The 72,089-nt window shown below is 30.9% G+C and overlaps 1 protein-coding gene and 1 long non-coding RNA gene across 2 annotated transcripts; both read right to left on the bottom strand.

Annotated features, from left to right (window-relative positions):
- Positions 1 to 1,779: 1,779 nt before the first annotated feature.
- Positions 1,780 to 3,751, bottom strand: LOC127727087 (uncharacterized). The gene is made up of 3 exons (XR_007993772.1): positions 3,724 to 3,751; positions 3,240 to 3,309; positions 1,780 to 1,905 (listed from the first exon to the last, which is right to left on the bottom strand). It is a non-coding gene; the product is annotated as an uncharacterized LOC127727087 (long non-coding RNA).
- A 48,156-nt stretch (positions 3,752 to 51,907) lies between these two features.
- On the bottom strand, positions 51,908 to 66,297 carry LOC127726984 (helicase with zinc finger domain 2-like). Its single transcript, XM_052234357.1, is given in 7 exon segments — positions 51,908 to 52,323; positions 52,941 to 53,108; positions 53,676 to 53,832; positions 54,623 to 54,847; positions 64,139 to 64,803; positions 65,761 to 65,898; positions 66,188 to 66,297. Coding segments are annotated over 7 exon segments (1,560 nt in total). The 5' UTR covers position 66,297; the 3' UTR covers positions 51,908 to 52,225.
- Between the last annotated feature and the right edge of the window lie 5,792 nt (positions 66,298 to 72,089).

Genomic DNA, 72,089 nt, shown 5'->3' with positions numbered 1-72,089 from the left:
TATAATTTTTCTTAAGTTGTGCTGTTACACCTTTTGCTAAGGTTGGAAGAGGGCTGGTCGTTGTAAATCATATTAATGGTCATTTCAATTTATGAAATGAAAGAGCAATGAAATTGTGATATTTTTTTTCAAAAATGGAGATATTTTATGTTTCATGTTCAATTTAATCTTATATATATAGAAAATTTCCTTATTTTAAGAAGCACACCATGTTATATATATATCAGCTTTTCTAAAATTGTATAATTTGTTAATTCTGAAAAAAATGCATCAATGAATTTTGATGGTCTATATATGTACCATTGAATATCATTTACAATGTTAAAATCACAACTTAAATTGCTTGTATAGTTTTAGAGTTCTATTCTCCTGAATTCATTTTTATAATAATTAGACAAACAGCTGTACTCATGATTTTGTTTGGCTCTTTTCCCTTTGAAATTGCCTTTGGGAATTGTACACTTCTTTATAGCAGTTTTAAAGAGTTCACTTTCATAATTAATCTACAATACAAATTCATTTATGTATAAGCCATGTACTTTGAAAAATAGAAGGGAAGATACTGATGTTCCATTGGCGAGAATTGGTGCGTATATTCTAATTGAAAAAAGATTATCTCACTTTATTGTGGTCGGTAAAATAGGACACGAATCCTTCAATACTTTGCAGAAAATAATATTTGCTGACGATATATTAGTTAGATAATGCATAGTTTACGGTTTTTCTTGTCGTATAACACACATTCGGGGTGTCAGGATTGCCTTAAAAATATATCTTTTCGATCTGTGTTTCATTTGATCAATCCTGTCACCCCTCGGACTGTTATACGACAAAAAAACATATGCATTTTTCCTGTTTGAATGGCTTTACACTAGTAATTTGGGGGGCCCTTTATAGCTTGCTGTTCAGTGTGAGCCAAGACTTTACAAATTGTGACTTGGATGGAGAGTTGTATCATTTGCACTCATACCACTTCTTCTTATATATATTATGTTTTTCAAAAACTTAACTTTTGGTTGCAAAGCAATTATATAAATGTCACAATTGAATAGTTAGAGAATTGTCACACATAGTTCTGTAACCAACTGGTTTGAAGAAAATAAAAAGGCATTTAATCATGTGAATTCGTGTTTGCTCAGTTTCATTTCCATTCAAAACGTTTGTTGACATTCAATTATATTTACCTCATAAAACTGAACATTGCAGTTTCTGTTATTCTTGATGATTGAATACTCCTAAAACAAAGGAAAATGAAGAAGAATGTTTGATATAAGTGACCTTTTTTAACATAATTTTAAAAGATATTAATGAATTAGGATTGTTAGCCATGTCGTCCAACAAACTCAGTTTCGTTAACAAATAAACACGAATTGTACGTATATGCAACTACAGTGTTCACGTATGTTTATTCATAAAATTGAAATGACTGATTATTGAGAATATAATCATTTGCATGCGTATCCTTAGTTTTAATATTACATTAAATGATGGTTAAATAGTAGTAAACTATAAATCACTTTGATACATTAAGGTTAAGGTATAATAAGAGCTATCATTTTGACTATCAGTCGGATACCCAGTTGAAAATCGAAATTGAACGAAAGAAATGGAACTCTTTGTTAGAGAAGGTAAAAAAGCCAAATCGGTATAATTGAATATGAATTTAATGCGTTCTAAGTTGTGTCATAAATATAAAGTGCTTAACAGCATCAACAATATTTTACAAACAATAACAATAAATCAATAAATGTGTCTTAAGTGTCATCTTACTTTGTCTTTACTGGTAATTTCGTTTGCCAGTATAACACCATCTTTCTTTATTATTGCAATATCTGTGTTCCCAATTTGAACATCAATGACGTCATATTTCTCGCCTTTATTGTCTTTCAACACGTTTTCTGATACCTTCAAAATTACATCTTTATCAGTTACTGTTCATTTTTTTCAGAGTGTTCCATTCGTGTTCAAACGTATACATGTATGTGTAATAAAATAAAATGAAAGAGTTTTTGACATGCAGTAGTATACCGGTGTTCAAAAGTCATAAATCGATTGATGACAGTTTATGTTCTAATTTTTTTTATAAATATAACAATAAAAGATGTACATGTGCAGTTTCATTCTCACAAATCAGTTTGAATTTTCAGTATTTTTATGATTTTACTTTTTTTGTACACACAAGAATTTATATATATATATAAAATTGGAAATGAATATTGGGAATCTGTCCAAGAGACATCATCCCGACAAAAGAGCAGAAAACAGGTCAAAGCCACCAATGGGTCTTCAACACAGCAAGAAAATCGAACAATCGGAGGCGGCTTCAGCTGGCCCCTAAACAAAAATATGCTCTAGTTCAGTGAAAGTGGACGTCACACGAACTCCGAATCCTATAAAAGATGTAAAATAAAAAAAAAACATACAAGACTAACAAAGGCAAGAGGCTCCTGACTTGTGACAGGCGCAAAAATGCAGGGGAGGGGGGTTAAACATATTTTGTTAGATTTCAACCCTCCCCCTATACCTGTAGCTAGTGTAAAATAAACAAACACACAGAATACGCACATTAAAACTCAGTTTTAAAAAAGTCTGATGTCAGAATAGGAAACAGAAGAAACAAAACAAAAGGACAATGATACACAAATTAACAAAGTACTACTAGCAGTTAATGACATGCCAGCTCCAGACCTCTATTAAACTGATTGTAAGATAATGTCTTCATCGTATGAAAAAGTAACGATCCATCCCGTTATAAAATCGTAAAATGTATGAGAAGAATATAGAGTATCATGCCAACAACTGATTAGAATAATTATAGATTATCGTTGATCAGTTCAACAAGATTGATTTTCTCGCTTGAGCCGGTTCGGTATCGCTATTTTGCCTATGACGAAGTTGATGTTTTTATTGACAACGGCACGTGCGCCCTTTGTTTCTAGTTATAAATTTTCATATCAATCTACTGTGATGAGAAAAGAAATTATCAGTAAGTAAGATCAAAGGAAAACTTCGTAACATAGCGATAAATGTGTTTATTTCCAATGCAAAGATCCTATGAGTGAATCAATGTTAATTCAAAAAAAAAAATACCAGCTTTAATGAACTGAAAACGTCTGTTTAAAGGTTTTGGTTAACTTTTGAAGTGAATGACGACATTTTGTGCTAAATATTACCATAAAAGATTGTTTATGTTATCCTGGTTATTTTTACATTTAACTACAATACCAAAAAATCATTACCTTGGATGCTTCAAACATACTGGCACTCAACACAATGTACGATAAAACTATCCATCTATACATTTTCTCACTACAAAAGACAGTTGATCATAAAATAATAAAACCTGTTATGCTTATCAATATTTTCAAAATGTAATTCACTTACAGATTGACACAATAGCTAAAAAATAACTTTGCTTGTAATGTATGATCATTGCGACTTTTGAACTACACATTTCTAAACCTTACTGTGATGTATCCCTAACAAAAAATAATTTGAATCGATCTAAGAGTGCACATATTGAATTTAAGCCACTTTAACCTTCTGTACATGCAATTTACAAATGATCTTTGTACTTTAATGCAGGATTGATTGTTTTCAACTAAATTATGTATTTATTGACATACGCCGTTGATGTGTAGATAAATATATCATCGAGTTATAAACAAAATGTTAATAAATAAATATACTTCAAACAAAAACGAAAAAAAATTACCAACTTACAATTTTAAATTAACAGCTGTTTTCATTTTTATGGTTTGAATGACCTGTAAATTTGAGAAACTGTATTCAAGATGAAACTGACGCTAAAAGACATGGTATACAAATTTTAGAGAAAGGATCTAATAAACAATATTCAGTTTTCAAAAGGACACTTTAAGTTCCATTGTATAACTTACTTTACACCAATTCCAAAAAAATATATCATTCGCAGATATTTTTAATAAAAATAAGAGAGATAATTCGCTGATTTTAGTTTATAGAATGCCACTTCAGGTGACTAAAGAACACACTTCTTACATTGTTCATTTTGCGTGAAAAAAATGCTTAATTTTGACACGATTCAATTTTGTTTGACCCTTTTCCATGGTCACTTGCCTTACATCCTAATTCAAACGACACCTTGACTTTATCATGTTACCCTATGGAAGTAATGAAGTTATGACAAATTAATCATGAATTCAAACATATAAGGATGCAATAACTCTATAACAAAAGAAATCGGACTATTTTTAATTAAATGTATACAATTTTTGTTTAACAGACCTAAACATTTTGCGCCATTTTTTAGTCCTAATTGTTCCGTGTTAGAGTTGCAGTGGTATTATGCAAAGATCAAAGATGTAGATACTCAATTTCCAGGTTAAAATGTATAAGCCATTAATATAAAGGTAATGTTTCTAATATTAAGTTTAAGCGTTATACCATGTACAGCTTTTTTAAAGAAAAAGAATGAAAACTAATAAAATACGAGAAGCTAAATTTTATCAAATAGTTAACAAATAAAATACTCGGGCATTATTTTTGTAATATATGCAACACTCAGAAACGTGTCCGTCCCCCAAACGTGTCCGATTCCCACAAACGTGTCCATATGACGTCGCTGAATTCAAAACATGTCCAGTTGCAAAAAGGACGCCGAAAGATGTCAGTATTATGAACTCACAAACGTGTCCTTTCCCCCAAACGTGTCCATATCAAGTCAAAACGTTTCCTTTTATGAACGCTCAATCTTGTCCATATTTCAAATGCCCATGCAAATAATTTAATTTTTGACCTTCAAGTAACAATTACATGTCCACCAATATTAAAATTTATAATTTTGTTTAATAACAATTTTGGTTATTGTTCTTCTATTGACGTATATTCCTTTTAATTTACTCTTTCATCTATTGTCCTACCTCCAAGCGTAAATGGAGAATAGAAACATGGTTAATTAGGTCTTCTTCCAACCGACAGTTAAATCCTTGCCAAAGTTGGGCGTCCATTTGGCTGTGTGGGATGTAAAAGTACGCAGTCATGTCCCTCGTGTAGGAAGAGATAGATCTACCTTATGTATTTATTTATGTTGTCGTTCTGAATATGCATGAAATATTTGTAACTAGATTATAAGCAATCAACAATGAAGAGTAAATTCATATGTTGCAAATCAAACTTGCAATTTTACTAATATAAACAGCCGGCGTTGAACAAAAAAATGCTAACTAATTTAGGATTTTCTTCTTTAAACTCTGTTCCTTTTTTAATTTCCAGTAATTGTGCCAAAATACTTCAGCATTTATGTCTTTTGAATACGGCTAAATCTTTTTTATAGGATCTAATCGAAACCTGACATCTTAAATCGTGTCCCCGAGAGATTAATTGCCGTAGACGTTATTAACGTCACTGAGAACATAATAGCGCTAAACGTTTTGAGACGTTCAGGCGTCCCAAAGTGGACACGTTTTGGCGAAACACAATTATCGGACACGTTTGGGGATGCGAAATTGGACACGTATGGGCGATTAGGGATTTTAAGGACACGTTTGGGCGAAATAGACACGTTTGGGGGAATCGGACACGTTTGGGATGATGGACACGTTTGGGAGTGTTACATATATACATAATAAAGCAACTTACTATATTATATATTGTGTTTCGAAAATGTCCGCGTAATTTCTTTTAGTATATAAATTAAGTACATTCTTTAGAGTCAAGTTAAGATTTACAAAGCAATATTTATTAAAGGACATTGTAAATTAATACAAATCTTTCATTTGAATTAAAGTTTCAAAACAAATTGTATTTCTCTTTTTTCTGATTTTACTAAAAACTGATCATTTGTGATTCTACATGGCTGAATACTAAAATGAATGTGCTACCTTAACGAGTCGTACGTGTGTTAAGCCATAACCAGTACCAACTTTTTATTGAAACCTGTATATCAATATTGCGAGAACCTGCTATTAATTCTAAATCTGTTTGGCATTTACAAAAAATGTTTTAATAACACAAAATCTATCATACACTACCTCACTAAAATGTCAAATAATGAATGACTTTCAAATAAATTAAGCATGAAGTATACATTTGAATATCATAATCGATCTAAAACATCGCTGAAACAAAAAACAAATTTTTAAATAATTTATCTATTTAATATTAACATAACATACCTTTTCTTGCCTTTGCTGGATGTCTGAAGATTATACCTGCAGCCTAATATAGTCACCTTCATATGTTGCTTGTTGTAGTACCAGCCAATCAGATCTTTCTGGCTTTCATACTTTGAAGACATGTCGCACAAAAGTTTTGTTCCTGATTCAATACTTAATAAAGAACTTATTAATAAGAATATATGTCATATTTTTCTTTACTACAAAAAATCATTAAATGGAGAGAAAAAAATGAAAAATGGTTTATGTAAAAAAACAGTTTAAACGTAAACTCATTAATATGCAGTATTTTGCAATAAATTTACATAGTCAATTACATTGAGAGTTATGCTCACACAACAACGTTAACGCCTCTCGTCTATAACGATATCTATAGAATTATAAATCAAATGATATTTTAAGATAACGCTTCATTTAAAAGTTAAATTATGTTTGAAAATAGATTTGTATCAACTTTTTTAAGAACTTACGATTAATTTTTTCTATTTCTTATTATGTGGCCCTTCTCTCGAACAGTTGGTCTATTGTTTTAGAATTAACATGTTTATTAATTTGTATACTGATACTTTAACTATAAAGCAATTTATTTTTATCCTTATTTCTCACCCAAGATTCATATATTTATGTCATACGAGAAGATATTGTAAACCTAAACTGGCCTTTCCATCTATGTACATTTATATTTTAGGCTGTTCTTGTAACCAATTAATTGATTGATTGATTCATTCATTGATTAAATACGAAATAACCATGGGGTTGGCATTTTTATCCCGAGGGATAACGAAGGTTAAAATACGACTATAAATGTCTAATTCATTGTTAAATGAAAACAAATCTACGGCTGCCATGAGTTATTTTGATTATAGTAGGACAAATACAGTAATTGGGTCAACAGTACGTTTCACCCACAAATGTTCTTTTTATCCCATTTTATTACATTCTGAGTCGAACAAGGAGATTGAAATCGGCCGGTGTATACATTATACACCGAAGGCATATATATAAGCATGCCTGTGATTCAGTGGTCATTTCGGGGCCTTTTATAGCTGACTATGCGGTATGGGATTTCTCATTGTCGAATACCGTACGGTGTTCCTTACTTGTTAACTTCTGTCATTTGGTCTCTGGTGGAGAGTTGTCTCATTGGCGTTTCTACTACATCTTCTTAATTTTATGAAGTCACCTTGTTTAGTTGTCAAAGACGATTACATCATTTCGCAAAGTTTTCGTTTAATAGAAGTTTATACCAAAATAATCGCTGAAATTGACTGATTTTTTTATTTATATGTCATCTATATACCGGAAAGTATAGTTAAAGGATATTGCTGAAAAAAATATATATAGATGGATAGTTTTATCGTACATTGTGTTGAGTGCCAGTATGTTTGAAGCATCCAAGGTAATGAATTATTGGTATTGTAGTTAAATGTAAAAATAACAAGGATAACATAAACAATCTTTTATGGTTATATTTAGCACAAAGTGTCGTCATTCACTTCAAAAGTTAACCAAACCTTTAAACAGACGTTTTCAGGTCATTAAAGCTGGCATTTTTTTAAATTAACATCGATTGACTTATAGGATCTTTGCATTGGAATTAAACACATTTATTGCTATGTTACGAAATTTTCCTTTGATCTTACTTACTGATAATTTCTTTTCTCGGCACAGTAGATTGATATGAAAAATTATAACTAGAAACTGAGAGCGCACGAGCCGTTGTCAATAAAAACATCAACTTCGTCATAGGCAAAATAGCGATACCGTACCGGCTCAAGCGAGAAAATCAATCTTGTTGAACTGATCAACGATAATCTATTATTATTCTAATCAGTTGTAGGCATGATACGGATTATATTCTTCTCATATATTCTACGATTTTATAACGGGAGGGATTGTGAGGTTTTCTTATGATGAAGACATTATCATACAATCTGTTTAATAGAGGTCCGGAGCTGGCATGTCAGTAACTGCTAGTAGTCCTTTGTTAATTTGTGTATCATTGTCTTGTTTTTTCTGTTTCCTATTCTGATATCGGACTTTTTTTTAAAACTGAGTTTTAATGTGCTGTGTGTTTGTTAATTTTACATTGGCTACAGGTATAGGGGGAGGGTTGAAATCTAACAAATTATGTTTAACTCCCCCCCCCCCTCCCCCCCGCATTTTTGCGGCTGTCACAAGTCAGGAGCCTTTTGCCTTTGTTAGTCTTGTATGTATTTTTTTATTTTACTTCTTTTATATGATTCGGAGTTCGTGTGACGTCCATTTTCACTGAACTAGAGTATATTTTTGTTTAGGGGCCAGCTGAAGCCGCCTCCGAGTGTTGGATTTTCTCGCTGTGTTGAAGACCCATTGGTGGCCTTGACCTGTTTTCTGCTCTTTTGTTGGGTTGTTGTCTCTTGGACACATTCCCAATTTTCATTTCCAATTGTAAATTCTTGTGTGTACAAAAAAAGTAAAATCATAAAAATACTGAAAATTCAAACTGATTTGTGAGAATGAAACTGCACATGTACATCTTTTATTGTTATATTTATAAAAAAAATTAGAACATAAACTGTCATCAATCGATTTATGACTTTTGAACACCGGTATACTACTGTTGCCTTTAATCATCATATTGATACAGAATTCGATAAAACATGCATGTCAACAATTCTTTCATTTTATTTTATTACACATACATGTATACGTTTGAACACGAATGGAACACTGCGAAAAAATGAACAATAACTGATAAAGATGTTATTTTGAAGGTATCAGAAAACGCGTTGAAAGACAATAAAGGTAGGGAATATGACGTCATTGATGTTCAAATTGGGAACACAGATATTGCAATAAGAAAGAAAGATGGTGTTATACTGGCAGACGAAATTACCAGTAAAGACAAAGTAAGATGACAATTAAGACACATTTATTGATTAATTGTTATTGTTTGTAAAATATTGTTGATGCTGTTAAGCACTTTAGATTTATGACACAACTTAGAACGCATTAAATTCATTTAGTATGGTAAATCGTTTTACTATTTCTTCTTCAAGATATCTTTTATAATATATAAGATATTTCATATAATATATGTAAGATATCTTGATTAATTCAGTTTTTATTAGATATCTTATAAATTTTATAGGATATCTTACATACTCAATGAGATATCTTTTAAATTTTAGAATTTTATATACTTTGTAAATATCTCATATAGTTTATAAGATATATAGTTTAGTTAATGAAAATTATATATAAACAATAAAAGATATCTTATAAACTATATGAGATATCTTATAAAGTTTATTATATATCTTGAAGTTAGAATAATAGTAAAACGGCTTGTGGTAATAGAGTGTTAAATTGTCCTTGTTTGATAGTACTGGATCGATATCGCTGCTGCTAGATTATAAGTAGTAATTCGTGATTCGGTACCGACTTCATTAAAAACATATGTATTTAAAATTGTTCGATTATAAATATACGATAGGTACCATTAGGTTTGTCGGACTTCAGTACTAGTATTCATATATTTTAGTAAATTTTATCGTGCACGTAAGGGTTACACATTTCATACATTAGGTGCAAACCAGCAACACCGCAAAAAAGCCTTATTTTGTAATCTTGTCATTAATATTGTTATTGTTTTTTTTTTTTCATATACGCAAGTGTTTTAAATAACTCCAAAAGATAATTTGAAACAATATGTATTTTACATAAATGTATATGTTTTTTAAACATCGGTTGTGGTAAGACTGTTGGTCATATCTACTTTGTGCAAAAGCTGTTCGTAAAATGGCCATTTATGTCAAATATGTCAATTGTATCATGTTCATGATACCATAGTGACATCATAAGTGTACCCTTTATATGTGTGTGTCCAAAAAATGTCCTACTGTTCTTTAATAAATTAGATTAATACAATTAAGATGTCTGGTTTAATGTTAATGTTTTTGTAATTTGAATGCAGTCATGATTCTTCTTTGTCAAAATTATCTCCTCATTACACCAGCTAATTTTTACAATCGTAAAAATGGAATCCATTGTAGGGAGAACAAGCTGCCAATTTAGCTATTGAAAACCGATCAATTGATCCACATAGCACCATTATGATCATAATATGCCAGATGTATTTTAAAAGACAGATGTGTCTACTAGCTATTGAGCATCAATTAATGTACTTTTCTGCATTTAGTCAACTTAAAACTATTGTCTGGTGGAAAAAGTTCAAAAACATTAAAAAAAATTCGTGGAAGGGCAGACTAAACATTTGAAGGTTGAAGACTAATAACCCTAGATAACACACACAAAAAAATGATGTTCATGCATTTAAGATTCACTTGTAAAGTCTGCCGTCAAGATCTTTCAGTACAAATTTGTTATTTGAACACCTAACTCTGTTGTAACGAGATAATGAGATTTTTGCCTTTTTTTTTGGATTTTCTGCAAAAACAAAACTGTCGCCGTGGACAGAGATGCAGATTAAAAAGAGAAATCTACTATCTTTCTGTTGATTTTTTTCTGCAAAATTTATGCACATACCACACTGGACTGTTTTATGAAAATATGTCTATAATTTAAAAATTTACAAATATCTCGAAGCTACATACTATCATTAAGTAAAAACACGTATACAATATGCATGAAATCCTGAATTATGCATCTTAACTTTTAAAGTCCATAGAAACAGATGTATACAATTTAATTATACCAATTTGGCTTTTTTACCTTCTCTAACAAAGAATTCCATTTCTTTCGTTTAATTTCGATTTTCAACTGGGTATCCGACTGATAGTCAAAATGATAGCTCTTATTATACCTTAACCTTAATGTATCAAAGTGATTTATAGTTAACTACTATTTAACCATCATGTAATGTAATATCAAAACTAAGGATACGCATGCAAATGATTATATTCTTAATACTCAGTCGTCATTTCAATTTTATGAATAAACATACGTGAACACTGTAGTTACATATACGTACAATTTGTGTTTATTTGTCAACGAAACTGAGTCGGTTGGACGACATGGCTAATAATCTTAATTCATTAATATCTTTTAAAATGATGTTAAAAAGGGTCACTTATATCAAACATTCTTCTTCATTTTCCTTTGTTTTAGGAGTATTCAATCATCAAGAATAACAGAAACTGCAATGTTCAGTTTTATGAGGTAAATGTAATTAAATGTCAACAAACGTTTTGAATGGAAATGAAACTGAGCAAACACGAATTCACATGATTAAATGCCTTTTTATTTTCTTCAAACCAGTTGGTTACAGAACTGTGTGTGACAATTCTCTAACTATTCAATTGTGACATTTATATAATTGCTTTGCAACCAAAGTTTTTGAAATACATAATATATATAAGAAGAAGTGGTATGAGTGCAAACGAGACAAATCTCCATCCAAGTCACAATTTGTAAAGTCTTGGCTCACACTGAACAGCAAGCTAGAAAGGGCCCCCCAAATGACTAGTGTAAAGCCATTCAAACAGGAAAAATGCATTTGTTTTTTTTGTCGTATAACAGACCGAGGGGTGACAGGATTGATCAAATGAAAGAAAGACCGGAAAGATATATTTTTTAAGGCAATCCTGACACCCCGAATGTGTGTTATACGACAAGAAAAACCTTAAACTATGCATTATCTAACTAATATATCGTCAGCAACTATTATTTTCTGCAAAGTATTGAAGGATTCGTGTCCTATTTTACCGACCACAATAAAGTGAGATATTCTTTTTTCGATTAGAATATACGCACCAATTCTCGTCCAATGGAACATCAGTAACTTCCCTTCTATTTTTCAACGTACATGGCTTTCCATGCACTATAAAATGCTATACATAAATGAATTTGTATTGTAGATTAATTATGAAAGTGAACTCTTTAAAACTGCTATAAAGAAGTGTACAATCCCCAAAGGCAATTTCAAAGGGAAAAGAGCCAAACAAAATCATGAGTACAGATGTTTGTCTAATTATTATAAAAATGAAATCAGGAGAATAGAACTCTAAAACTATTAAAGCAATTTAAGTTGTTATTTTAACATTGTAAATGATAATCAATGGTAAGTATATAGACCATCAAAATTCATTGATGCATTTTTTTCAAAATTAACAAATTATACAATTTAAGAAAAAACTGATATCTATAACATGGTGTGCTTTTTAAAATAAGGGAATTTTCGATATATATAAGATTAAATTGAACATGAAACATAAGATATCTCCATTTTTGAAAAACAAATATCTTTTTTTTGTTATCACAATCTCATTGCTCTTTCATTTCATTATTTGGAATGATCATTAATATGATTTACAACGACCAGGGTACCGTTTCACAAAGCCTTCGTAAGTCTACGTGTCATCGTACGTTCATCGTAAATAAATCGTTGGTTTTACAGCCGTTTCACAAAGCCGTCATAATTTAAGATGAGCGTAAATAATACGTAAATCCTGGCGTAGCTTACTACGGCTATACCCAGTCGTTTCTCGATCGTAGTTTTTCCGCAAATATGAATTAAATCATATCTAAAATGGCTTTATTCTCGATCAAGATGCCACAAATGTTAGAAGACGAAGAAGAATCTTTAATATTAGAACCACACTTTCTTCATTTGATCATTTGAAAATGAAATGGATATTATATCCAGATACAGACTGGATAGACACAGTATCAATGAAATAACATTGGCAATAGAACCAGATATAAAACATGATACAAATAGGTGCCTCTGAAACTCAGGTTTTGTTAGCTTTGCGCTAGTACAAATAATTACGTCTTGCAAGGCTATTTTAATTTTTTTTCTGTGACGCCTTCCTACGTAATTCATAGGAAGGAGTCACAGAAAAAAATTAAAATAGCCTTGCAAGACGTCATAATTATTTGAACTAGCTTTGCGCTACTCACTGGTTCTACGGAAAAGCGCACATTTTATGACGCTGATTTGTCCCACCATAACAAAGCAAAACTAACGACTTCGAGTTATATACCCGTAGCTTGTTATACTTAAATCTGAGATTTTTATATTTCTTTATTATCTATATTTTTAATTTTTATAAAGTTTTGTACATATTGCACAACGATAGTGATCGTACCGGCCGTCATAATGTTTTCTTCGTAAACCTGTAATTCCCGTTAACGGATAGAAGACCAAGCTAGACTAAATATTTAGCACAACATAGAGTGTGATATGAGTTAAATTTGATTATAAGGTTACCATAAATAATTTGGTTAAATGGTCATTTATTCCAAATCATATCAGTCTTGAAAACTAAACAAAGTTGAAAACTGCAGAGATTTGTTAAGCATGTAATCTCCGTTGAATGGTATATTCTAAACAAACACCTATTTTGAAAATTAATTCTACATCCAACAGATCGATATCGGTGTCAACATTCAATTTTAATACAACTTCTATCTTCAGATTCACGTATTATGTTTTATAAATGACGAAATCATCGAAATGTAATCTCCGTGGAATGTAATCTCCGTTCATGTTTTGTTGAAGAGTGCTTTCTTTCACGTCCGCACTTCTATCGAGTATGGCATGCCAAATAAACATTTTAGATAATAATTCAAAAACCAATTGTTCAGAGAACAATTGAAGGTCTTTCCACCCGAAAAGATCTATTTTGATACAAAAATATTAAAATTCGGTTTAAAATGTTATTTCCAGCGTCAAATGATAGCTAATTTTACGCTGGTTCAAAAAAAATATATGGTTTCTAGACATTTTATTTTTAAATAAGGAAGATGATTTGTTACTTCCGGTTTGAAAAATGTCACTTCCGGTATTATTTGATAGTTTACCTGACACCGAAATTAAAAACATATGGTTCTATATACTTGTACATTACACAAGTACAAAAAATAGCTACTTCCGGTTTACACAAGGTCACTTCTGGTTGGGTTTTCTAAGGTCATATGGCTTGCAACCTAATGCATAAAGTCCCATGGCTTTATCATGTATACATATGAAGTAAAAGCAAAGGTCAAAATCTAGAACGTAAAATTTACCAATGACCTTGAGCTCAATTTTAAGGTCAATTTGAAGGTCATAAATCAAGGACCTTAAATCAAAAGACACTAGGTCTTTATTATATAAGGTGAATGAGTTATATCACCATACGCGTAATCTTAGAGGGGAGAAAACTCCAATTCAATGTTAGCGTACCTTTTCAACTTAAATGTATGTGTTACGACATGTCGCAACTAACAATTTAGTAAACATATGTTGTCGATATCTTATATGGTTTTTGAAAAGAAGTGAAATTAAGCCAAAATCTAAATTTAGAATATGACCTTGACCTCTGACCTTGACCTAATTTCCTTTTTTTTTGGACCAAGGACCTCAAATCAAAAGACCTTAGGTCTCTATCACGTATGGTTTACCAGTTAGAAATGCATATCACTTATATCAAATGCATAAGGGGGAATAACTCTCATATTGGGTCTCCGGATAGCTTCAATCAAAATAAAACGTAACATCCTGAGGATATAATGAGCCTTTTGGAAAAAATAAATTTGTCGCTTTCTTTTACGGTTGCGTAGGAGATCTCATAACAAGAAAAACAGTGTTCGGGGAGATAACTCTTACACAGAAAAGTGTTCGGTTAAACAGGGTCAGTTTCAAAAGCGTATAGACTGTATGATATTATATACAAAAAAATAAGCGACATCTTTTGAAACAAAAATACAGCGCAAGAAAGAAATTTGGCGGAAGAAAAAAAAATAATCAGAACAAAACCAATAGGTCTTTCCATTTGTCTGCAATGATGGACGTAATGATTTGTTAACTCGTGCAAGATCGTGATTTTGGAGGGAAATACCGATGCTTACGAATGTATAGAAGTTGCATCGCTAACATCAATGAACCAGTTCCGATTACGACCAGTTGAACATTTCAATCGTTTTACCTTATTCTTAATTTTATACAATTCTTTTTTTGTACATTTCAGCACCCCATCATTCTCTATTCTTTATTTTTTTGCCCATTTTTCTTCATATTCTGTAAACCACCTCGTATATCTTGGGTAATATCAAATAAATATCTGATATTCAAACGGGATAGGATGCATAATACTACTAGTATAAGAGTATCTACAAGGAGAAGCTGTTTACTTGATCGCTTTTTGGTGGGCTCTTTTAAAAGTCGGTGAGATTAATATACTACAACCAATCAACAAAGAGGGTTGCCTACTATTAATAAATATATGGAAAATGGTTTTATATTTTATATTTTGCTGTATGTCTTCTCTCTCTGGTCATGGTTTTCAGTGCTTATGACGTGCGAATCCAGTAAGTTCATTTTCACTGTCGTATGCGAGTATGTCTTTTGTAGAATAAAGGATGATGGGAAAAACTGCGTTTGTTTACTCATTGAAAATAAAAAAAAATTGAATTGAATGTATGTTTTAACACAATTTCATTAAAATATCACTTTTTAATGTCTAATAACAGGATTAAAGTCCAAAAAAGTGTAATTAAAGCAGCTGAATCCATAATATTGATTACTGAATGCGATTCATTTTAACTATAAATGCAATCATTTCTGATGTGGAATTTTTTGAGGTGCGATGAATTTTCATTGTTGTTTTATATGATAATTCGACATGCAACAACTGAAAATAGTCTTTTAATGACTTTAATATTGATTATATTTACAATTTGAAATGCAAGCTAGGCGTAGATGCTTACTTGAATATACACGGGTATAACCAACGTATGGTTGATTCCGGACGTTGTGCGTTGTGTATCGTTCGTCGATTTTTTTTCTGTACGTTCGTTGCGTGTTTTCGTCATAGTTCTGTGCCGTTCGTTAGTGAAACATCGAGAACATAATTAGTTGTTTCTATTGAAATACCTATCTTTTATTTTTTGTTAGCAAGCATTTGCAACTACTAAAACTATTTGACATTTCTTACATTTCATATTGAAGATTAAAACAACCTGAATTTTGTATTGGTTTGACGTGATCTTACTGGAGCTAGAGAAGCTCACTTATCGGGAGTTTATAAATAGCCGTGTCCATTACCAATCCCAGCAAAACATATTAAAACCTTTGTCAATAGGTGAAATATATCGATTTCTGTATCGACTTTTCTAAAGTTATGCTGCGTATACTATACATTTATTTTGTGGTTATTTCTATCGTAGCCTGATTTGACTTTTTATAAATAGCCGTGTCCATTACCAATCCCAGCAACACATATTAACACCTTTGTCAATAGGTGAATTATATATCGATATCTGTACAAACTTTTCTAAAGAAGTTATGCTGCGTATACTATACATTTATTTTGTGGTTATTTCTATCGTAGCCTGATTTGACCTTTCTTATGTAAAATAATTACTGTTAGAAAGGTGTGTGTCTGTGAGAAGATTATCTGGTTTTACTCATTTGCATATAGGCAATGGTTATTCCTCTGTAATGATGTGTGGTAATTAAGTAGAAGTCTTCGATTTTCAATGATTTAAAAATGATTAAGCTGCACCTGGTGTTTCGGATATCATTTAGGTCATTTTTGACCAAGGCCGTAAATCCTCATCAGGTACCCTAGCCTTGTATAATTATAATTACTATGTAATTATAATTCGATTAGTTCTTGCTGTGGTAACATATCAAATGTAGTAGTATTTTTAGGGCACTTTATAAATAGCCGTGTCCATTACCAATCCCAGCAAAACATATTAAAACCTTTGTCAATAGGTGAAATATATCGATTTCTGTATCGACTTTTCTAAAGTTATGCTGCGTATACTATACATTTATTTTGTGGTTATTTCTATCGTAGCCTGATTTGACTTTTTATAAATAGCCGTGTCCATTACCAATCCCAGCAACACATATTAACACCTTTGTCAATAGGTGAATTATATATCGATATCTGTACAAACTTTTCTAAAGAAGTTATGCTGCGTATACTATACATTTATTTTGTGGTTATTTCTATCGTAGCCTGATTTGACCTTTCTTATGTAAGATAATTACTGTTAGAAAGGTGTGTGTCTGTGAGAAGATTATCTGGTTTTACTCATTTGCATATAGGCAATGGTTATTCCTCTGTAATGATGTGTGGTAATTAAGTAGAAGTCTTCGATTTTCAATGATTTAAAAATGATTAAGCTGCACCTGGTGTTTCGGATATCATTTAGGTCATTTTTGACCAAGGCCGTAAATCCTCATCAGGTACCCTAGCCTTGTATAATTATAATTACTATGTAATTATAATTCGATTAGTTCTTGCTGTGGTAACATATCAAATGTAGTAGTATTTTTAGGGCACTTTATAAATAGCCGTGTCCATTACCAATCCCAGCAAAACATATTAAAACCTTTGTCAATAGGTGAAATATATCGATTTCTGTATCGACTTTTCTAAAGTTATGCTGCGTATACTATACATTTATTTTGTGGTTATTTCTATCGTAGCCTGATTTGACTTTTTATAAATAGCCGTGTCCATTACCAATCCCAGCAACACATATTAACACCTTTGTCAATAGGTGAATTATATATCGATATCTGTACAAACTTTTCTAAAGAAGTTATGCTGCGTATACTATACATTTATTTTGTGGTTATTTCTATCGTAGCCTGATTTGACCTTTCTTATGTAAAATAATTACTGTTAGAAAGGTGAGTGTCTGTGAGAAGATTATCTGGTTTTACTCATTTGCATATAGGCAATGGTTATTCATCTGTAATGATATGTGGTAATTAAGTAGAAGTCTTCGATTTTCAATGATTTAAAAATGATTAAGCTGCACCTGGTGTTTCGGATATCATTTAGGTCATTTTTGACCAAGGCCGTAAATCCTCATCAGGTACCCTAGCCTTGTATAATTATAATTACTATGTAATTATAATTCGATTAGTTCTTGCTGTGGTAACATATCAAATGTAGTAGTATTTTTAGAAACAAGATTATTGCCTATAGACATCATCTCTGAGAGGATTTTTTTCGAAATAGAAAAAACTTCTAAAAAACGAGATCGATGTAGCAAATTTCAAAGTAACAAAATCATTGCTTATAGACATCATCTCTGAGAGGATTTTTTTCGAAATAGAAAAAAACTTCTAAAAACGAGATCAATGTATAATTAAAAGATACCAAATAGACACACTTATAGGTATCATCTCTGAGAAGATTTTTTCGCAATCGGAAAAAAAACTTCTAAAAAAGGAGATTGATTATTAACTATATTACACCAAAGAAATTCACTACAGCTTATATCTCGCAATTAGAGATTATAAGCAAAGCTATCTCAATTTGAATCTGAACTAAGCATATCAATTTAAACTCAAAGACGTAAATTATTATATATATAAGAAGCACACAAGGAAGACTAATCATCCAATCATGTCTAATAGAAAGAATAGATCGTTCAAAGCTAGGGATAAGAAACGCAAAATTGCTAAAAATAAAGAAAAAAGGAAAATATACAATATAAACCGACAACATAAGAGACGACAATATAAACACACGGAAAAAGTACAGAGAGCTGCAAAATATGTTGATATATTCACAAAAGAAAAGTTATGTAATGCTGAAATTCTAGTTCTAGCGAAAGGACTTAAATTCATTCCTAGTCCAAATCTTCGAAACGCTAAGAAAACTCTCATACATGACTTCAATGAACTAGCCCGTAAAATGAGATGCAAATATCATTTTGATGATGGATCTCACCAATACAATCGTCATCCATTTCTTTCCAAAAGTGGTTATAAGCCAAACTGGGCTAATAATGCAATTGAAAATTACTTATTTTCAACAAGAATTGAATTGGAAAAAATACAAATTAAATCATTTAAGGACAACCTGCCTAAAAATGAAAGAAAAGCATTACAATCACTACGTTCAAATGATCGTATCATTATCAAAAAGGCAGATAAAAATTCCTCAACAGTTGTTCTTGATAAAGAGCTATATATAAAAATGGCAAAAGACCAATTAAATGACAATGTACACTATGAAAGAATTAACGAATCTCATACAACGGAAATACTAGAAAGTATCAACACTATTATTCATCGTCTACACAATGAATCCTACATTGATGTAGTTACATTTAAGTTTCTAATAAATGACCAGGGAAATAGATTAGGGAGACTATACTTCCTACCAAAACTTCATAAAATTAATCAATCGGATAGACAAAAGATTAAAACTGATATCAATCATTTACAGAATGTAAACGTCCCAGGAAGACCGATCGTATCCTTATGTAATAACCCATTGGAAAAAATTGCACAATATATCGATTATTTTATTAAACCAGTTGTCAATAAATTTTGGACATACACACAAGATACAACTTCCTTCATAAACAAATTGGAAAAAATAAGAGCACCTGCGGACATATTAATGAGCTCATTTGACATTTCAAGTATGTACACCAATCTACATCATACTGAAGTTATTAATGCAATTGACAGAGCATGGCCACTAATAATGCAGTGTAAATTTGACATCCCAGTGCCACCCAAAAAGGCTTTACTGGAATTACTTAAAATTGCCCTTGCAAATAATGAATTTGAATTCAACGGGCAAATTTTCAAACAGAAAATTGGGGTTCCAATGGGATCCCCAATGTCGCCTAGTTTAACAGATATAAGAATATACGAAATCGTTTCTGAAATATTAAAACGCTTTCCATACTTGTCTGACATTTCTCTTCTTTCTGTCTACAGAGATGACGGATTCTTATTATTTAAAGGAAGCGAAAAATCTCTTAAGGAATTTTACAAAATTGCAAATAGTATTCACCCACTATTAAAATTTACACATGAAATCTCTAATAATCAAATACAATTTTTGGATGTAACAATATTTAAAGGAATCCGATTTGAAACAGAAAAGATATTAGATGTCAAATTATATCGCAAACCTACATATAATTACCAATACTTAGAAAAATCGTCTGCTCACCCAGCATCTGTATTCAAAGGATTTATAATTGGTGAAATTACAAGGTTCATTAGATCGTGTTGTAACAGAGATGACCTCGACACACAGATAGAAGTATTCAAACAAAAACTTACACTAAGAGGATACTTGGAAGCTGAAATTAATCCGTTGATAGATAAAGCACTGAGAAAAAACAGACAGAATACATTATGTTATAAAAAAAGAAATAAACAAAACTGTCCACCACTAGTTCTAGCAACTAAATTCAATCCACTCTTTAAACAATTGGGAAGACGAATAAGAAAACATTGGCAATTAATTGAAAACGATATAATTGCTAAGAATTTATTTCCCAGACCACCTATGATTGCTTATCGTAAACATAAGAACGTAAAGGAGTACTTGACCTCGGCAAAATTATAATCACTGTAAACAATTAAATAGTAATTAGATAAGAAAGGACACAAAAATAATAATGATATTGCAGATTCACCAGGTGTCGTGCCCTAAAAATACTACTACATTTGATATGTTACCACAGCAAGAACTAATCGAATTATAATTACATAGTAATTATAATTATACAAGGCTAGGGTACCTGATGAGGATTTACGGCCTTGGTCAAAAATGACCTAAATGATATCCGAAACACCAGGTGCAGCTTAATCATTTTTAAATCATTGAAAATCGAAGACTTCTACTTAATTACCACACGTCATTACAGATGAATAACCATTGCCTATATGCAAATGAGTAAAACCAGATAATCTTCTCACAGACACACACCTTTCTAACAGTAATTATTTTACATAAGAAAGGTCAAATCAGGCTACGATAGAAATAACCACAAAATAAATGTATAGTATACGCAGCATAACTTCTTTAGAAAAGTTTGTACAGATATCGATATATAATTCACCTATTGACAAAGGTGTTAATATGTGTTGCTGGGATTGGTTAAGGACACGGCTATTTATAAAAAGTCAAATCAGGCTACGATAGAAATAACCACAAAATAAATGTATAGTATACGCAGCATAACTTTAGAAAAGTCGATACAGAAATCGATATATTTCACCTATTGACAAAGGTTTTAATATGTTTTGCTGGGATTGGTAATGGACACGGCTATTTATAAATTGTATGTTCGAAGTCTCTGCTTCATACGTTGTCCAACCTCCGTATTGCCTTGATTTTGTGAATCTTGGTAATCTCCTAGTAGACTTATTAATGCATTGTCTCTATTATACTGATAATCAGCATTATTGAACAATGGGATGTGATATGAATTGAAATAATATCCTAAATACTACATTACAGATGAAAATTGAAGTTAAAATAATTTTATTTAAAAGGCAATCTATAAAAAATATGGTTTGGTTTGTTTTGTTTTTTTTTAAATATAACGTCGATTCGCATATTTAATGCAGACCTCGGAGACTGAAAGAATACAAGTAATTTTGGAATTAAAATCACACATTATTAAATGGTCAATTTATAATTTGAGCCATAAAAACACACTTGCAAAGTTCTGTATACCTACCGCAAAAACGTATCAAATGTAGATTTATTGATGGGTACAACATTGATGGGAATCTGTAAAACCATTTAGGAAATGTCCTTTGTGTTAAAACAATGCAGCGGAAACCTTTGATGCAATACAAATACGCTTAGACATTGACTGTATCTGACAGAATACTCTACTGAATTCACATGGATAGAAGCAAACTGACTCTAAAGAAAAAACCTAGTAACCAGAACAACATGTCAAACACAGAGTCCGACCTGGAATTAGGGAACATGAATGACGAGATACCATCGGGACAAAGAATAACTCTACCCCAGATAATACCAATTAACTTCAATCTTGGGAATCTTGATGAAGAATTTGAGAACGACAATGACAGTCAAGAAATAAATAACTGTATTAGAAACATTAACGAAATGCTATCGAGGAGACACAACACCGCCACCTTGACAAGGGACCTTAGACGTTTCAAAGGAGATGAGTTACCAGACTATGCCAGGATACAAAAGGCATCATTAATCCACAACTAGGATCTAGTGACAGTGAACTTTTCTTTCGTGGCAAAATTCAGGATTTCAATAAAAACATTAGAACAAGTTTCCGGGAAACGATGTTACAAGCAGCCACTGAGCATTCGGAAAAAATGCAAACTAATAGCGAACAGATATGGAGGGAGGCCTGTACAAAAATCAAAAACGGAAAAAATATTACTAAACTGAATAATCAAGTTCAAGAAGTCAAAGAAAAGTGGGCAGAAAAATATAGAGAGGCAGCGCTAAAACCAATTAGTAAAGAGGAAATCAAAAACGAGAGAGGAGGAGATGTACAGAAGTTAAAAAATGAAATTGGTCAGATAAAAAAGGAATCCCAGAGGGAAGAAGAAACAGAACTTGCAAAACTCAGAAGGGAAATCGATGAGTTAAAAAACAGTATGAGAGACAATAGAAACAGCAGAAACAACAGAGGATCGTTCAGAGGAAGACGTCGCCACTTCGAATATTAACTACACTGCATATTATTATACTTACATAACAATGCTCAGTGCTCAAAGTGCTCAAAATTAAAATGTAGGGAACATTACGACATAAATTATATATAATATTTATGATAGCGATATATTTATAAAAACTGGATTAATTTATGGACACAGCTGGTGCTAAAATATCTGGAATTCATAATTAGTTTAACTCAGCAGGTAATAATACTAGTATTACATTCTATTTTATTTTGATAAAGACTATAAAGTTTCAAGATTATGTCCGTCTCGGACAATTTGTTAATTTTTACCAACTAGTACGCAGATGTGAGATTCTTTAAGAGCTGATATATTTATATTCACATGTAATATTACTGTTACTAATTCATATTATTGCATTAAATTATATAAAATACTACTATGCTTGCATCTTTGTTAGATATAATTTGAGATGTTTGGAAATTACATTACATGACGAATAATTTCAGTATTTGAGAGGTTAGGTCATACACTGTGTGACGTAGTTCTGGTCAACATATGATGCTTTTTCATTAACCAATCAACTTTCTCCTTTGCTCTACAACAATTCATGAATATATTTCACGAACCAATCACAAGCCAACACGTATATACACGTTCTTATCCCGCGCAATGTTAGCGTACTCATAAGTGCTTAGCAAATTTCAGAGAAACAAGATTATTGCCTAAAGACATCATCTCTGAGAGGATTTTTTTCGAAATAGAAAAAACTTCTAAAAAACGAGATCGATGTAGCAAATTTCAAAGTAACAAAATCATTGCTTATAGACATCATCTCTGAGAGGATTTTTTTCGAAATAGAAAAAAACTTCTAAAAACGAGATCAATGTATAATTAAAAGATACCAAATAGACACACTTATAGGTATCATCTCTGAGAAGATTTTTTCGCAATCGGAAAAAAAACTTCTAAAAAAGGAGATTGATTATTAACTATATTACACCAAAGAAATTCACTACAGCTTATATCTCGCAATTAGAGATTATAAGCAAAGCTATCTCAATTTGAATCTGAACTAAGCATATCAATTCAAACTCAAAGACGTAAATTATTATATATATAAGAAGCACACAAGGAAGACTAATCATCCAATCATGTCTAATAGAAAGAATAGATCGTTCAAAGCTAGGGATAAGAAACGCAAAATTGCTAAAAATAAAGAAAAAAGGAAAATATACAATATAAACCGACAACATAAGAGACGACAATATAAACACACGGAAAAAGTACAGAGAGCTGCAAAATATGTTGATATATTCACAAAAGAAAAGTTATGTAATGCTGAAATTCTAGTTCTAGCGAAAGGACTTAAATTCATTCCTAGTCCAAATCTTCGAAACGCTAAGAAAACTCTCATACATGACTTCAATGAACTAGCCCGTAAAATGAGATGCAAATATCATTTAGATGATGGATCTCACCAATACAATCGTCATCCATTTCTTTCCAAAAGTGGTTATAAGCCAAACTGGGCTAATAATGCAATTGAAAATTACTTATTTTCAACAAGAATTGAATTGGAAAAAATACAAATTAAATCATTTAAGGACAACCTGCCTAAAAATGAAAGAAAAGCATTACAATCACTACGTTCAAATGATCGTATCATTATCAAAAAGGCAGATAAAAATTCCTCAACAGTTGTTCTTGATAAAGAGCTATATATAAAAATGGCAAAAGACCAATTAAATGACAATGTACACTATGAAAGAATTAACGAATCTCATACAACGGAAATACTAGAAAGTATCAACACTATTATTCATCGTCTACACAATGAATCCTACATTGATGAAGTTACATTTAAGTTTCTAATAAATGACCAGGGAAATAGATTAGGGAGACTATACATCCTACCAAAACTTCATAAAATTAATCAATCGGATAGACAAAAGATTAAAACTGATATCAATCATTTACAGAATGTAAACGTCCCAGGAAGACCGATCGTATCCTTATGTAATAGCCCATTGGAAAAAATTGCACAATATATCGATTATTTTATTAAACCAGTTGTCAATAAATTTTGGACATACACACAAGATACAACTTCCTTCATAAACAAATTGGAAAAAATAAGAGCACCTGCGGACATATTAATGAGCTCATTTGACATTTCAAGTATGTACACCAATCTACATCATACTGAAATTATTAATGCAATTGACAGAGCATGGCCACTAATAATGCAGTGTAAATTTGACATCCCAGTGCCACCCAAAAAGGCTTTACTGGAATTACTTAAAATTGCCCTTGCAAATAATGAATTTGAATTCAACGGGCAAATTTTCAAACAGAAAATTGGGGTTCCAATGGGAACCCCAATGTCGCCTAGTTTAACAGATATAAGAATATACGAAATCGTTTCTGAAATATTGAAACGCTTTCCATACTCGTCTGACATTTCTCTTCTTTCTGTCTACAGAGATGACGGATTCTTATTATTTAAAGGAAGCGAACAATCTCTTAAGGAATTTTACAAAATTGCAAATAGTATTCACCCACTATTAAAATTTACACATGAAATCTCTAATAATCAAATACAATTTTTGGATGTAACAATATTTAAAGGAACCCGATTTGAAACAGAAAAGATATTAGATGTCAAATTATATCGCAAACCTACAGATAATTACCAATACTTAGAAAAATCGTCTGCTCACCCAGCATCTGTATTCAAAGGATTTATAATTGGTGAAATTACAAGGTTCATTAGATCGTGTTGTAACAGAGATGACCTCGACACACAGATAGAAGTATTCAAACAAAAACGTACACTAAGAGGATACTTGGAAGCTGAAATTAATCCGTTGATAGATAAAGCACTGAGAAAAAACAGACAGAATACATTATGTTATAAAAAAAGAAATAAACAAAACTGTCCACCACTAGTTCTAGCAACTAAATTCAATCCACTCTTTAAACAATTGGGAAGACGAATAAGAAAACATTGGCAATTAATTGAAAACGATATAATTGCTAAGAATTTATTTCCCAGACCACCTATGATTGCTTATCGTAAACACAAGAACCTAAAGGAGTACTTGACCTCGGCAAAATTATAATCACTGTAAACAATTAAATAGTAATTAGATAAGAAAGGACACAAACATAATAATGATATTGCAGATTCACCAGGTGTCGTGCCCTTAAAATACTACTACATTTGATATGTTACCACAGCAAGAACTAATCGAATTATAATTACATAGTAATTATAATTATACAAGGCTAGGGTACCTGATGAGGATTTACGGCCTTGGTCAAAAATGACCTAAATGATATCCGAAACACCAGGTGTAGCTTAATCATTTTTAAATCATTGAAAATCGAAGACTTCTACTTAATTACCACACATCATTACAGATGAATAACCATTGCCTATATGCAAATGAGTAAAACCAGATAATCTTCTCACAGACACACACCTTTCTAACAGTAATTATTTTACATAAGAAAGGTCAAATCAGGCTACGATAGAAATAACCACAAAATAAATGTATAGTATACGCAGCATAACTTCTTTAGAAAAGTTTGTACAGATATCGATATATAATTCACCTATTGACAAAGGTGTTAATATGTGTTGCTGGGATTGGTAATGGACACGGCTATTTATAAAAAGTCAAATCAGGCTACGATAGAAATAACCACAAAATAAATGTATAGTATACGCAGCATAACTTTAGAAAAGTCGATACAGAAATCGATATATTTCACCTATTGACAAAGGTTTTTATATGTTTTGCTGGGATTGGTAATGAACACGGCTATTTATAAATTGTATGTTCGACGTCTCTGCTTCATACGTTGTCCAACCTCCGTATTGCCTTGATTTTGTGAATCTTGGTAATCTCCTAGTAGATTTATTAATGCATTGTCTCTATTATACTGATAATCAGCATTATTGAACAATGGGATGTGATATGAATTGAAATAATATCCTAAATACTACATTACAGATGAAAATTGAAGTTAAAATAATTTTATTTAAAAGGCAATCTATAAGAAATATGGTTTGGTTTGTTGTTTTTTTTTTAAATATAACGTCGATTCGCATATTTAATGCAGACCTCGGAGACTGAAAGAATACAAGTAATTTTGGAATTAAAATCACACATTATTAAATGGTCAATTTATAATTTGAGCCATAAAAACACACTTGCAAAGTTCTGTATACCTACCGCAAAAACGTATCAAATGTAGATTTATTGATGGGTAAAACATTGATGGGAATCTGTAAAACCATTTAGGAAATGTCCTTTGTGTTAAAACAATGCAGCGGAAACCTTTGATGCAATACAAATACGCTTAGACATTGACTGTATCTGACAGAATACTCTACTGAATTCACATGGATAGAAGCAAACTAACTCTAAAGAAAAAACCTAGTAACCAGAACAACATGTCAAACACAGAGTCCGACCTGGAATTAGGGAACATGAATGACGAGATACCATCGGGACAAAGAATAACTCTACCCCAGATAATACCAATTAACTTCAATCTTGGGAATCTTGATGAAGTATTTGAGAACGACAATGACAGTCAAGAAATAAATAACTGTATTAGAAACATTAACGAAATGCTATCGAGGAGACACAACACCGCCACCTTGACAAGGGACCTTAGACGTTTCAAAGGAGATGAGTTACCAGACTATGCCAGGATACAAAAGGCATCATTTAATCCACAACTAGGATCTAGTGACACTGAACTTTTCTTTCGAGGCAAAATTCAGGATTTCAATAAAAACATTAGAACAAGTTTCCGGGAAACGATGTTACAAGCAGCCACTGAGCATTCGGAAAAAATGCAAACTAATAGCGAACAGATATGGAGGAAAGCCTGTACAAAAATCAAAAACGGAAAAAATATTACTAAACTGAATAATCAAGTTCAAGAAGTCAAAGAAAAGTGGGCAGAAAAATATAGAGAGGCAGCGCTAAAACCAATTAGTAAAGAGGAAATCAAAAACGAGAGAGGAGGAGATGTACAGAAGTTAAAAAATGAAATTGGTCAGATAAAAAAGAAATCCCAGAGGGAAGAAGAAACAGAACTTGCAAAACTCAGAAGGGAAATGGATGAGTTAAAAAACAATATGAGAGACAATAGAAACAGCAGAAACAACAGAGGATCGTTCAGAGGAAGACGTCGCCACTTCGAATATTAACTACACTGCATATTATTACACTTACATAACAATGCTCAGTGCTCAAAGTGCTCAAAATTAAAATGTAGGGAACATTACGACATAAATTATATATAATATTTATGATAGCGATATATTTATAAAAACTGGATTAATTTATGGACACAGCTGGTGCTAAAATATCTGGAATTCATAATTAGTTTAACTCAGCAGGTAATAATACTAGTATTACATTCTATTTTATTTTTATAAAGACTATAAAGTTTCAAGATTATGTCCGTCTCGGTCAATTTGTTAATTTTTACCAACTAGTACGCAGATGTGAGATTCTTTAAGAGCTGATATATTTATATTCACATGTAATATTACTGTTACTAATTCATATTATTGCATTAAATTATATAAAATACTACTATGCTTGCATCTTTATTAGATATAATTTAAGATGTTTGGAAATTACATTACATGACGAATAATTTCAGTATTTGAGAGGTTAGGTCATACACTGTGTGACGTAGTTCTGGTCAACATATGATGCTTTTTCATTAACCAATCAACTTTCTCCTTTGCTCTACAACAATTCATGAATATATTTCACGAACCAATCACAAACCAACACGTATATACACGTTCTTATCCCGCGCAATGTTAGCGTACTCTTAAGTGCTTAGCAAATTTCAGAGAAACAAGATTATTGCCTATAGACATCATCTCTGAGAGGATTTTTTTCGAAATAGAAAAAACTTCTAAAAAACGAGATCGATGTAGCAAATTTCAAAGTAACAAAATTATTGCTTATAGACATCATCTCTGAGAGGATTTTTTTCGAAATAGAAAAAAACTTCTAAAAACGAGATCAATGTATAATTAAAAGATACCAAATAGACACACTTATAGGTATCATCTCTGAGAAGATTTTTTCGCAATCGGAAAAAAAACTTCTAAAAAAGGAGATTGATTATTAACTATATTACACCAAAGAAATTCACTACAGCTTATATCTCGCAATTAGAGATTATAAGCAAAGCTATCTCAATTTGAATCTGAACTAAGCATATCAATTCAAACTCAAAGACGTAAATTATTATATATATAAGAAGCACACAAGGAAGACTAATCATCCAATCATGTCTAATAGAAAGAATAGATTGTTCAAAGCTAGGGATAAGAAACGCAAAATTGCTAAAAATAAAGAAAAAAGGAAAATATACAATATAAACCGACAACATAAGAGACGACAATATAAACACACGGAAAAAGTACAGAGAGCTGCAAAATATGTTGATATATTCACAAAAGAAAAGTTATGTAATGCTGAAATTCTAGTTCTAGCGAAAGGACTTAAATTCATTCCTAGTCCAAATCTTCGAAACGCTAAGAAAACTCTCATACATGACTTCAATGAACTAGCCCGTAAAATGAGATGCAAATATCATTTAGATGATGGATCTCACCAATACAATCGTCATCCATTTCTTTCCAAAAGTGGTTATAAGCCAAACTGGGCTAATAATGCAATTGAAAATTACTTATTTTCAACAAGAATTGAATTGGAAAAAATACAAATTAAATCATTTAAGGACAACCTGCCTAAAAATGAAAGAAAAGCATTACAATCACTACGTTCAAATGATCGTATCATTATCAAAAAGGCAGATAAAAATTCCTCAACAGTTGTTCTTGATAAAGAGCTATATATAAAAATGGCAAAAGACCAATTAAATGACAATGTACACTATGAAAGAATTAACGAATCTCATACAACGGAAATACTAGAAAGTATCAACACTATTATTCATCGTCTACACAATGAATCCTACATTGATGAAGTTACATTTAAGTTTCTAATAAATGACCAGGGAAATAGATTAGGGAGACTATACTTCCTACCAAAACTTCATAAAATTAATCAATCGGATAGACAAAAGATTAAAACTGATATCAATCATTTACAGAATGTAAACGTCCCAGGAAGACCGATCGTATCCTTATGTAATAGCCCATTGGAAAAAATTGCACAATATATCGATTATTTTATTAAACCAGTTGTCAATAAATTTTGGACATACACACAAGATACAACTTCCTTCATAAACAAATTGGAAAAAATAAGAGCACCTGCGGACATATTAATGAGCTCATTTGACATTTCAAGTATGTACACCAATCTACATCATACTGAAATTATTAATGCAATTGACAGAGCATGGCCACTAATAATGCAGTGTAAATTTGACATCCCAGTGCCACCCAAAAAGGCTTTACTGGAATTACTTAAAATTGCCCTTGCAAATAATGAATTTGAATTCAACGGGCAAATTTTCAAACAGAAAATTGGGGTTCCAATGGGATCCCCAATGTCGCCTAGTTTAACAGATATAAGAGTATACGAAATCGTTTCTGAAATATTAAAACGCTTTCCATTCTCGTCTGACATTTCTCTTCTTTCTGTCTACAGAGATGACGGATTCTTATTATTTAAAGGAAGCGAACAATCTCTTAAGGAATTTTACAAAATTGCAAATAGTATTCACCCACTATTAAAATTTACACATGAAATCTCTAATAATCAAATACAATTTTTGGATGTAACAATATTTAAAGGAACCCGATTTGAAACAGAAAAGATATTAGATGTCAAATTATATCGCAAACCTACAGATAATTACCAATACTTAGAAAAATCGTCTGCTCACCCAGCATCTGTATTCAAAGGATTTATAATTGGTGAAATTACAAGGTTCATTAGATCGTGTTGTAACAGAGATGACCTCGACACACAGATAGAAGTATTCAAACAAAAACTTACACTAAGAGGATACTTGGAAGCTGAAATTAATCCGTTGATAGATAAAGCACTGAGAAAAAACAGACAGAATACATTATGTTATAAAAAAAGAAATAAACAAAACTGTCCACCACTAGTTCTAGCAACTAAATTCAATCCACTCTTTAAACAATTGGGAAGACGAATAAGAAAACATTGGCAATTAATTGAAAACGATATAATTGCTAAGAATTTATTTCCCAGACCACCTATGATTGCTTATCGTAAACATAAGAACGTAAAGGAGTACTTGACCTCGGCAAAATTATAATCACTGTAAACAATTAAATTGTAATTAGATAAGAAAGGACACAAACATAATAATGATATTGCAGATTCACCAGGTGTCGTGCCCTAAAAATACTACTACATTTGATATGTTACCACAGCAAGAACTAATCGAATTATAATTACATAGTAATTATAATTATACAAGGCTAGGGTACCTGATGAGGATTTACGGCCTTGGTCAAAAATGACCTAAATGATATCCGAAACACCAGGTGCAGCTTAATCATTTTTAAATCATTGAAAATCGAAGACTTCTACTTAATTACCACACGTCATTACAGATGAATAACCATTGCCTATATGCAAATGAGTAAAACCAGATAATCCTCTCACAGACACACACCTTTCTAACAGTAATTATTTTACATAAGAAAGGTCAAATCAGGCTACGATAGAAACAACCACAAAATAAATGTATAGTATACGCAGCATAACTTCTTTAGAAAAGTTTGTACAGATATCGATATATAATTCACCTATTGACAAAGGTGTTAATATGTGTTGCTGGGATTGGTAATGGACACGGCTATTTATAAAAAGTCAAATCAGGCTACGATAGAAATAACCACAAAATAAATGTATAGTATACGCAGCATAACTTTAGAAAAGTCGATACAGAAATAGATATATTTCACCTATTGACAAAGGTTTTAATATGTTTTGCTGGGATTGGTAATGGACACGGCTATTTATAAATAGTTCTGTGCCGTTCGTTAATGAAACATCGAGAACATAATTAGTTGTTTCTATTGAAATACCTATCTTTTATTTTTTGTTAGCAAGCATTTGCAACTACTAAAACTATTTGACATTTCTTACATTTCATATTGAAGATTAAAACAACCTGAATTTTGTATTGGTTAGACGTGATCTTACTGGAGCTAGAGAAGCTCACTTATCGGGAGCGCCTGATTGCAATCCAGTTTCTTAGAAAACCAGTATTTTGATCTTGAGGTCAAAGGTCAAGCTCACACGAAGGTCAGGGTGATATGCGTCACATCGCCTTAAGGTGATACAGCCCTTGTATCATATCATGCATATTCAAATATTTTTGGTGAGTTTGCTATTAGTGTGTCATGGATCCGAAAATATACTGGAGTAGAACATCTATGAATATAACGTATTTTTATGGCGAATTTTCCTTGAAAAGTTTTAGTACTCGCTTAAAAAAGCTTTGAAAATTTGTCACGCCGTACCATACATATTTCTACCATATTGATAGGCTTTTGCACAACTACCAGCACAAGAATGTACAACGAACGGTACTAAAGAAAGCAAACAAACTACAAAGAGAATGAATCGTACAGGGCCAAAATTCTTAGGTCAGTTTTTCAAGTAAATGTCTACAAATAAAATAAAACAACGGGTTTCTCATTCGCATTATGTATTTCAAACAACAACAAATCACAAAAAACACGGTCGCATTTAGTGTAAGAGCCAACCAACTATGTTCTATTTGTAGTTTAATCAAGTTTGAGTTACACAGAGTGTTTGTTTCGCGATGTTTTGAGCGTTCCTGATGAAGGTAAATCCAGAAAAACGCTTCGGACGCATGAAATTATTAAACGTGTTGTTTTCAATTTTTTACATCACTGGGTCGATACCTCTGCTGGTGGACAATCAGTCCCCGAGGATATCATCAGCTCAGTAGTCAGTACTTCGGTACTGACATGATTTATAACAAACTTTTCTAAAATCGCCCGTTTGTAAATTTTGAAATTATAAAGAAACTAAGGTTTCAACTCCCTCAGGCAAAGTTGACCTTAGATGGATTTGGCTATTTGTTTTAGGTATTTTTGTCATATAGCTCTTCAACTGTTTCGGTACTTATACATCCCTCGGATTTCAAATGTTTGGTTTTGAACGTTCCTGATGAAGGTAAATCCAGAAAAGCGCTTCGGACGCATGAAATTATTAAACGTGTTGTTTTCAATTTTTTACATCACTGGGTCGATACCTCTGCTGGTGGACTATCAGTCCCCGAGGGTATCATCAGCTCAGTAGGCAGTACTTCGGTACTGACATGATTTATAACAAACTTTTCTAAAATTGCCCGTTTATAAATTTTGAAATTATAAAGAAAATAAGGTTTCAACTCCCTCAGGCAAAGTTGACCTTAGATGGATTTGGCTATTTGTTTTAGGTATTTTTGTCATATAGCTCTTCAACTGTTTCGGTACTTATACATCCCTCGGATTTCAAATGTTTGGCTTTGAGCTTTCCTGATGAAGTTAAATCCAGAAAAGCGCTTCGGACGCATGAAATTATCAAACGTGTTGTTTTCAATTTTTTACATCACTGGGTCGATACCTCTGCTGGTGGACTATCAGTCCCCGAGGGTATCATCAGCTCAGTAGGCAGTACTTCGGTACTGACATGATTTATATCAAACTTTTCTAAAATTGCCCGTTTATAAATTTTGAAATTATAAAGAAAATAAGGTTTCAACTCCCTCAGGCAAAGTTGACCTTAGATAGATTTGGCTATTTGTTTTAGGTATTTTTGTCATATAGCTCTTCAACTGTTTCGGTACTTATACATCCCTCGGATTTCAAATGTTTGGCTTTGAGCTTTCCTGATGAAGGTAAATCCAGAAAAGCGCTTCGGACGCATGAAATTATCAAACGTGTTGTTTTCAATTTTTTACAAGTAATTCACAGACCTGTCTATTTAAAATAGTCACAGGGTATTCATGTAATATGAATAATATACAATACTGTCAGGAGCAGTAAACGTTGTTTTCATAAACATTGAATACTTAACTGAACAGTACGTCAATTAGTCTTTGGTGAAAGTATCACGACGGTCTATCTACCAACATCGCTTTGCGATGCAGCGATTAACGTCCGGAATTAACTATACGGCGGTTATACCCCGTTATATATAACTATTTAAACAGGTAACAATAAATTGTATTCAATATATCCGTGTATTCTTACAATTACGTATTTGCTTATTTTTAACAACGATTTATAAGAAATTCATACATAAATTAAGGTTGCTCGAACTTGCTTTACTGTAAAAGATGTATTCAGACTTTGTAAAACGTCACCAGTATCTGAGCAGAAAGTTAATGAACCAGGGGTATGTCAAAGAACGTCTCGTCCTTTTTCTAAAAAAGTTCATCGGAAGGTACCAAGACCTTGTTGATAAATATTCCGTATCAACTTCACAAATAACACACGATGGTCTTGAAATATAGATTCTGGGTACTGACGTTGTTTATCATCTTAATAATGTGTTATAGTATTCTTTTAATTGTCTTTTTGAATATTACTTTTATTGTTTAGTTTTTTTTTGTGATATCCATTTGACGTGACTCGGTACTTATATATCCCGTATAGGAATATGTCTGTTGTATCCATTCGTTTGATGTGTTTGAGCTTTTGATTTTGCCATTTGATTAGGGACTTTCCGTTTTGAAATTTCCTCGGAGTTCGGTATTTTTGTGATTTTACTTTTTATGCATACACAATGGCATGAGAAATATCAATTATCCAATCATCCAAGCGTCAAATGTAAGGCAATTTTTTGTGCGAGATGAAAACGTTACCACTCATTTAATCGTGAAATGAAGATCGTTTTGTGAACGCTCTTTCTTATCTAAGATGCATCCATTAGAGCTTTTTTCCTAATGCTTGTAGTTTAAAGGTTTAGTTGGCTTGCTTGCTTAATTTGTATAAATGTTTGCTCAATCTTAATTACAATGCTTAAGCAAACATTCATACAAACAAAGCAAGAAAGCCAACCACACCTTTAAACTACAAGCTTTAGGAAAACAGCTCTAATGATGTTTTATTAGTGTGTGATGTAGATTTAGACAGAAACCGAAAACTTTGCTTTTTCGGTGACGTGGATTGGCTTAACTGTCCAAGATATATGTATTCAATGATGGCGTGTCATAGGAAAGGATAATTTATCCTACATATAGATCTGGATCTGGACAAATTATTAGAGAAAATAGAGTTGACTATATTAGCAAAACATGCAATTTTTACGAAATTTTATTGATATATTAACTCAGACTTTCACTCACAAAGTATGCATGTATGTGACTCGCCATGACATTTCCAGGCTTATGGAGGTAGAACGTCATTGTTAGAAAAACGCCGTTAACTATTATAAACATGATAAATATCGAGATTCAATTGTATACGTATTTGTGAAAAAGAGATAAACACTTTTACCTTCGCTTCTTTTTCGCTGATACAGAACTATACTAGTCAACAAAAGAAACGATACAAGGCAAAGTATTTTCCATATATAATGAAATTGGATACACTGTACTAAGGTAAATAAGTTATTTTCTTATCAAAACCATTGATTTAAGGCAAATACGCGAATTTATTTTTTTGCAATTTTTGTTATTTCAAAAATCGTTTTTTCACCCCAAAATTCAAAATTCGATATTAGAACTTAAAACTTTAAACTTAAACATGGTCTTCTTAAAATGTTTAATGCCTTTGCAGATATTTGAATACTTAATTATCATCTTCGAAATTAAGTGCCGACTTTTGTCATCATTTTCCGCAAAATGAATTTTACCAATGTGTTCAATAACACGGTATTTTTTCACTTTCCAATTTGTTCAGATTCTTTTAATCATGTGCATTGCTTTGCAAATGAATGTTTTATAGGAAAATTTAACAGTTTTTCCTATTTATTATATTTTATGATAAATTGAAGTTCAAACTTGTGTATCGGTTCTTTTGTTGACTAGTATATAATACATCATATATAAGTTCTGAAGAAGTTTAACGTTATCGTTTGAAGCGAAAAATATTTGAATCTACATTTTAAATTGATACAAAAAATCAAAATTCTCTGCTCTATAGATTTTCATAAATGGAGTGTAAAATATATCCATAATAAATGCACCGTATCAAATGCATATATGAGAACAACTACTTATAAACTGCTACGCGCCGCATACTATGTATAGAGACATCCATTATAAATGCACCGTATCAAATGCATTTATGAAAACCACTACTTATAAACGGCTACGCGTCGCATACTATGTATAGAGACATGCATCATAAATCTAAGTTAAAAGACAAATTAAAAAAAAAAGGAATTCTAAAAGCTTTCTTTGACAAATTTTATACTAACTTCATTTTAACAAGTTTAAATTATATTTTCTAAAATAGAGCTAAGAACTGTTTCTAATATAAATTTAATTCGTTTGAAATTTTTATTCAAATACGCTGTTGAAGATTACTAAGCGCCAATAAGATACACTAATTTTGTATGTTATAAATTAGTGTCTTCGATAATGGAAATGTCGTGGCGGGTCACATATAATCAATCCTTCTGATTTCATAAATTTTGTTAGTGAGTCGGCTGAATTAAGACGTTATATGATGAAAATTAATTAATTTCCTTCCGTGAAAATGCATCGCATGGACAATAGAAATGAATCGCCCCTACAGTAAAAATGAAAGTCTAGTATCATTATTCGACAGTAAACATGAATCGCATAACGAAAACAGCATAGTGGAATTTAATTCAATATCAACAAGCTGAATAACAAAACCTCTTTAAAGTTATACAACATTAATAATTATGTTAAAAGGTACATTGTTCTGCAAATGAAACGTAACTGCTGCTTTTAAATCTCTTGCACGCTCTGTTCGTGAACTGTTCTTAATATTTATCTATTTGTGTATCAATTTTACACCTGGATGGCTTTAGGCGCGACGAAAACCCGTCCGCATCTCATACCTATATCATGAATTTATAAAAACAGTACACATTATATCTTATTTCTTATTCTATTCAAAAATCATGAATTTGTCGTCTGATATTTATCATTCTACATTAGAAATTCATAACGGATACAGTGAAAATGGTATTTCGGGATTCGCACATTATTCACACTGGTTTTGTTTATTTTTATTGGACTTTTTTAAAATTCTTTTTCAACGACAACGCATGCAACTTCTTATTTCTTGTTTGAAAATTCTTCTCTTCGTCATAAATCTGCATGAAATATTTGCCATTGTACGTTCAGAAAACATTAATCAATCAATCATTTTTCCTCTAAAATTGCAGTACTATAATAACTTTAGACATTATCAAATAATTGTCAAAAAAATTGTTTAAATCCTTTGATCAGATATAAACACGTCTCGTCACTCTCCTATTATTTCAAATTTCCGATACAAAGAAAAAAAGTATTATTGAATATCAAAGGAAGTAACCCATCAAAGATACAAGTCTTGTGTTTCGTCTTCAAATGTAAAACATACGAACACACCCATTCACCTGATTTGCTAGTCCTCAAAAATATAAAAATTTAAAATATAAAAACAATTATATACAAAATAAAGGATAAGGTCACCCCGGATGCGGCACAAATGCCAAGGCTACGAAGGAGAAACCGGAAAGGACATACTTGGATTCAAAACCGATACCGCTAAATGCCCAGCTGTATTCCTGGTAGAGGAAAGCCGAAAATCCTACGATAAAGCATCTCGGAAAGAAACTACCGATCCATTACGAGAACAACAGCTAAAACCCTCAGACATCAAATAGATTGGTCTGATAGTTTCCAACATGGAAACTACTAAACTAATGGATCCCATCTGACCACATGTCTCAAACAAACCTGAAAATATCTGCAGAAACTTTCCTCAACAAAAAAATATAATCTAAAACATAAAATTTAAGATGTAAGGATAATGATATTTATCCATGAAACCAATTTAGCAAAACAATTTCAATGATGTTGAAGGATTCTCTCTGCAAACATTTTCACGTCCGCTCTCATCGGCATGCTCGACTCATCGATCCGTGAAAGAAGAGTGTGCCATATTCCAATGTAAATAAACTACGAGTCACACCTCCTGTTTACAGAGTTCCGTTTTACGATACACTTACGATGATACACAGTGCGTAACTTGCGATCAACTTAGTAGTCCTTTACGATGCCTTTGTGAAACACACATAACGGGAACGTAGAACCACACGTTAACGGATCGTAAAATGATACGATGATCGTAAGTAAAGAAGGCTTTGTGAAACGGTGGCCTGCCCTCTATCAACCTTAGAAAAAGGTGTAATAGCAAAACTTAAGAAAAATTATAACAATCATTTGAAAAAGGCTTGTCAAATTGTATCAAAGTAACTATTTTATGTATACATTGTGATTATTCAAAAGACATCCTTAAGTATTTTAAAAGGCTAAAAATGTAAGTTATTTTTATTTTGCTTCAAAAAATACTAAAGGATTTTTAAGATATCACTATTCAGAGTTTGTAAAAATATCTTGCTTTTTGGCAACCATATCTTGAACAATTATCATCGACTATGAATGGAGAGCATATATTCTTATGCAAACATAGATATGTATATTTCTATACTCTCTAAACTCTACAAATTTAGTTTTCAAAATTATTTTAGTTAACTGAAATGAAAATAGAAATGCCAATTTCATATCATGCGAGACGATACTAAATATATATTATTTAGTTCGTTCATTGTCTTCACAGGACACTTCAGATTCCAAAACATGCTATGATGCTTTTGAAGATAACAAAAGCATCCCGAATGACACCAAAGCAGAAATCAAAGAAGAATGTGGAGATTTAGATATTGCTTATGTTAAGGCTGTTCAGTGTAACACAGGTATGCTTTTTTTAGTTTCAATTCAATCGACAACTTTATGAAAGAGTTTCCCAAGAAATGAAGTTGTAGGATGCTCCCCTTGAATTTATACAAAATATTTGCAAGAAACGTGTTGCAAACAACAAACAACCAATCAATCGTGCAGTCCCGCCAAAAAAAATATACAAGATTCTTTTAGGTTCGCCGGACTCGCTTTCGTCTACAACCGGCGTTACTGAATTCAAATTAAAGAGGTTCGCAGGATTCATTACATGACGTCTCATGTCAATTAAGTGCCGACTTTTGTCATCATTTTCCGCAAAATGAATTTGACCCCTGTATTCAATAACACGGTATTTTCTCACTTTCCAATTTGGTCAGATTCTTTGAATCATGTGCATTTGCTTTGCAAATGAACGTTTTTCATTGGATAATTTAACAGTTTTTCCTATTTATTATATTTTATGATAAATTGAAGTTCAAACTTGTGTATCGGTTCTTTTGTTGACTAGTATATAATACATCATATATAAGTTCTGAAGAAGTTTTACGTTATCGTTTGAAGCGAAAAATATTTGAATCTACATTTTAAATTGATACAAAAAATCAAAATTCTCTGCTCTATAGATTTTCATTAATGGAGTGTAAAATATATCCATAATAAATGCACCGTATCAAATACATATATGAGAACAACTACTTATAAACTGCTACGCGTCGCATACTATGTATAGAGACATGCATCATAAATCTAAGTTAAAAAACAAATTAAAAAAAAAAGGAATTCTAAAAGCTTTCTTTGACAAATTTTATACTACCTTCATTTTAACAAGTTCAAAATTACATTTTCTAAAATAGAGCTAAGAACTGTTTGTAATGTTGTAAATTTAATTCGTTTGAATTTTGTATTCAAATACACTCTTGAAGATTACTAAGCGCCAATAAAATACAATAATTTTGTATTTTATAACTTAGTGTCTTCGATAATGAAAAATTCGTCATCGAACAGTCTTGTCGGTATCCGAAATGACTCGTTTCATTGTTATTACAAAGAATAGGTTATAATAAAATGACAGAGTTTTTTTTGCTTCAGAATGTTCTAGATAAATATACAAAACGCAAATGTTAGACAATGTACCCTCATAAGCCTGGAAGTGGCTAGTCACATAAAGTTAACGGCGTCTTTCTCACAATGATGTTCTACCTCCATAAGCCTGGAAATGTCGTGGCGGATCACATATAGTCAATCCTTCTGACTTCATAAATTTTGTTAGAGAGTCGGCTGAATTAAGACGTTATATGATGAAAATTAATTAATTTCTTTCCGTGAAAATGCATCGCATGTACAATAGAAATGAATCGCCCCTACAGTAAAAATGAAAGTCTAGTATCATTATTCGACAGTAAACATGAATCGCATAACGAAAACAGCATAGTGGAATTTAATTCAATATCAACAAGCTGAATAACAAAACCTGTTTTAAGTTATACAACATTAATAATTATGTTAACAAATACATTTTTCTGCAAATGAAACTTGACTGCTGCTTTTAAATCTCTTGCACGCTCTGTTCGTGAACTGTTCTTAATATTTATCTATTTGTGTATCAATTTTACACCTGGATGGCTGTAGGCGCGATGAAAACCCGTCCGCATCTCATACCTATATCATGAATTTATAAAAACAGTACACATTATATCTTATTTCTTATTCTATTCAAAAATCATGAATTTGTCGTCTGTTTATTTATCATTCTACATTAGAAATTCATAACGGATACAGTGAAAATGGTATTTCAGGATTCGCACATTATATACACTGGTGTCGTTTATTTTTATTGGACTTTTTAAAATTCTTTTTCAACGACAACGCATGCAACTTCTTATTTCTTGTTTGAAAATTCTTCTCTTGGTCATAAATCTGCATGCAATATTTGCCACTGTACGTTCAGAAATCGTTTAGTCCTTTGACCAGATATAAACACGTCTCGTCACTCTCCTATTATTTCAAATTTCCGATACAAAGAAAAAAAGTATTATTGAATATCAAAGGAAGTAACACATCAAAGATACAAGGCTTGTGTTTTGTCTACAAATGAAAAACATACGAACACACCCACTCACCTGATTTGCTCGTCCTCAAAAATATAAAAATTCAAAATATAAAAACAATTATATACAAAATAAAGGATAAGGTCACCCCGGATGCCGCACAAATGCCAAGGCAACGAAGGAGAAACCGGAAAGTACATACTTGGATTCCAAACCGAAACCGCTAAATGCCCAGCTGTATTCCTGAAAGCCGAAAATCCTACGATAAAGCATCTCGGTCAAGGTAATATGAACCCTGCCAGATAGACATGTACACCTTACAATGATTCCATACACCATTTATAGTTAGCCTATTGCTTATAGTATAGGATAAACTGACAAAACCATGCAAGAGTGATTAATGAACCATTAAAAAAATTACTGAGAAATAGACCAAACCACAAAAAACTGAAAAATGTCTTATGAACCATGAAATTGAAATCAAGGTCGGATGAAACCTGTCAGTCAGACATGTACACCTTACAATCTTCCATACACCAAAGATAGTAGATAGATCTGTTGCTTATAGTATCTGAGATAAGGACTTGACCACAAAAAAATTACCTTGATCATTAATCTATGAAATGAGGTCGAGGTCAGGTACACATTGTCTGATCGACATGTAGACCTTGCAAGGAACCCATATACAAAATATAGTTATCCTATTGCTCATAATAACAGAGTTTCACACGACAAAATGTTTTTTTTTTCAAGCAGTCAATGAACCATGAAAATGAGATCAAGCACAAGTGACATAATAGTCCAAAACTTCATAACATACGGTAACTGCATACAAGGTATGAAGCATCCAGTTCTTTTATCTTCTGAAATATAAAGCTTTATACAAATAGTTTACGATACCCCCAGATTATAATCGCTAGGTCTCGCATTCTGCAACTTTCATCAAAGGTGAGACAAAAACTGGACATATATAAAAAGTAGGACTGTGACCTATTGCTTACTAATGATACCCTGCTTTTAGTATTCTTTAAAAAGGAAGTTGAAGAAAAATGAATCTAAAAACACATTACACGGTGAAGCATGTTCACATGACGCCTGATAGCAAATTTCAGGAAAATCTTATTTGTAGTTCCTCAGAAAAATGCATTAAAAATTTCATACATGGCCAGTATGTGTTAGATTGAAATATATTCGGTATTAAACAGGAAATTGATAAGCCGATGAATCTGAAGCTGTGTCCCACAGTAAAGCATGCTGACATGAAGCCTGATAACAAATTTCAAAAGCTGTTGTAGTTTCCTAGAAAAATGTGATGAAAATTTCATACATGGCCGTTATGTTTAGACTATATAAGTATTCTGTATCAGTAAGTTAATGAGTGATGAATCTGAAACCATGTCACAGGGTATAGCATGCTAATGTAAAACCTGATAACAAATTTCAGGAAGATATTATTTGTAGTTCCTGAGAAAAATGCAATGTTCTATTTTGGGGAAGACAGAATTACAGATGAACGGACATACATACTGATGGGTGGACAGGCAAGATTAAACCAATATACCCCCCAACTTTGCAGGGTATAAATAAATTACTACATTTTCCATGCAATTTGTCAAGAGGGAATAAAAATTATCAATACTCCATGTTGAATCAAATTTTATTTGATAAAAATATATTAAGCAACACCATACATTTATTATTGTCATCATTAATATATAGAAATCTTTTGTAAGTACATGAACATGTGCATTTTATAAATAAGGGTCACAATTACTGAGTTTCATAGATGTATTTCTAATAATGTACAATTATTTATTCATTTTTTGACCTGGGCCTTAGCAGCAGCAAAAAAAAAAAAAAAAAAACAACCAAAGACTTTTTTGCTCAAAAAATGATATCCACTAGATTTCAAACATTCAGCTATCAATCAGTTTTGTATGAGAAACTAGTCTTTAAATGAATGGGAAAATAAAATAAATCTTTAAATATTTAGCATTTTATAAAGCATAAGAATTATCGATTTCATTATTTCATATGCATTAAAACCAATTAAATATTTCAAAATTATATCCAGTCTGTAGTTTGCTACAACATACATTCAATAAACCTAACTGTTATAATGGTGAGAGGTCATGAATTGTTCAAAGTTCTCAGTTAGCTATAACCAATATGTAACCAACAGATGTATATATAAGCATGTGGGTGTTTAACAATTATGATCAGAACTTATTTAAAGATTTGCAGTTTTCTTCAATCTATATTTAATTAAAATCAAAATACATAAAGATGAGAGGTCATAAACTTTTCAAAGATTCACCGTTATCAGAACCCTACAAAAATAAACAGATTTAGATAAAGCAATAATCTGGTGAGTGCTAAAAAATTCGCAAATTTCTGACATTTACTTTGAGGTGTTCAATTAAATTTTGCTTTTAACAGTTAAAGTTTTTGAGGTGTAACTTTCTGCCAAAAAAGTATATCTAATTCTGAACACATATGCATATATTGTTATTTTCTGAGGATAAAGTATATCTAATTCTGAATATAATTCTGAATACATATATGCATGTTTTGTAATTTTCTGAAACTAGAGGCTCTAAAGAGCCTGTGTCGCTCACCTTGATACTATAAGAAGTCGTCTGACAGTTTTACGTATTTGGACAATTGGTAGAGCTCAACATTCTGAACATTTCTGGCCCTGTCAGATTTTTCTCTGTTTATAACAGTTTTTAAAATAATAGACAAAACTTGCATTTTACCCCCATGTTCTATTTTTAGCCATCTTGGTTGGCAGACGGGGTCATCAGACACATTTTTTAAACTAGATACCCCAATGATGACTGTTGCCAAGTTTGGTTAAATTTGGCCCAGTAGTTTCAGCAGAGAATTGTTATTTTCTGAAGATAAAAGTATATCTTATTCTGAGCACATATGCATGTATTGTTATTTTCTGAAGATAACGTATATTTAACTCTGAACACATGTGCATATATTGTAACTTTCTGAAGAAAAGGAATATTTAAATCTGGACACATATGCATATTGTTATTTTCTGAAGATAAAGTATATCTAATTCTGAACACATATGCATATATTGTAACTTCTGAAGAAAAAGAATATCTAAATCTGAACACATATGCATATTGTTAATGTTATTTTCTGAAGAAAAGAATATCTTAATCTGAACACATATGCACATATCATTTGTTACAACCTCTACTTATTTCACTTGGCTAGAGAATATAAAACCAATAAACAAACATATAAATAATTAACATAAATAGCAAAATTTTAATACCTTATTGGGTGAAATAAAATACACAACGGCAAAACTTGATAAAACTTTACCTGAAAAGGAAGGATTTATAATTTGAAAATTATAATAAGCAAGTTTTTTGCTATTTTCATAAATTATCCTTTGATCTCTCTGTATGATAATTTTCTGTCTTAAGCTACTAGAGGGAGAAGATCTTAAGCCAACGTCATTGAAGTTGCTTAAAAAAATAGCAATAAACAGATTATCTGTCATCCTTCAAACTCAAGGAAGCCATTTTGTTTTAATGACAAATGTACATGTAGTAGCTGATATCCCTTTAAAGTATACCAATTATCAAGATGCAAATTCAAAAAGAAAGAATTGGGACTCCTTCTCTTTTTAGATAAAGGGAAAAGTTTTATGAAATGCCAAATTTCATCTCCTTAGGGTGAATATGCATGGTAAAGACACATTATAGTCTATAATATTTGATTTACATAAAGTACACATTGCATATTAAGTACACATACATATAAATTGAGTGCTGGGACTTAATACATGTATAATACCTGGCACAGCATGAAAAACATGAAAGGATGATTATTTAATTCTATCAGAAAAGCATTTACAGACTCAGAAATATTTCCACAAATGAGATTTTAAAGGCCACATCTAATGTAGCCACTATATATGAGATCGGTATCAGCATAACACACTCGTCTCTTTCAGAGATATATATTAACAAATGAACTAAATAAATGAAAGACTTGATAAAAATTAAATTAATCTATAACAATATACATCAATTTCTAAAACTGTGAGCAGAGAGAGGGGGTGAGCTACATTTATGGTTAACCATGACTTTTTACCTGTTCCAGTCTGCAGGCCCCCTTTTTCAAAATCCTGGATCCGCATCTGGTGAGAACATGGTAATTTTAAAATGTTAAATTGGTAAACATATAGGAATGTACAACTTAAGAGGCCCAAATGAGCCAAACAAAAATTATAGAACAAAGAAGGAAAGAAAACACTACACTTACACTTAAAAAAAGGAGACAACAGAAATAACACATTGAAAAATCAAATTTTTCTAATATTCTAACATTTTAAAGGAGGTATGATATGATTCATGATTTGGCTCCTAAAATAGTAAAATTGTTCAAGCCTTTTACAATAATATTAGTTTTTTTTGCAATTTAAAACACTGATTCTATGTTAAATTCTTGATCTCAAGATATCATAAAAAATGTAAAATTATAGCTAATCTAAATACTATACTGTTTTACGATAAGTCATTGAAAGCTTTTTACCAGGAATGATAAGTTTTAATTTTAGCATTTTTCATAAATAAGAGACAACAACTGTTTGTTTATTCAACTTAAACAGTTATTTTCTCTCATTGAAGTGGATCACAATCATTAGTTGCGTCAGAAATGTTGTTCATTGTAATATTTGATTCTTTTCTAAGTCTTTATAAGGCATTTTTTTTATGCTTTGAAACTCCTACTCAAACAAGACCAATCGCTGCACGCAATTGATTGAGGTAATATTGATCATTCCCTTCTGAAGAAGCCCGGAAAAGTTTGATTAAAATTTTCCTTACAGAATGAGTGTTGTAAAATTTCAAACTATTGGTGGCAAACAGGAGGAGGCAGCAAGGCAAATGTAAAAATTGCTTACACCATACAACTTAACTTTATCAAGCTGCAGATTAAATAGAAATTATTTCCCTTCCATAGATGCCAAGAAAAGTTTGACGAAATTTTTTGGTACAATGAGTGTTCGAAATTTCAAACTATTGAGTGGGTGCAAGGCAGATGTAAAAATTGCTTACACACTACAATTCAAGATTATCAAGTTACCAAGACCAAATAGAAAATCATTATCTTCAATAGAAGCCATGGAAAAAATTCAGGAAAAATTCCAAGCAAAACTGTTTAAAACTAGAGATGCTGATGAATAATTTAAGATGTTAAAAAGTATTTTTTCAAGATATTCTATTTGCAGATTTTCTCTGATCAAAATGCCAAAAGGAACTGGTAAATTATCTACATTTTCTTTCAATCAACTGTACAACTGAAATGAAATTATAAATATCTGTGTTTTAATGCTTAATCATATTCAAGTAATGATGGCCATGATTTCTAGAAGACAGGATCACCAGATATAATTTTGATTGCAAGGATGATTTAGACAAGGTAGATGCAATTTGATCTGGTTTTCTAAGATGCTAATTATTCACAAATAGACAATTCAGTAAGACACGACAAACTGAAAGGATGAATACATACCGGCAAACATAATATATCAATGCACAAATATGATAATCACTTAACAAAATATATAAAAAAAATATTGTAAATTAACTGATTGTCTATTTACTGGTTTCTTATTTGGTACAGAATAACTCAATAAAAATATGAAGATATGTCATGGAGTATCTAATTTTACTTTTTGATGATCTACAAAAAATGATATTATAGCAATAACTAATCACAGCAGTCAAAATAAAAAGTGAATCTACAGAAAGGGCAAAACTATCTACAGAAAGGGCAAACTATCTACAACTAATTTGATAAAAAAATTTATATTGAACTGGATTTAAATATTTGTCCTACATGCATCTACTGATACTGGCAAATTATAAAAAACAAAATGTAAAAAATAATTTGATTGAACAAAAAAAAAACCTATCACAGCTTTGTAATTCCTTAGATCTATTTCAGAAAAGAGTCCTTTGGGTCTTCGAAGGTACTCGAAGGTACTATTATTCCAATTTCTATGCATGTTACAGAATTCAGGAAAATGAATAAACTGTAAAAACTATTGAATGGTGAGCCTAAAAAAAAAGCACCTTCAAATACTGTCTAAAGACATTTTCTGAAACAGACCTTAATGGTATAGGGCGATTATGGTGATAACTTGGTCATTAAACATGCATTTATAAATCTTTTGTATTTGTAAATGAAATTCTTCTGCAAATATCTGTATTTGTATAGACTTATTTAAAAAAAAAATTACAATGTCTGAATATGAAAAAATAAATTCAGTAATTGAAAGTGGTACTGATAAGTTTATAAAGTAATATACAAATCATGAAATAATAACATGGCAATATAAATTAAGTATACTTTTGAAATGTTGTTCTTCATGTGTGTCACAGAGACATGCACCTTACATACATTTCTTATGCATAGATACAGTGTTTAATTTTGCCTAAAGACAAACAACAATAAAACAAAGATAGATCCCTATCGATCCAATTTATAAATCATTCCTCACTGCAATATAATTTTTGTGTGCCTAAGACGGCTTATAGCAAACATTAATCAATCATTAATCAATAATATTGCATTATAATCTATGAGAAGATTTCACTTTACACAAACCTTACAATATTACGGAGCAGTAGGGTGATTTTTTCGTATTGCATCATGATTTGGTGTTTTAAATAAATCAGTAACAAATCATAAACTAATCTACATAACAACTGCTTCAAGGTCACCGGTACTAGTAAATGGTACAATAAATGATTCACTGTGTCTATACAATAATGATATGTTTTTAAACATAAAAATAAGATGTGGTATGATTGCAAATGAGACATCTCTCCACATGAGACCAAATGATGTACAAGTTATTAACTATAGGTCACCATACGGCCTTCAACAATGAGCAAAACCCATACCGCATAGTGAGCTATAAAAGGTACCAAAGGACAAATATAAAACAATTCAAAGGAGAAAACAAATGGCCTGATATATGTACAAAACAATAAACGATAAAAGTATACTAGCAAATGGTACACAGTAAAGTACATGCAACTTCTAAACTTTAATCAGCTATACTCAAGAATAGTGTTTGCCTGAAGAAAATATTATTAATTATATCACCATAACCTAATTTTGGTTGCCAATTCTTCTACAAGTACTTGAACAATTTGAGAGAATTTTTAATTAACATTATACATTAAATACTTTTACTTCAACATTCTGATCTCATCTAAAAAGTCATTCAATTTTTGAAACCTTAAAATTAGTTGCCTTAAAGTATATTCAACTAATAATTTACAATTTGAATTTGAATATTAAAAATTAGGGTTTTTATTTTGCTCTTTTCTTCTTACAGAAGTTTAATTATGTCCTCATTTTTGTTAAAATTCTAGACACATCTTCTAATTTTTAGCATTTTCCAATTTTCTCAATCATAAGCATTTACTGTCTAATTTGTGAAAAAGTAAAAATTTAAGAAAAGTATCATTTCCTTTGTGCTTTGCTTGACCAGAATATTTTTAAACTAATGCTGTATCTAGAAATAAATAATTCAATAAATAATAAATAAGTTAATAAATAATAAAATAAATAGATAAATAAAAACATGAGCATTAAATAAAAATGTGTTCATTGATTGTGAATTACGGATGGCACAACACTAAGCTATAAATATGGCACATTATTCAAAATATAGGAAAACAAAAATATATATATAGTCTGAAATGTGACAAAAATTAGCTCTTTATATATCTGTAAAATGGAATGTGGACATTAAGGCACAATGTTTAACTTAAAACATGACAAGCTATTCAACACAAAAAACATGACAAGCTATTCAACATAAAAAAATATGACAAGTATATTCAACACAAAAAAACATGACAAGCTATTCAACATAAAAAAATATGACAAGCTATTCAACACAAAAAAAAATGACAAGCTATTCAACACAAAAAATATGAAAAGCTATTCAACACAAAAAAGTATGAAAAGCTATTCAACATAAAAATTCGTAAGGGTTCCCCGGAACCCAGTGTCTCACCTATTTGTGTTGTTAAACGCAGGCTCAACAAAAATGAGGGAAAAAAAATTAAAATATTCCCCTTGATACTATGTTTTGATTGAAAGAAGCTTCTGTCCAAGTTTAGTAAAAATCCAGGATAGTTTATGAATCTAATAAATGTTTTAAAAACTTAAACTGCAGACTGTATGTAATGTTAACTGGAAGAAAAACTAAGTCCATTTATAAGTAAAATACGGAAAAACAGGAACAAAATTTACTTCTAGATACTAGCTTTTGATCATAAACAAAGCTTCTGTCCAAGTTTGGTACAAATCCAGGATAGTTTAAGAAAGTTATTAAAGTTTTTAAAACTTTAACCACAGAGTCAATGTAATGTTTCCTGGCAGAAAAACTAAGTCTGTTTATAAGTAAAATACGGAAAAAATTGATTTTTGTTTTTACAAAATTTACTTCTGGATACTATCTTATGATCATAAACAAACTGTTTTTTTTTTTACAAAATTTACTTCTGGATACTATCTTATGATCATAAACAAGCTTCTGTCCTAGTTTGGTAGAAATCCAGGATAGTTAAAGAAAGTTATTAAAATTTTAAAAACTTTAACCACAGAGTGAATGTAATGTTTCCTGGCAGAAAAACTAAGTCCATTTAGAGGTAAATGACGGAAAAAACGGATTTTTTTTTTACAAAATTTACTTCTGGATACTATCTTATGATAATAAACAAGCTTCTGTCCTAGTTTGGTAGAAATCCAGGATAGTTTAAGAAAGTTATTAAAATTTCAAAAACTTCAACCACAGAGTGAATATTTGTGGATGCCACCGCCACCGACGTCGACGGAATATAGGATCGCTATGTCTCGCTTTTTCGACAAAAATCGAAGGCTCAACAAAAATGAAGAAAAGCTATTCAACACAAGAAAATATGAAAAGCTATTCAACACAAAAAAACTAATAAACACATCTTATGAAAAAGCAAGATTTAGCTTTTTAAGTAGCTTTAAGATAAAGGTGTTGACATTAATGGCACATTGTTTTACTTAAAATATGGCACATATTTCAATACTCAAAACAACACCAAAAAACGTCTTTCGTACTTTTATATTGTTAAGACAGATATTTACTAACTATAACATATACAACCTATTACAAATTTCTTTCTTTTTCTATTATTAGAACCTTTAGAAAAATCATGACTTCACAAACTAACTGTGGATAAATCTATAGACAGGTGTTTAATTTAATGTTTTTCAAAACACAAAATAGTGCTAATAACATCTTTTGTACTTGAAAATATAATTCAGACCACAGACTTCAGTAACTAACATATTCAACCTATAAAATGTCATAATTGAAAAGAGATTGTTGATTATAGATTAAGAAATTTCTAAATCTAGACAGTAGAAAAATTATGTTATATTGGTTTTATTTTAACACTAATTGATTATTGTTGTATAGTGAGAACTTATAGTGAAGGGTTAAACAGGATCTTAAAATTACAAAAGAGAGCTGCTAGAATAATACTATTAACTGACCCTTTCACTCCTTCTGAGCCCTTATTCAAACAATTAAAGACAGTTGAACAGAGAATAAATTGATCAAATGTTTGTGATGATATTTTAGTGCATAAAAAATGATACCCCATCATATCTTACTAGCAAGTTTCATTATGTTTCAGACAGAAATCCATACCCCTTGAGGAATGCTGTTCAAGGAAACCTCATACTCCCTAAACCAACAAGAGTGCACACGCTGAAATGTCTCGCCTTCTTTACTAATCATTGATATTATGTTGATAGTCCTAAATATAAAGCTTTATTACAACTGTCACATAAACTTATTATTAACCAAGTAAACTAAACATTGACCAATGAACCATGAAAATAAGGTCAAGGTCAGATGAACCATGCTAGGCAGGCATGTACAGCTAACAATTCTTCCATACAACAAACATAGTTGACCTATTGCTTTTAGTTTAAGAAAAACAGACCAAAACACAAACACTTAACACTGAGCAATGAACCTTGAAAATGAGGTCAAGGTAAAAAAAAAAACTGCATGACTGACAAATAGATCATAAAATATTTCCATACACCAAATATAGTTGAACTATTGCATATAGTATTAGAAAAAAAGACCATAACTCAAAAACTTAACTTTGACCACAGAACCGTGAAAATGAGGTCAAGGTCAGATGACACCTGCCAGCTAGACATGTACACATTACAATCATTCCATACACCAAATATAGTAGACCTATTGCATACAGTATAAGAAAAACAGACCAAAACACAAAAACTCAACTATAACCACTGAACCATGAAAATGAAGTCAAGGTCAGATGACACCTGCCAGTTGGACATGTACACCTTACAGTCCTTCCATACACCGAATATACTAGACCTATTGCTTATAGTATCTGAGATATGGACTTGACCACCAAAACTTAACCTTGTTCACTGATCCATGAAATGAGGTCGAGGTCAAGTGAAAACGGTCTAACGGGCATGAGGACCTTGCAAGGTACGCACATACCAAATATAGTTATCCTATTACTTATAATAAGAAAGAATTTGACATTACAAAAAATCTTAACTTTTTTTTCAAGTAGTGACTGAACCATGAAAATGAGGTCAAGGACATTAGACATGTGACTGACGGAAACTTCGTATCATGAGGCATCCATATACAAAGTATGAAGCATCCAGACCTTCCACCTTCTAAAATATAAAGCTTTTAAGAAGTTAGCTAACGCCGCCGCCGGATCACTATCCCTATGTCGAGCTTTCTGCGACAAAAGTCGCAGGCTCGACAAAAATCAAATTGTTCAAGAAATCATTTACATGTATGTATTCTGAACCATACTTGTGAAACAATTTGCCTATATCTTTACAATATTACAAATGTTCATTCTTTCAAATACAAAAAACAGATCATTTATTGAAATCAATCAATTGAAAAAATGTTAAATATTATTTTATTTCATCATGTTTATTTTTTCATAACATTTTTGTATGCCATGTATACATATGTTTGCATTTTGTTTTTGAATGAATTTTTGGGTTTTTATTTATGGTTTTCTATAACGAGGGCCTCAGGGAAGATTAGTTTTATAGCTAACTGTATAACCCTTGTAAAATAAAAGTATTGTTGTTGTTGTTTTTATAAATTTCTTATTTTTTCAATATTCAAAACCTTTAGAAAAGATCTGCTTTCACATATTAACCTTGAATCATTTTTAATTTGACCTATAGACAGGTGTTTAATTTAGTTTGATCTATAGACAGGTGTTGAATTTAGTGTGATCTATAGACAGATGTTTTATGTTGTTTGAACTAAAGACAGGTGTTCAACTTTGTTTGACCTATAGACATGTGTTTAATTTAGTTTGTCCTATTGAGAGGTGTTCAATTTAAATTTCAAATATTTTGTGTGTTATAATAAGTCTATTTACAATTCTTAATTAATTCAAGTAAAAAATATTTACCTTTACAACCGTTTAAACATATTTCAGAAGTTTGCACAAGAACATACATAAAATATATATAGAACAATTCATTTCTGCTGCCAAAATGTCATTTGTTAAGTAAACTTAAATTAAATTAGCCTGATAATGTCCTTAGTAGCATGTTTGTCATGGAAACTGACGAGCATCAAAGATACAACCCTTCTCTTCATAGTCCTCTATCAATTTCTTCCATACTTCATCACAAATCAGTAAGTTCTTGTTCCCTGTTAAAATTATTATTGAATTATATCACAAATACATTCAGTATACATTTGATATTTATTATTATTATTTATACTTGGCTTGATGGCAGCTGAAAACTTTATGGCCTTATGCTTACAAAAAATGAGATGTTTCACGATTTATTTCAAAATATTAGAAAAGGGGAGATAACACTTTAATATTTGACATTTCTAATTTTTCATTTCCTGACAATTGGCCTTTTTCATTCATTATAAATTATGTTTTTACGGGTTGAGATTGAACTAAAAGAATCACATATTATCAATCACAATTTGTAGTTATAATTTTATGGTATAATAACTTTCATTCATATGTAAAAAAAATAACTGTGTTATGTAATTTCTATACACAACAAAATCATCAGAAAACAGTAATTTGTTTACCCTAAATTGAACAGATTATAAGCTTGATTTTAATACTTTAAGTTGCTCTTACTTGACTGAGTAAAAAAATGTCCTACCAAAGAGTAGGTAACCTGTCGAAAAATTATATAAACCGGATTCAAAAGTCGGTAATATGAAAATAGTATATTGTTTGAATTTGTTTCCTCTTTTTTTCTAATGTATACTTAATGTAAACCTGTAGAGAGGTGGATTACCTATAATTACGAGTCCCTTCTTAGCTCTTGTTAGAGCTACATTAATCTGATGTCTGTCTGTAATAAATCCAAGGTTCTGTATACACCAGCCTTCAGTAGGATTCTTCTCTATCAAGTACTTAGGTAATGATCTAACCAGGCTGAAAATCACATAGTCCCATTCACCACCTGTAAAATGTACAAAATAAGGCTTAAAAAACAATAACACCCATAGCCTTATATTCAAAAAAGATAATCCAAAGTGGAACTAAATCCATTCTACTCTACTCAGATCTATCAATATCTCTCAAAAACACATCTTCATAGGGTTTACACATGTATAGCCAATTGGAAGCCTGATTGTAAATTGTGATTACTCTGATCTATTTAAAATTGGCATACCAAATTTATTTAGTGTATGCAAATGTTCATAAGATACTATATCTTAGTACTTTGTTTCAAGGAAATCCATTAAATAATTTATGGTGAATTATGTCAAAAGGTCTACAGTGTGCTTCTTATTAGAAGAGTATCAAAATCTAGTTACTAACCTTAAAAAAAGCTATTGTTATGCATATATGGTATCAACAATTAACAAAAGTAGCACTAGGTATCAACCAAAAAGTGTTGTATTGCTGTAAGTGATTATTTCAATATCAATTGTCCCACAGCTTCTTTCAAGATAAAAACCAGTTGTTATGTATAGAATGTCATTTTGAGACAAAGAGAATGAAAAAGAATGAAAATAAGCAATACCTTGACTAGAGACAACTGTTGTGACATTGAACTTGTCAAAGCCTTTCTTTGTTAGTTCTTCTCTCAGTGCTGTACATTGGGCATTGTACTGAGACATAACATTAATAGTTTTTGGATCCACACCTTCATCTGTGACCATGTGTCGAAATACTTTTAACTAAACTAGAAATAATAAAATAAAGGTGATCAATGAATTTGAAACAGAAAGTTGAAGTGGTATCACAATTTTAGAACCTAAATTCAAGGGTTGAAAGCTTTTTGATATCTTATTTGGGATATAAAAGTACGGTACTGTAAATTTCAGAAATAATTGTGAGGTTTTAATTGTGAATAATGTGACTGGTTAAGTATTGCAAAAAAAAAAGACTCCCATTCTGATATCTAATACATATATCAGTATTCACCTTTTCCTGAAATCGCAAAAATTAACCTTCAATTTTGGTTAGTCATGTGAAAATCGTAATAATAAATGCTCACAATAACTTCTGTATTTACAATATGCTGAAATTCATATATAGTAATTGTATTGACCCTTTTAAGGTTAGGTATAAATTCTGTTAAATGCACTATAAACTCATGCTGAGGGAGATAACTCCCATAATAGCCTTAAAATTGATATGTAAAATGCATGCCAATTTTCTACCCTGGAACAGCAGTTAATGGAAAATCATTTTATATTCGTACTAATCAGCATAACTTAACTTGCGAAGCATTCATACACATTTTTGTTGTAGCTCATTGAGTCAGTGGCATATCCCGTGGGCTTTGGGCAGTGCAGCTGGGAAATTGTAAAATAATAATGGCGAGTAGAATTGCAAACCATTAATAAAATCTTGTGAACGAATAAGTTTCTTTCAGCAAACAAAAATACATGAAAAATAGAGGCAATACTTATAATTTTAACCTTAAAACTGTAAACATGACATGATTTTAAAAATACTTCCTACCACTTGTTCTATTTCTCTGTTATTGCTCCTGGATTGTTCATTCCCTTCCTTTGTCTTTACAGTCAATGTTTCTTCCTCTCCTTCAACATGACAAAACACTCTTGGGATGCTGTTGGATTTCCGCCACATCTTTAGTGGTTTAACTGCTTTGCCAATACCTTCATGAGCTGTTTTTAATTTACCACCATAAAAAATTCTAGATGGGAACTCACAAATACTTGTATTCTGAAAAAAAAGTTTACTCCCCACGTTACATGTTCATTTACTGAATGTTCGTGTTTTATAATTTTTGTCATCAATTTCTACATTGAGACTTGAATTTATACCATACTATAGACAAGTGATGATTTTGTTTTACTTATATGTAATATAAGTTTTGTTTATACAAACAAGCATTTAATTAATATCTTATGAAAGATGCTGACATCATTGATACATTTAACATCACTGACCACCTGTTTTAGCTTGAGAATAATTTCTATGGTATTTGACACTTTGAGGTTATGGAGTCTCACCAGGACGCACACTAATCTTTTCCTAATCAGATACATGTCACAAACAATTACTCTTAGTGAGGAAATGCAGATTATGATAACAGATCTTATAAAATTTATTGCACAGCAATTAGTATATCATTCTGAAGGCCAAGTGAGGTCAGTCTCCTCCCACAGTATGATTGATGTACCCAACCTGTGTGTGAAGCCATATGCATAGTCTTTGTATAATCACTTTCTAGGTTTATAGCAGTCTGACTAGTTGATATAGTTTACAGTGCTATTATTCAATTTACCACCCACCATCCACCTTCCTAACACCTTCAATAATGTTTCATGACAAGGGAAACATTTCAGCAATTTTACTAGTGATATATATTATTTTTCTTTTCATATTATACCAGTTCTAATGACTTTTTCAAGAAGGATCCTAACTTATTTGTTCGTAAAGGCGTTGATGGATTTAGTAAATAATGATATTTTTCTTCTTCATTTAAATTACTAAAGTTATTATTTTCAGTACATATGTGTTCAAAAAGGCATTTCTTAGTGTTTTATTATAATCACAATAGAGTAAAAAATGTTTCTCATCCTCAAGTATTTTACATTTATGACAAAGTCGTTCCTCTCTTGGGATTTTAAAATATCTCCCCTTTTAAATTAAGAGGGAGTGATCACTTAGTCTAAATTTAGTGATCAATCTCCTTATCTGAAAATTAGATATATTTAGATAAGATTCTAGTTTGCAATCCTTTTTAAGTTTTTTATATAGATAAAATTTACTTTTATCATCAATGCTTTCAAATTTAGTTTCAATTAAATCTTCATATATATTTTTCATTTTTAACTTTATATCGTTTTTTATTTTATTTACATCTTTTATGTCCTTACAATAAGAAAAAATATTAAGGTCAATATTAGTCTCTTCAACAATATTTTTTGCATATGTATACCATGAATAAGTTCCAGTCAAATCTAGAGACTGTGCTAGAGAAAAAGCTTCCTTTATCAATGGATTAATATTATTATTATATAGTCTAGCTAAATATAAAAGGGTTTGTGTTTTAATAAAACATTCTATAGGCAATCTTCCTAATTCAACTCTTGCTCCTAAATTGGATGCATTTTTTCTTATTCCTAGAGTAGATTTACAAAATTTAAGATGCATATTTTCAATAGATGATCTGTCTGTAAAATCAAGTTGATTAATTTGTTTTCCTGAAGATAAGGCTCTGTTTTTGGCTCTATGAAAAGAAATATATGTATCCAAATATGTTACTTCTGAATTATAGGTCATAATAATTTGGTTTTACTAAAGAATCAAAAAGGTTATTTGCTACTTTTATAGGTAGATTATTCAATGATTTAGTATAGGATTTTATTGCAAAAAATACTTTTTTTGCCTTTTTTGTCAGCTCTAAGGTACTTTGTGATAAATTTCCATTACATTTTATCAACATTCCCAAAAATGAATATTCTGATACGCTCTCTATGGCTTCATTCTCATAGTAAATATGAGGTGTTTCTCCATTTTGTTTGGACTGACTGCAAATCATGGATTTTGTTTTGTTTGTATTTAAAGAGAGTTGCCATTTGTTGCAATATAATTTAACATTATTTAAACTGTTTTGAAGACCCTCTTTCGATTCTGACAGGATCAAAAGATCATCTGCAAAAAGGAGGCATCCCACCTTACTATTTATAAGCTTAAGGGGACTTGAATCATTTCCCTCAAAATTTTTTACAATATCATTTATGAAGACATTAAATAAAGTGGGGATCAGGGTGTCTCCTTGTTTAACCCCTCTAGCAATATTAAAAAATTCTGATACATAATCTTTGTATTTCAAAGATGATTTAGTATTTAAGTATTGTTGTTTTATATCTCTGTAAACAGACCTGCCAACTCCCATTTTGCATAATTTATAAAGTAAAGCAGTTCTCCATACTGAATCAAAAGCCTTTTTCAGATCTATAAAGCAGGCATAAATCTTTTTTTTTCTCTTTATGTAGATATTTATTAATCAAGGACTTCAATAAAAAGATGCTATCAGCTGTTCTGTGATTTTCTCTGAAACCAAACTGACAATCACTTAATTGTTTGTCAACAATCTTGATTAGCCTATTATTCAATATGGCATTAAAAAGTTTTGGTAGATTACTTATAAGAAAAATCCCTCTATAATTATTAGGGTCTAACTTGTCACCTTTTTTATGTAAAGGGATCATGAAAGATAATTTCCATGAATCTGGATAATTACCTGTCTTTAAAATCAAATTAAAAACTTTTACAATAGAATTAATTATCACAGGTTGTGAATGTTTGAGTATTTCATTCACAATTCTATCTGGACCTGCTGATTTGTTTACTTTAAGGTTTATAATGACCAGTTTTACCTCAGCAAATGTAATTGGTGCATCAGTTTCCATATTCAATTCAATATTATCCTCTAGAATGTTTAATTCACGTTCCAGTTTATTTACAAAGGGTTTATCATATGATGTTGGTGTACCCTGATCCTGAAAATGTTTTATGATTTTATTTTCATTCATTAAAATTTCAGGAATATCTTCTTCAATATTTGGTTTCTTTTTTATTGCCTTTAGAACATTCCAATATTCTTTTGGATTATTTTTAAAATTATCTGAAAGTGATTTATAAAGTTTTTGGTGATATTCAAATTTTTTCTGTTTAATCATTTTTTTTAGTTTTTTACATAATTAAAAATATTTAGGTTTTAAACTTTTGTCATTTAAGTTATTCTTGATTTTATTTCCTATATAGTTTATTTGTCTTTTTGTTTCATATACTGTATTATCTGACCATACTTGTTTAATTTTTTTCTTTTTTCTTTTTAGTTGGTTTAGATATGCCTTTACATGTATTTTCTGCAATATTTTGTAAAATTTTTGTAAGTTTTTCAGTTGCACCATCAATGCCTAGTTTATTGCTATCACTTGTTGCATCTCTAAATCCAAAATTTCCTTTCTAACATTTTCTGTTGATAGAACATCAATTAATTTTGAAAATGACAATTCTGTCCATTTGTATGATTTAATCAAATGCCATCTCTTTTCATCTAGACATTTCTTCATACATGTATCTGATATAATAGAACAATTCATATATAAGTTTATTTGAACATGATCTGATAAATATGTAAAGTCATTTGTTTTAAAGTATTTTACCTCAGGCAGGAGACTCTCACTTGCAATGGCATAATCAACTGTACTGAACCCAGTATTACACATATAAGTAAAATATCCTAGGGAATCTCCCAAAAAAACGGCCATTGAGTATATGTAGCCTTGAGGATGAACATAATTCAAGTAATTTATTCCCCAATGTATTCAAAGTGTTATCTTGGTTTACTCTTCTGATTTCAGTATCAGTTATATAGCTCTCTGGAAGAAGGTCAATACCATCAAAATTATTTATTTCATCTGAGTCATTTTCTATGTAATCTGCTTTCATTGCAGTTCTAGAATTAAAATCCCCAATTAAAATAATTTGTCCTTCAATAGAAAATGAACTAATTTCATTTTCAAGATTTTCTAAGTCACTATCATAATATGCTGATGAAAAAGGGGGAATATAAACAGCACAAAGATATATATCTTGATTAAGTCCAAAGAAATACTTATCAAGCTTTAACCATAATCTATTCTGGGATGACGTAGCATCTTTAAGATATGAAATCCCCTTATAAAATTGTTTTTTAATTGTGACTATAATGCCTCCACTATGTCTTTTGGCTTTTTTTGTTTTCTTTCGTATTTTAGAGATAATGTTATAGCCTTCAATTTTAAAATCTTCTGATCCCCCCTTCCAGGTTTCTAAAAGTATATTTATATCTTTATGTAAAAAATCCAGAAACATTGGGTCTTTCATCTTATCCCCAAGGCCATGTACATTCCATGAGGAAATTGACAATTTTTTATGAACCCTGTTCATTTTTAATTTTGACTAGTGCCAGATATATATTAAACCTTCTTGTTAGCCTGAAAACCTTCAATTATATTTAGACAGTTTGGTTAATGTTTCTATAAACATGATAGATTTAAACTGCAATAATAGTTCCAAATTTATTTTTTTTTTTTTTTTATTCATGACTGCTAACAATACAGTCTAAGGGAAATAACTCTTTTCATTGTTAAAATGAATATTACAAGTGTTCTGTAGAACTAACTGAATACTACAAGTGTTCTGTAGAACTAACTTTAACATAATAAATCACCCAAAAAAATATATATACAGATATTTTTACATTTCTTCATGAAACTAATATATTTTTCTAAAAACCCATCACGAACATGTACAATGTATATTGAAAAATAAGCAATTTTATCTCATTACATGTACTTTTTTTTTTTTAATCATCTTATTGTTGTAATAATACTAGTTAATCCTTTTATTATTTAGACTAAAATTTTCTTATCAAAACTTGAATATTTACATTCTAAAATGCAAGTGTACCTACATGTACATTTGATATTGCATGACTTAATACCTCATATTTTTCATTTCTTGGAGCATAAATTCCATCATTTCAAGCATTCTATCTCTGTTTCCATTACCCTCAACTTGATCTTTCCTATATTTATTAGAATGATTACTTTGTGAAAACATGTTTTGGTTTTGATTATGACCATAGTAACTATTAAATTGATCTTTTTTCATATAATTACCAGTGTGTGCCTGATAATTTTTATGCATATATTGCACACCTTTCTGACCATAATTTGGTACTTTTTTATAATCAGATCCATGTATATTCTGATCTCTTCTATCCCCTGATTTTACACCAATTAAAGGATTAATGACCCTTTTCATACATCTAACATGTATTGCAATACCATAACCTTTTAGATGTATGCCATCTCTCAAATGATCTGGACTAATATAATCATATTTTATGAAATGACAATTTGTTTCTTTGCACAGTTCTGACAATTATAAATTTAGAATGTGTCCACGTTCATTGTACTCTTCAGTATGTAGTTTGTCCCTGTAAATTCTTGGTAGGCATTCCCCAAATGTTATAGTAGCTTCAGGTACACATTCTTTAGTTTGTTGTATAAGATTTTCTATCTCCATAATGACCTGTTCTGTCTGTCGTTTTTCAATGTCATTTGATCCAATCTGGAACACAATATTTTTGGCTTTTACTTTGCCTGATGTTATGAATTTAGTTGCACCAAACACTGTCTTGTCATGTAAAGTAGTTACTTTTATTCTTTTGTATTGATACATTTTTTTTGCATCTAAGTCTTTAATGATCGAAGATCCTATAATCCATACGTCTGTAATGTCTTTCATTTCATTTTTGATTTGTTCTGTTGAGCTGCTATTTGAAGCTGTGGCAGAATGTGTCGTACTGTTGTTATTATTATAAACCATGGTGTTGTTTTCATCATTAGTTTTGCTACCAACGTTGGTCAGTGATTTGTTGTTTGAGTTTCTAGTAGCTACATGTACAGTTTGATCTGCTATTAATTGTTGAGTTTCAGTAATATTTTTATCACTAGTGAAGTTTTCAGATTTCTCCTTTGATTTTACACACATCTCTTTCATTTCCTTTTCAATTCCATTTAATTTCTCTATATTTTTTGCATTATTGATGTTGTTTTCTTGACTAATCTCTAAAGCTAACTGTCTGTTTTGTTGCTCTAATTGTGTAGATTTAACTTGAATTTGTTCATTTATTTCATGTTTTATTTTCTCTTTAATAATATTCATTTGCATACACATTTTATCTTCATCAATCTTTTCTTTTTCCATTTTGTCTACCCTTGATTTAAGTTCTTGACATGCACTTATAAATAAGTCTAATTTTGCATCTTTTTCCACCAATTCATTTTCTAGAGCATGAATTGTTTTTGTAAGATTTGTTATTTCTGTCTTTTGTTTCTGCAGTTGGCACGTAATAGATTGTTCATCATGTTCATGATTAGAAAGTGACAATTCCTCACCTTGTTTCATATTCTTATTGTTGATATTCTCCTGAGGCTTATTTGTTGTTACCAGCTGATCTGAATTGTTATTGTTTTTGTTTACTTGTGTCTCTTCACTCTCGTCCCTTTTCGGATTTTGATTTAGTATGCACATGTTTGATTGTATTTCACCAAAAAGATTATCTACATCATAATTGCTATTGTCTTTTTTTTGTAATTCTATAATAGTGTTAATCACTTCATTGATGGACTTGAACTCTGTCTGGAGCCAGGTATTTGAAGCCTGACCCTGAACCATGCCAGTTTTTGTTGTATAAAATATTGTTACAACAAACAGTTTTTGTTTCCCAACACTAACTGACACAGTTGATTTAAATAAATCTTTATGTGGTTGTTTATTTATAAATTTGTTTTTATTGTCCGAGTCTGAGATTTGAAGTTTTTGCGAACTACGGTCATAATCATTCCATAAAATTCTTGTACTCGGGTCATTTCCACTTATTTTGATATATCTAAATATCAATGCTCTTCTCCAAAGAAATAAGGAGTCATTTGATAAGGTAAAACTTCCTTGGTTTGATTCAGGAGTATATTGAAAGGGCATGGTGCCCGTTTTAAACCTCGTGTTGTGGGGCGCTCTTGGACTTGGCATGTTTTGCTCTTAATCCGCAATTCTGCTTTTTATCTTGATAGTTCTATTTGTAATATGTTCTTTACATTTCACTATTTGCTATATTTAAAAGTTCATACTTTCAGTTTTCAGGCCACAATTTGGTTAATTTATACTTGTTCTTGAAAACACATGGGCGCCGCCATGCTGACCGGAAATAATTTCAATAATAAACTACCACTTTCTTAAACTACAGGAATTATTTACACCTATAAGATTTCAGAAAAGATTTCAGATAATATACAAGAGACTACAAGAAAATTACAATAAGAGACAATTACAGACTGAATACATACACCAAGTTTGTATAAACCTGCATTTATGAAGCACTGAAATACATAGTAAAAAAAATTTAATAAAAACACATTTTTAATAGTCCTCTTGTTTTTTAAATCCCTAATCGAAATTTTGAGAAATTGGCAGGCATTTCCTAATTTTGTTTTCTATTGTCACCTGGGCTACATATTTCAGCCTTGCAGTTTCAATTTCTTTCTGCCTCTTCTTTTGAACCACATTCAATTCTGAGATTTTGAACTGGTTACTAGTCTCTGGTATAAAAATACTTTCCTTGCTGGTGACATTTTATTGGTTAAGTGACATCTCAGAATTCAATGAACATAATATTCTCATTTGCAAAATATTTACAATGATATAGATATAGTATATTGTTCTAAATAACTTTTCTAAATTTTATCTCACACACACACATTTATGTAAGAAACCACTCAGGCATTTTTAAATTATTAAAATAAAGTAGTTCAAATCCAGCTTTTTACAGTAATAATATGTATAGGGTAAACAAGTTTAAAAAATTGTTCTTCCAATATTTTGTTGAAGTTGAATAGATATTTTGTAAATATTATAATATGTTGTTGATCAAACATGATGTATTGTTTGGGGGGTTAATATCAGTCACTAATATATAGTATGACCTTTCTTTTCTGTTAAATGTTTCTTTTGTTTTTTTCTGCATTGAAATTATTGAGAGATTTACCTTGGGCAATGCACACAATCAGACCTGATGATGATAGTGTATTAAATCTAGTTCACAGTAGATTTGCCAATTTTAAGTGTAGAGTGGCATGATTTCATATAAGCATGTTAAGTACTTCGTGCTTACTTTCAGTAACTGTGAGCATTGTTTGATATGTAAAATTTGTTTAATATTGTTATGCTTGTTCTTGTGTTTATTTCTTGTACACTCTTTTATGTAGCTTTTTGTTATTCCACTAATTTAGATTAAATATGGTGAATTGATATTTTAAAAGAAATATGCCAATGATTCGCAAAGTCACAATTATAACTTTTTTTAATATGTTCATAAGACAGCAGACAGACTTAAAAACATGTACAGAGGGAATGATGGAAAGAATAAAACAGAGCATCTATCTTAAAATTTTTAAGGGAGGAATTATTTATCTTAACTTTTAACATTGTAACTTATTATGCTACCGAATGAAATAAGGGTCAATTTGGTCTATAGTGGGAATAACAGGTTTTTCATTCCTTTTTTGGGATGTTTTGTCAGGAGTAATAACATACTGAGCATATGATTTCCCTGCAAATTGGTGTCTGTAAGATTTCCAACATTTTCGTATATACCGTATAGCGGGTTATTTTCGCTTATTTTGGCGGGCCAGAAGAAATCACGAAAATAAATTCCGCGAAAATTAGTGCATACGTTCGATACTTTCTAAGTTAAAGTGTTTTGTAAACTATCTATTTTTCCCCTTTCGACGGATCAATCAGGGTTTTTGTTAATTTAAACAACATAAATGCCAAAGGCCATTGTTCACTGGCTATCAGGTGTTAATTAATTTATTGGTAACGTGATAAAATAAATAATAATATAAGAGTGTAAGGTACGCTGTCAGGTATTTTATCCTTATTTATTGGTGTCAAATTATATAAGAGTTGCAAGTCACTCATGATAATTTTATAATCTAATTAGTAAATTTCGTAACTGATCAACCGTAACATTTACAAGAAGTTTGTACACCTGTGAAAAATAACTATGTACCGGTATTCTATTGATTAACTGTAAAATAATCAATAAATAAATTCATGCAGGAAAAACAATCATTTAACCATAACAATAGACCCTTGTTTGTCAATTTTTACAACTTTTTAACTGGAACCACTTCAGTATCCGCCAAAATATTTAATTGGGATTAAAGAATCCGCCAAAATAAAAACCGCCAAAATTTTTCGTATACTTTGTTGCCCCTAAATCGCGAAATTTTACACCCGCGAAAATAACCCGCTATACGGTATCTGATTATAGAACAGTAACCTTTGAGAGCTCATCAGGTAGCACCTACCTCATATTAGTCTTTTTATAGGTGAATGAGTAGGTTATTTAATATGTTCTATATTTAGAATGAGCTACATTCTTACCATCCTATACTGTTGTTCTAACATTGTCATCAGAGAACGGTCAATGGAATATCTCTCAAACAAAGATTTCTCCAAACCTAGCTCTGATGCCTCACGACTCATAATAATTGGACGTAACTGTTTGTGATCACCAATAAGAACAACCTGAGTGGCATGTGTGGCAATGATTGGAACCATACTCTCTGGCTAGGAACACATGCCACATTCATCAATGATGACTTGAGCCACTTGATCTTTTGTAGCAGTCAACAACCGTGGATTACCCGCCAGGGAGGTGGTACAAAATATTACATCATAATTATCTAACTCTTCTACAGTGGCAGTGTGTAACATATGTTTGTATTCATAAATGTCCTGCAATTTTGTGTTGACTGGTATTTTTTGCTCATGGGGCAGTTTCTCATTTTCTTTTATTATAATGTTGTCTGCATGAAACTTAGCATCAAACTCTTGGATTTTTGCTGCATGAGGCTTTCCATCTGATCTAATGATATGATGAAGTACTACACCCTTCTCATTTAATAATTGATCTGATTGAGCAGACCTCATCGACCTACTGGAAATGATAGCACGGCCAGGTACAGGAAAGTCGAGATATTCATAAGCACTAGCGTACATTCTGACTATTTTGGGAGCCTTGTCTCCAAGTTTATTCACTACCCATCCTGTAACCAAAACATATAGATTACAAAATGTTTTCAAAAATTCTTTTGTGTTGTTAAAAATGGTGAAAATCAGAGTCAAAGTTATTCCATTCTTATCAAATGATGCAGGTCACATGTAACTTTAATTAAATGTTCTATGTAGTTTTAAAATTAAAACTTTTTTTATTGTTGCTATTAAGATCTCTCAGCATTTCTCCAGATATATTATGGAACTATCTGGACTGATCAAAAGTCTTTGATACTTTTCATTTTGCTGAGCATTTCATGTATTCTTTTTTCATTTATATCTTTTGTTAATTAGTGTATTTAACATATTCTTGCTTGGTAAATTTTTCAACTGAACATTGTATCAACTATGACAATATTTGATGTAATTGTTATAATGCTATATAGTAAAACAATTTCAACATACTAAAATATAATTTTCCCAATATATTACTAGTGTAAGAAATTTTTGATAACTGAACAATTCAATTTAAATTTAGCATCTTTCTGATACACAGCATGAATTCAGATATAATTGATTTTTGATTTTTTTGGTTTGTATTAGTAAGGAGTGGAACACTAGGAATTTACTTCCTATTGTGCTATCTCGGTTTCAAACAGGCTCCAATTCTCATTTTGACTTCGATACTGAACATATAAATTTTCGCCATGAATATTTTGATTGGTAATAAGATTTAAATAACCATTGTTAAAAGTTGAAATGACCATTTTGTGCGAAAAATTAGGCAACTGCTGAAACTAGTTAAATGATATAGAAAACAACGTATGGGAGGGTCTGAGACTGTCAGTTAGAGGTAGGTCACCACTGAAACAAGGTTAAAGCATGTTTGACTGTACTTGTATGCAAAAAAAAAAAAAAATCTGACATATGTCAGTTATTTTAATTTATTAGTCCAGAGATAAAAAGTTCTGGTCCAAACATGGATGAAGTTGAGACATAATTACACATACTTGCTTCTAGATCAACAGATTTATTTGATGGTCCACAGAAAATCACACGTCTTCTCTTTCCATCTTTCTCCTGAGATAGCTTGTTCAACTTATTAAATAAATACACAAGTTTGACTCCTGTGAAGGTCTTCCCTGTTCCTATAAAACATATTAAAATATATGAATACTGAAGAAAAGTTTGTAATTGTAACAGTAAGTTATATAGCTAAAGAACTATTTCAAACTTCGAAGGTCTTGATTGTGTGAATAATGACATTATCATTATTCCATCACATACAAGTTTTATACAATTTCTTAATGTTGATTGGCCGAAACATTCCAAGTTATATTTTATTACTGATAAATCATCAAAAATAGCCAAAGGAAGTCAAGCTTTAGCTTTGTTTATTGCATAATTGTTCAATTAAGATGTAAAATTGTAACATACCTGGAGGTCCCTGAATCAAACTGAACTTAGACATCATAGCTTTCTTGATAGCTGTATACTGCTGTGGGTTGTTGGCAGGAAATCCTGGTACATCAACTTCATAACTCATTGTTCTATACATAATATGAGTTATAAAAAATATATTCTGCCGCTCATCAATTACTGCTGTATTGTTTTGGGAGAATGTAAAAATGAAGGGATATTAAGAATATTAAAACTTCAAAAAAGAGCAGCAAGATTAATTCTTGATGCAGACCCTTTATCCCCATCAGCCCCCTTATTTAAAGAACTTGGATGGATGAAAGTAGAAAATAGAATCAAATACCACAAATATTTACTGCTATATAAATGTATGCGGAAAGAAGCACCACAGTACCTACTTCAAAAGTTTCAACTTATATCTGTTTATAATCCTTATGCTTTAAGGGGTGTTACTCAATGTAATTTGATAGTTCCTAAGCCAAAAACTGAACTGTTTAAAAAATCTTTTGCTTTTTCTGGATCAGTTTTATGGAACGGACTACCATATGAAATGCGTAAAGTGCAAAACACTTTTTGTTTTAAAACAAATTATAAAACGATACTTGAGGTAGTACAAATATTCAGTCTTGAAATGATTGCAACTATTACTTTTTTAGAATGTATGATTTTGATTTGTATATAATATCTATTTACTACATGCACTCTGTAACTATTTTATATGTTCTAATGGTACATGTACACTGAACTATCATGACTATACGATTGTGAACTGACTATGTGTTAATATGTTGTATGTTTGCTTTTTTTCTCTTATTATTATTTGTTTACTTGTATTGTATATGAGGGCCTCAGGGAAGATTAGTAATTGTAACTAACTGTGTTTACCCTCTTTAAATAAAGAATTTATTATTATTATTATCATTATTACTTGAGTGGCATAGATTATAGAAAAATAATTTGCGTGTCTTCAATCTCTTAAGGATGTTCGCTCCTCTTGTTTTTGAATTTTTTGTCAGATATTCGGAATCCTCTGGTTTTATCCATGCAGTCCTAATAAATATTTTGCCCGCTAACCCCTACTTTTCTTTTCATAATTTTATTACATATAGTTTTAAAAGCTATATTTGAAAATCTTATAAAATCGTTGATATTTTTTCATAGTTTTTGAAAGAAAAAAGGTGCCAACATTTAATGTATGAAAAATTTAAAGAGAATGATTTCCCGCCAAATTTTCAATGGCTTATATCTCGAAAACAAGCACATAGACCCTTTAATTTTTTCTGCTTTTTTTAGTTCCTTTTTTCATACAATTTCAATTTATAGTAGTCTTTTAAAAAGCTTGTTATTTTGAAATTGGGTAGCGAACATCCTTTATAGGCGTGTTCTGCTGAAACATTCTGCCAATATATGAGTAAGCATTTGACCTTCAAGCGAGAAATTGGTGACAAGGTGACTCAAATCTCAACAAACTGTTTAAATGGAATGTAAAGTGAAACATCAGACATGTGTTTCTTAGAAAAAGACTAAAACACAGTACTGAACCAAATACATACTTGCATACAGATGGACAAAACTAAACCTAAAAGAAGACAAATATGTGTCCATAGGGCACCATGCCAAGCTCTAACTATCATGTGTCCATGTTCAGTGAATCATGAAATCTGGGTCAAAGTCACAATTTGGCATACAATTTTAAAGTTTACTTCACAAAGAACATGTGTACTTAGTGACCACAATTTCATGGTTTTATTGTTATTTAACTATCTTAACAAAAACCTTTAACCTGAGAATGCATCAATTTCAGACTATCTATGTTTAGTGAACCATAGAGTAATTTAAAAATTTCACATCATAATACCGTATATCGGGTATTTTTCGCGTGTGTCACATTTTCGCTTTGTTCGTGGTTGCTAAAGAAACGCGAAAACTTTACCCCGCGTAAGTTACACTGCATATTCCCAGATTTATCATTGTTTAAAAGTTTCATATATTATACAGTTGATTGTTGAGTCTTTAGTATTCAGTGATTTTCCTACCCTTTTTCAAATGGGGCCTGGGAAAATGTGTCGTATAAAGTGTGAATTGGGAAAAAATAAATCATTGTTTTCATCATAGTTTAATAAGGTTATTTATTAAAATTCCAATTTCCTATCATGACCAAATTTTAACATATCATTTTTTTTCTTGGTGCATTTTAATTTAATATATATCATCAGGATTTTTCATACTAATGATAAAACTTGATTAAATTGGGAATTTTCAGTGTTCATTTGGGAAAAAAATAGGGTTTTTCTAATTGGGAATGGGGCCTATATTCGGACCCAAAAAAAAAGGCAGGAAAATCACTGGTATTGTTTGATAAATCACAAGAAAGTGTATGCTTAATTAATATCTCTGTTTATATAATAAGTTTGTTGGAAAACATGTCCTCCAAATGAAACAAACATGTTGTCAATCAAGAAATCAAGCATCTTGACATTTCCAAAGGCGTAAAAATCCTATCAAAATAGTTGAGGGACGCTGATTTTTCGAACACCTCAATGACATAGCTGATCATAGAAATCCAATAAAAAAATGAAAGAGTTTATAAAGTGCATACAGGACTCAAAGGGTTGACAGATGCACAAACTGACAGATGCTTGGTACATGTACTTCTATATCGCCTGCTCTAAGTAACCATAGGGAACAAAAATCAAAAAGAAATAAGTTTGTATCCTTAATGCCAAAACAGCTATAACATTGGCAACTGTGGACAGAATCATTAACATATATATATTTTTACCAGTAGTAAATTGCAAAATATTTTTGAGTGGGACCTATTTGAAATCACAATTTTGTTGTCATAAAGGTTAATTGCATAATAAAATTATAAATGTCACCCTTTCACCTAGCCTAAATATTGTTTGATAAATCACAAGAAAGTGTATGCTTAATTAATATCTCTGTTTATATAATAATTAAAATGATTAATCAAACATGGCACACCTTTTGACAACACAGCAATCAGTGACAGGTTAAAAGATGTTAATTAGTGACGATCTATTAATTGGTGTCATAACGCGAACATTTTGCATCTGATGTAAAATAAAAAATATAAATAAATCACATTTACATGGATATTTGTTTATCTGTAATGATCAAAACCTTCAATTTTTAGCATACCCCAATGTCTGTACATATTTTATGTTCCTTGAAAGTTCACTGAATTATGTGTATTTTCGTTTGTAGTGCTCATATTTATTTGCAATCGATTACCTGTTAGTGAGTCAAGTTTACGTTGTTTACATTTTTAACAATGCAATACAGTTATTTTTCGCGTGTATTTTCCCATTCAGCGAAAATTATACACAGTGAAAATTTAACCTGCCCATTTTGTCATCAAATCGCGAAAAAAAGCCGATATACGGTAACCATCTGAAATGTGTATGGTTGACATGGTTGATGTGACCACAATTTAAAAGTAAACTAGCTTAACAAAAAATATCAACTTGATCATTAATAGCAGAATTATACACAAGAATACACATACTACAATGAGTGATTGAACATCTTACGAATACAGTTAATAACAAAATATACTGTAAGTAACATAATGGACAATGAATGAAAAAATAAATATTACATACCTTCATGAGAAGGAGGAAACACATTTTGTATTGTTTCCCAATATTTTTGCTATGATCATCCAACAAGGTTTTACTTTGATCAAAGTTTTGGCTTGTTCTCATTAGGTTAAATTCTTGATCTAATCTGGTTAAAATATGAGCAATATTAGTTTTAGCCTCATGTTGATTTCTGTTTTTAAGCTGCAGATCTGCTAATTCAAGCAATGCCTCATTGCTGACTTCCTCTTGAACATTGTTACTAAACACAACAATCTCCGAAGGTTGCCCATCAGTCACATGATTATTAAAATCTAATTGTTTGACTGATTTTTTGCTTTTAACAGGTACTGTTGCTGATTTTGATTTAGTATCTTTTTGGAGAGAAGGCAAACATAATGGTGTAGCTTTAACAACAGGTTTGCTAGGTAGCTGTAAACAAACTATTTGTTTACTGTTAGCAGAGGCTGATGATATCTTATCTAAGTTGGGTTTTATATTTTCACATGTTTGTGATTTTGTTTTAAAACCCTGTCCGCCCTCTGAATGATTTTGTTTCATGTTCTCTAAAAGTACTGATGAAAGGTAGTGAACATAGGCAGTAGCACCTTCCAAATTGTTGTCTTGCATTGAAACATCATGTGATTTATTACTGTCTGAACTCATAGATATTTTATTGTACTCTTCCTTTTTACCACTTGCTATGAACTCATTGTCACAGCAGACATTTTCACTCTCTCCCTTGACTTCAGAAGGAGTTCTTATGTATTGTTCGTCAGCTGCAGTGATTTTAGAGGCACCTGTCTTTTGGGTATACAGTACTTGCAACCTTAGGCGTTACTGTTTGACGTGAACTTGACTGATCGGTGAATGATCGGTGACGGATGTTTGACTGATCGATGACTGATCGGTGATCGATGACCCATAGAATCCGTCAGATACGTCAAATAAGCTATGTGAGAGTTACCTTGACAACGGTCAGCGATCGATCAGTAAAGTAATTATATGCACGGATCGGACGGATACGTATATAATTAAAATTCTTATGTAAAACGAACTCCACAGTATTTACATTCGATAAACGCGGACCTCTACGAAGACACCTTTACTCGTTAATTTTTAATCAACTGGTTGCAATAACACATAAATAATATACAAATTACTTTTCAAGCATTATATGTATTACTTAATATTCTCTTGTACTTGAACGTGGTATGTTTTATTCAAAATCATAAGGCCTCAAGTAACGATTTTTTTATAAGAATTTCATACTTCATTTCAAAATTGTAAAGAAATAAATACTTTAACTTTTTTTGTGTTGAAAACGAATGTAATAATTTCTTTATTTTGATAGAAGTTACGAAATTCCATTAGATTTCAGTATTTTTTGTACATCAGGGTTGATTGTTTTCCATGAAATATGCTAACTTTTAGGGAAAAGATACTAAATTTTTTTCGTGTTGAATAAAAATGCAAACTTTTTTTTCTTTTATATCAGAAATAAAACAACCTCAAATGCAATCAGACATTAAAAATGCATTTAGATCAGTACTTTTGTATAAGATGTGAATAATTTAAGGATATATATGCATAAACTTATGTTTTTTTTTAATAAGAATGCAATATTTTTTATATTTTACTGGAAATTATTGACCGCCATTGGATTTTTGTACTTTTGGAGTTCAGGATTGTTTTTTTTTTCCATGAAACTAAAAGAATATCAGAGAAAAAATACTAAAATGTTGTTCGCAATGTATAAAATTGATAATTTTTCTTCTTTTGATGAAAGATAATGAATGTTATTTGAAACTAGTTATTTTAAAGGCCTCAAGATCAGTTTTTTATAAGAAATTAAATAATGTAAGGAGAATAAAACTTAAACTTTTGTTTGTGTTGAATACATATACAATAATTTATTTATTTTGATAGAAATTATGAACCGCCATTTGATTTCAGTACTTTTTGTACATCCGGATTGGTTGTTTTTCATAAATTATGGTGAATTTCAGGGAACAGATAGTAAATTTTTGTTCGTGTTGCTTAAAAATGCAAATATTTCTTCTTTTATTTCTAAAATATTGCAACGTCACTTTCAATAAGTCATTATAACTGCCTTTAGATAAGCAATTTTGTACAAAATGTGAATTATTGAAGGATAAATATGCATACACTTTTGTTTTTGTTGAATAAGAATGCTATCATTTCTTTATTTTAATGGAAATTATTGATCACCATTGGATTTTTGTATTTTTTGAAATTCAGAATTGGTGGTTTTTCATAAAATTAATAGAATATCAGAGAAAAAATACTAAAATGTT

Source organism: Mytilus californianus, unplaced genomic scaffold, assembly GCF_021869535.1.
Source record: "Mytilus californianus isolate M0D057914Y unplaced genomic scaffold, xbMytCali1.0.p SCAF_19, whole genome shotgun sequence".
Classification (NCBI taxonomy): domain Eukaryota; kingdom Metazoa; phylum Mollusca; class Bivalvia; order Mytilida; family Mytilidae; genus Mytilus; species Mytilus californianus.
The sequence above is the reverse complement of the archived record's forward strand: the minus strand, read 5'-3'. Positions and strand labels throughout refer to the sequence as shown.